We start from the raw sequence: 71,434 nt of genomic DNA, 5'->3' as shown, positions 1-71,434 counted from the left end.
ATAATTTAGAAGTAAATTGTAACTAAGTTTTTGCTTGTTCATTTGTTTTAATTTCTTAAAATAACAGAATATTTCTCTTGTTCAATTTCAGGGCAAGTTCAGGTTAGATATAAGGAAGAAGTTCTTTACTGTGAGGGTGGTGAGGCACTGGAACAGGTTGCCCAAAAAAGAAGTGGGTAAATGCTCCGTCCCTGGCAGTGTTCAACGCCAGGTTGGACAGAGCCTTGGGCAACATGGTCTAGAGGGGTTGCCCATGGCAGAGGGGTTGGAACTGGATGATCTTAAGGTCGTTTCCGACCCTCACTTTACTATGATTCCATGGTGTCTAAAGCGTGTTCAGAACAGTTGAATCTTTCTTCCAGTATACATCACCTAACTTAAGAGAAAAAGAATTGCTGAAATAAAACGAGACACACACAGATTTTCAACCTGCATTAGCTTGCATGAGAATCTGATACTAGGATCTACAAGGCTAATTTTTCCAAATCTGGATGCAAGTTCAACTCAGAGGAAAAGTGAAAGCAGTGTATGTCTACTCGCCAGATCTCACAGACTGCTACAGACAACGACCAACATAGAAAGATCCCCTCTCTACTCCTAATTACCTTATAGTACTATGAGAGGTAATAGCTCTACACTGATTTTCTGTGTGGTTTTCAGCAGCAGTTCTCTCTCACTCCCCTTCTCCCTTTCCCATATAGTTGCCTTGCAACTTTAGCAGTGTTTCGCACGACCACATGATCGTACTCTTGGAACTGGAACAGTGACTTCAGAGCAACCAAGGATTATTTGGTACTTAATTTCCAACAAGTTTCCTCAAAGCACAAGCCTAATCTGTCTAACCTCATGTGAAAGTTCCAGAGGCACCCCTCCATTTCTAGGCTACGCGGAAGCACTTCTAAGACCACACAGTTCCTGCCCAGACCCCTTTTTCAGCTGTTTTCTCATCCTGGCTGGTGAGTCCCAGCCTCCTTGCTTTCATTGCTTTCCCATTCCCAGGTTTGTACCCTTACAAAATTCATATCCTGTTCCTACACAGGAAGTAAGAGCAGGTGTTTCATTTTGTGGCAGAAGAAAGGTTAGGGATACGACTCTTCCTTTTTGAGTACTCCCCAAGCATCACCAGACTTCTGACAGAACAATCTCTTCGTAGTAGCCACCTCCATGATGCCAGCAAGGTTACGTAGTACCAGGAGAATCACCTACATCCTACTGTTCTACTTACATTTTTGTAATTCCCATTAACTCTCCCACTGCATCTTCACTGTGTTAAACACCTAGCCAGCACAGCCTCGCATTCTGCTATTGATATAGTGCCTTATTTCAACTGCTGAGTAAGCTTGTAACTGCATAGGAGCATGTTCTTCGACTTAGGAAGTGAGTGCAGTGAGAGCAGAGATTATTCTGCAGTTTCAGAATGCAAAATGTATTAAAGTTCTGAGGCTTTTATACAGCAAATTTTAAAAGCAAGCTTGCAGGTTGGCAAAATACTACATTATGATTCTGTTATTTTAGATTAGAAGTAAACAAACCTTGTAACTGTGCAAGCTCCTCTCAGCAATATTACCCTTAAAAGATTCTTCTGGATAAACAAGAATAAAACACATGGAGAGAGCAGAAAATCCTTCATCACTACACTTACTCACATCAGCTCCACTATCAAGAAGAAGATTGACAAGAGCATTACGGGAATGCACCTGTAGAGGGGAAGCATCCATATTTGCATATATAAGTACACACTTCTTGCCTGGGACATGGAAAGAACTGACAACACAATTTTGAGGTAATGATGCTCTACACTGTTTATCTAATTCACATTGATATTTTCCTCAAAACAGAAGCTCAATGTCTTACAGGGTTCAGAACATAACTTTTTTGGTTAATTTTCAACTAATGGATTTTGCAGGAATTCATCGAGGTTTCATGCACAGAGAGACTAGAAATGACTGAGACGGCTATAGGAGAAATACAGTGTTCTAAATTATCTAGCTTCTGCTTGGCATTTACAGTGAATGCTGAGTATTGAGGCAGCTGACAGAAAAACAAAGAAAAAGGCAGGGGGCGAGATTGCATCCCCCTCCTACAGAAACTGGAGTTGTACATGCGTAGTTTCAGCCACAACTGCTTTTCAGCAAAAACAAAACAACTCTGTGTGCATCTGATTGCAAATAGGATCAAAAATAATACGGGCACAATCACATCCAAGAACATAGATCTAGCCCACTGCATAATCACAACCTGAAATCAAACCTGACATTTGAAATCACTGCTAATATTTACTGAAGGGCTTCTTTTAGGTTCTTTGTTTACCATGGGGGTTGGCATGATACCAGTCATTACAGACACTACTCATGCCACACCACTTTTCTGGGTTTCCTGCTTGTTGAACATTCCTTCATACTATGTAATGAAACAAGAGAAAAAAATTAATCCAGCCTACTACGCCAGGAATTTTCTCATCATGTGGTAAAGAGTCATGCTTAGAATCTTACAGCCGCAGCAGCAAGTGCTGTGTATCCATGTTTGTCAGCTATGTCTGGATGAGCAAGCCCGTTCCTCAGAATCGCAGAGACCCCATCATAGTCTCCTCTTGCTGCCTTCTTAATTAGCTGCTCCGAGGCAAGTTCTCTGGGGCCTGAAGGCCCATAAGCATTGCGGGCTCCACTGAGAATGAGGTTGACATCTGAATTGAACTCCACTTGACAGCGCCTAGAAAAGGAGAGAAAAGCACAGCACATTTAAGCAGCTAGGTACTCTTGGACCACTACTGCAGCAATGCAGCCTGATGAGCCCATCCATCAGGGCAGAGATGCAACATAGAGATGGACTCATGATCGAGGGGTGGACTTTGCAATGGGCCTCTCCTGCTCTGAAAGACTGTTACAACAGATGGAGCCCAACATCATGGACCGAATGGACTCAGCAGCTTTATAGGGATTGGTCTGTGCACTAAGATAACAGTGCACTGAGATGAGAGTGAGGGTATATTGAAAGTGTGGGATCTGAGCATGACGTGAATGGTATGGAACAAGGGGTGGATACTGTCCTGGTTTAGCAGTAGCAGTCATTTTTTCTACTGGTGCAGTGCTGTGTTTTGACTTTCGACCTGGGAATAATACTGATAAAGCCGATGTTTTCAGTTGTGGGTCAGAATGTTTACTCTGACCGAGGACTTTGTGAGTCTCATGCTCCGCCAGGGAGGAGGAGAAGCCAGGAGGAAGCAGGGACAGGACACCTGACCCAAACTAGCAAAAGAGGTATTCCATACCACAGCACGTCATGCCAAGGATGTAGAATGGAGAGTTCCCGGAAGGGCTGGATCATGGCGGGGTGGGGGTGAGGTACTGGTTGGTGAGCGGTTGTATTCTCTTGCTTGTTATTTCCTTTATCATTATTACTATTAGTGGTAGCAGTAGTGATTTGTGTTATACCTTAGTTATTAAACTGTTCTTATCTCAACCCGTGGGAGCTGCATTCTTTTGATTCTCCTCCCCGTCCCTCCAGAAGCAGAGGGAAGAAAGGTGGGGGGGGGGGGGGGGAAGTGGACTTCGTGGTTCTGATTTACGGCCTGGGCTTAAACCACGACAGTTCTTTTTGATGAAAATGCATCAAGAATAAAATATGCTGGTCCGCAAGATGGGAAAATAAGGCCAGCTATCATTTTAAGAGCTATTTTAGATAGTGTGAGCTTGCTTATATTAATGGGGTGCTGGCAGTAGCATATGGATTTTATCTAGACAAGTTAAAAGTATTTTAGTAGATGTTTGATGGACGGGTAAGAAAACAAAATCTAACTACCATGTGTTTTTATGACCCCATTTATCATGCACAGTCATGACATTTGTTTATGATCTAATTTTCATCACCTGCTTTAACTATGACTATAAAATATACGTAGGTAGCTTGTGTTCCTATCAGAAAAGCAAACAAGGAAATCCTCCGTGGGCTCAAAAAGCATCTGCACATACAAGTACCAAGCTACATAAAAACTGATGTGCAGTTGGCAGTTCTACTAGCTGTTGACTTTTTTGTTACAGCGTATTTTGAATAGCCTTGAAGAAGAACAAGAGTCAAGACAACCACAAAGAGTTATCAATAACCATATTTTCAGTACTTTTGAAAACCTGGCGCTATGCTTTCCCATATTTTTATTTCTATGCAAGACTACACTCTCAGGACAGCGAAGGTCTGAACAGGTCTCTACAGCCCTTGACTCCCAATTCTTTTCAAAACTGGACTTCCAGAAACCCTGACTTGTTAATGAGTAATGGGATTATTTTTCTAGGTGTGACCAGGATAAACCCAATGTTTAACTTAAAGGAATAAAATCTATAAATTGAGAGATGAATATGTTATTTGCTTCCTTTTTTTAAAAAAAACAACCCTTATTGGCAACTTGTAATCTCAAGGCCACAAAACCCAATCTCGAGTGCAGCTTTTATCCTGCAACGTAAATTTGAAAACAACAAACACCCATGGGTAGTAATTGTTAAAAATCCACACATAATAAACAAATCATCAGCAGTTACCTCTGCTTATGCACGTGCATCTACCTTCGAACCAGCAGGGAGGTTACATTTGCAACAGGCCAAGGGTCCTCCTCAGGCAGCTTCTTCTGAAAATACAGAGCATCACACTCTCCAGGAAGGAGTGAGTCAGAGTAAGACGATCCATGTTACGAGAATATGCAAAGACTCCTTCAGGTAAAATATCCTTATCATCAAAAGGGAGATGCTTATAGTTACGGAGAAATGGGTCTTCCTCAAGTGAAATATACCCCTTCTGAGATCTGTCATCAGTGTACCTGTAGTGCGCTGGATAATCCAAGACAGGAAAATAACCAGGTACTTCAGTACATAGCTTAATTAGATGATCTCTGAGCCACAAGCCAACATCCTGACAGCCATCTGGATAGCTCTCAACCCCTGGTCCAAATCGCTCATCAGATTTGTACAGCCCCTTAAGAAACAAGTAAACTCACGAGTATCAGTCAGAGAGCAAACAATTTGTACAGTTAAAGTCTGGATTGTATTTAAACCAATCTGGCTGCTTTTGGCCTTACTGGTCCACTTACTATTGACAGCGCAATAACTGCCAAAGCCAATCTGAACAGCAAAGCCTTCATGTTCACTTTGGTCTATTAACAGCAAACACAAATCTTCCAGCACACGAACAGTGGAAGGCCCTAAATTTAACTACAGTAGGATGTAATGTTTAGATTACAATTCCTGATGCTTTTAAGGCCTAGGCAAGATTTTATTTTAATTTTATTCTGTGATCAATTTTAGATTGCAGCCTTTTGGTCCAGGACAGGTTTTTGGTTAGATTTTACTACCTTCTCAAAACAAACATTTCTGAAACACATCTGGCGCAGACACAGATTCTGGAAATGGCACGTTTCTTTTCTTACAATGTAACTAAATTTAGGGTATCTATAGTCTTGCAAGCATGACACGACATGCCAACGGAAGAGTCTCAGCAGCAAATAGTGCACTACAGGACAGGAGTTGCAGTCTTCCTACAAAAGGTATCCTAGTTTGATAGGACACTGTGGTAGGTAAGGCATAAACATCATCAAATTCAAGCAGACTCATGCGTATCTGGACCACACAGATGGTTCAAGACAGGTTCACACTAAGCTATCACAACCTCAAAACAGCCATTTGGAGCAAAAATCAGCAACTTCACACTGAACTGTTTAGCTACACAGATAAATGAGTAGGACAAAAGCACTATCACTGGCAGAATATACTGGCAAGAATAAAATTCTGAGTATGGTTATGATCTCAAGTTTCTCTGTTTTTCCCCGAGCTTTAGATTTTACATCATATACTCAAACTAAAGCTCTCCTAAATCTGTAATTAACGCCACATTATCAACACTGAGCAAGAATGCTGTGTTCTTGTTGATGTCTCCTCAGTGTTGATTGGCCCTCTAAATGCAAACACTGTTATGTTGTTTCTCTCTATGTTTTAGATTATTTGAGGACTTGCAGAGATACCCAGGGATCAGCAGGAACAGGTGGGCACTGTTCCCCTACACTTGGGACTGGTCAGATATACCTTTTAGGAAAATAAAGAAGGACTGCAAGCTCTTAGAAAACAAGATTTCCAGCTTCTACTAGCAACATCAGGGCTGAAAATGATGCAAACCAGCCAACTAGCTACCTGGAAACTTCAGAGTGCTATCTTCACAGTTTCCTAAAATGCAGTGCTTTTCCAGTTTCTAATTCATCCTAATATGCCTTTTGAGAGTACTGTCTAACAAATAAGCTCTTCATCAACGAAGGAGAATAAACACCCAAATTACATACATCAGATACGTGAACAAGAAACTTTTCCAGGCAGCACTGGTGAGGCTGCACCTCAAATACTGTGTTCAGTTTCAGGCCTCTCACTACAAAAAAGGCATTGAAGTGCTGGAGCTGGTCCAGAGAATGGCAGTGGAGCTGGTGAAAGGCCTGGAGCACAAGAGTGATGAGGAACTGGGGGTGTTTAGCCTGGAGAAAAGGAGGCTCAGGGGAGACCTTACCACTCTCTACAACCACCTGAAAGAAGGCTGTAGTGAGGTGGGGGTTGGTGTCTTTTCCCAAGTAGAAAGAGAAAATGGCCTCAAGTTGCACCACAGGAGGTTTAGTCCGGATATTAGGAAACATTTCTTCCCTGAAAGGGCGGTCAGGTCTTGGAACAGGCTGCCCAGGGAAGTGGTGGAGTCACCATCCTGGAGGTATTTAAAAAGACATGTAGATGTGGCACTTACGGATATGGTTTAGTGGTGGACTTGGCAGTGCTGGGTTAATGGTTGGACTTGATGATCTTAAGGGTCTTTTCCAGCTCAAATGATTCTATTATCATCTCCTTCAATATTTCCCCATGGGAAAGTTGAGTACAGAAGCTAAACTGTTGAAATAGCATCCTAACTCATGGGAGATCAAAGCATGACAATTTTGCTCTAAAGAACTAAAATACTAAGGGAGCTACTCGGAAAAAGAAGAAAAACAACCAAAAAACACCAAACCAAACCACTTCTGACTTTGAAAGGCACAGGAATTGCAGTATTAGCACAGCAATTTCCCAGTTCCCTGAAATTTTCTGACATCCTTCCATTCCAGCATCCCATAGGCTTCTACACGGCCAAGATAAACAGCTCCTGTGAATTTGGAACCATCAGGCCTGTAGTTAACCCCATTTCTGTGGCGGTAGTCTATGTACAACTTTCCCACATATCTCTGTAATCCACAAAAGAGGACAAGACAAGAAGAATGATACAACTGATAGGACAAAAATAAGTGAAATTGCATTCTTACTGCAACAGAGCAGGACTAACAAGATGCAGGCAACTGACACATGAAGAGGATGAATCTGTTACACAGTTAAGACTGGGCACAGTCTCAATGTCACTTTAGTTGTGGGCTTCAAAGCCCAGCCAAGATTTTACCAATTTCTCTAGAAGCTCTTCCATCACATAGCAATCAGTAGTCCATACTACTTCAGTAGATGTATCTCAGTGCTCATATTCTCATTGCTAAACGACAGAGGAGAAACCAACATCTATTCAACCATTCAACAGCTGTCCTAAAGACCGGTATGCCAATATACCTTCAGCATTCTGCATTCAAAACAAAAGGTAAAAGTCTTCAACTGCCAGATGCATGTGAAGTGACTGGATTATTAAAACTTTACACACCACTTGCTTTAAAAGTGCTTCAAAACTGCCACTTTAACCCTTCCGGAGAACGCACTGATGAAATTTTGTACCATAGGCAAACAAAGTGCTGGGCTGTATGAAAGTGGCTGATGCGCAGTAAAAAAGTTGTCCATAACCCCCTCTCTTCTGTGCAGAAAACCTTAGCTACCAACCTGCTCATCTGACTGTACATGACTGAAATCTGATCGTCATTGATTTCAGCCACAAACACTTCAAGGTATTCACCACTTTGAAGCAAAACCAAGCATTTGGAAGATATTTTATATAAATCAATCAAAAATTGTTAATTAAAAGCAAAAACCACTTAAATAACAATCTCAATTCTTCACTTCTTCTGTTGCATTAAAAATAATCATAAAGTATGCAGCCCTGCCACAGTCTTGGCACTTTGTGGCATAAAAGGAGCGACTGCCCCTGGCTTAAAACAAAAGAACATTATGGTGATAATAACGGCCTCCAGACCGCCCCTCCCCTGCCCACGGACGGGCAGGGCTCCCAGCGAACACACGCTGGGGGACACGTGGCCACGGCGCATCACCGACAGCCGTCCGGGGCCCGCGGAACGCTCGTACCCGGGTGGCAGAGCGGGGGGCCTCCGGCGGTCTCTCCCCGCAGCCCAGCATCAGCACCCCGCACGTTGCCGGTCCCCGGCCCGCGGGGCAGGCCCTGCCTGGAGCTGTGGCCACAGCTAGCCGCCCTCGCCTCTTCCGTGCCCTTGGCCGCCAGCAGAGCGAAAACTCGCCCCACATCGACGGCCATGGCCGCGCCCCCGACAACACTGCCGACTCCGCCTGGTGGGGTGCGAGGCCCCAGATCACGGCCGGCGCCTTGCCGTGGACACCCCGGCGGCCTCGCCCGGCGCTGGGGCCTAGAGGGAGGCCCGCGTAGCCACCCTGCGCCGCCCCCCCGCGGCAGCACCGTATAGGACAGCAGGCCTGACCGTGAGCCCGGCCCTGCTCACTCCAGCCCTTTGGCCTGCTCTTTCTGCCAGCGCTCGTCGTCTCTTCTGCAGACTCTCGCAGCTCTCCTGGCCGCCTTGCTCAACCTTGCTGTGAAATACGAGCTCACTCCTCTAAACGAGATAACAGGGTTTTATTGAGGGACAGAGTCAGTAAAGCAAAAGCAACAGCGCTGGGTGCACGACCGTAGCCAGAGGCGCGCTGATGAGCATTTGTTACAGGTTTATATACTTTCACTATTGCATTACCCATATACATAGTCATAATTCCCGCGTATAGGCAGGGAATATTATATCTAGCTCCAGGACCTTATTATCATAAGTCTCCTCCTCTTGGCATCTGTGTGCTGCTCTGCGGTGATTGTGGGCAGGGGTCTTGAGGATGAAGTAAGCAGTCTTCCTCATGTGAGGAGGGGTCTTCAAAATGAAGTAAGCAGTCTTCATCATGCTGTACTCTTCACCTTTGGCACACTTGGATGCCCCAGTAATCACAGAACTAGCTGAACCCAGCCGTATCTGTAATTCTTCTGATAGCTGGCAAAGATTTAGAACAGCGTGACCTTCCTGCAACATTTATTGCAGGAGGGGCAGACAGGGAGTATCCCAAGCTAGCAGATGTTTGGGAGCTTCTGTCTCTAAACTAACTGATAAGTAGAAGGATGGTGTGAAATAACTCATTCAGGTTTAGTCAGGCCACTAAATTCCACAGACTTACAACACAAACATTGATCTTTCTCTTCGACCTAAGTTAGGCTAAAAGTACTTTAGCCCTATGTTTTCCAGGCACTAGCTTTCCTCATATCAAAACACACACCCCCCTTTTCTTTTACTTTTACAAATTTTTTTGTTGTTTGACTCCATTTTGCTCAAGAGTCCTGGCCATTTTCAACTTGTTGCCTAATCTTGTGTCTTCAGCGAGCTTTGTTTCTGTTACTGCGAACTCACACAGTTACATCCACGTAGTAACACCTATGATTTCCGAAAGCCAGTACATTTATGTGCTTATCACAAATGAATATGCATGTTTGTGTGTAATAAATATCTGCTTGCTTAACCCCTCGGTGTGCGAGTCAGGAGTGACCCCCCTTGCAGCCGGCGCCATGATAAACATACCTGCTTTATAACTCCCTTTGAGTTGTAGAGTCTCATTCCGTGCATCAGTTTCTTTTCTCAATAATCTTGTAAAAAGTATTAAAGTCTTGTTTTTGCAGTTAGCCGAAAGATGGCGGTTAAGGCGTGAAAACTTTGGCAGGAGCTGGGTTAGTGCTTACAGTGTAGGGAAGCCATCCCACACAAGCAGGTTGGCGAGGCGGGGCCGGGGGTGGGAGGGTAGTGAGCTCTCAAAGGAAGTAATGCACTCTGTACCCGGGGGTGGACTTGGTGTGGGTAACTTAGGCACTTCAGACAGGCTGTAAACCTTGGAGTACCTAGCCAATAGGGAAACAAGGGAGGGACTCTGCGGTTGGAGGTGGGCCATCAAAAGGTCATAAAAGCCTTGTGACCAGGGTGTGCCTCCTTACTACAAGGCCTGTTTTTGCAAAAACTTGAAATAAAGAGATGCTTCACTGTTGTGTCTAAGCTGAGCCTTTACAAGAAGCATTTTTAAGTTTCTAACAATCCTACGGCAAGCACAGGCCACTTTGTGAAAGCCAAGTCAAATGAAGCTATTTGCAAGTTGTTCCTAAGGAGCAGGCAACTTCCATGTTGCCCCACGGGAGCCCAGAGGGAGCCCTGCTCAGCCCCACTGTGACATCATAGAACTGGGCACCCATACAGCGTGGTGGGGCAGGGAGAGAGCCCACAGCTGCGCGTGACTGTTGCCCTGAGCAGGGACACTCCTGTGGACAGGCAGCGCGGAGCTGCTGCTGGAGCTGGTTTTGCCTGAGGAGCCCAGATTGCTGAGGCTTAGGAGGAAGAGCTGAGCAGGGAGGCTGCCTTTGCCCAGAGATGGAAAGGAGAAAGGCATCACGGAAAAGAGGCCAAGGGGCCTTAAATGTCTCCTTTGAGAGCGAGACTGACCAGCAGTCAGTAGGAGAGACTGCAGGGCAGAGCCACCGCCAGGCGACTAGGTACGAAGTTGGCCGCTCGTGCCTGGGGCATCAGGTTAGGACGGTAGCTGGGACATGGCCTAATACAGCCAGCAGGTCATGGATCAGCATGGGGAAGCTGACAGCCACTTCTGCACAAGAGCCCTGTGCATTGCCAAGCCCCCTTCTGGTGGGCCTTGGCTGAAAGCATGGCTTGCTCTCCCAGCCAAAAGGCAGTGTGCAGCAGGGGCTTCCTTATACTGTGAGGGTTGGGGCCCAGCTTTGCCCCGGGGAGGGGGGTCCCAGCCCCTGGCACCTCAGGTTGGTCTCCTGGGACCCGCCTGACTGACAGAGGGAGGCTGCATGGGGAGGAGAGCTCAGCCCCAGGAAAGAGGTGCGGGATAGTGGTTGGGGCAGCAGTCCGTGCCCCTTGTGTGAACAGCCACTGAGAGGAGCTGCTGAGAGGCATGTTGGGGCAGGGAACACGGAGGGAGGGGATGAGAATCAGGCTGTGCTGCGGCGTCACCGAAAGTCGGTAGAATAAGACTCCTTAACACCAGCCATAGAATCCTAGAACAGTTAGGGCTGGAAAGGACATTAAGATCATCTCGTTCCAACACCCCTGCCATGGGCAGGGACATCCTGCCCTAAATCACCCTTCAGATACTGGAAGGCTGCTCTGAGGTCTCCACGCAGCCTTCTCTTCTCCAGGCTGAACAGCCCCAGCTTTCTCAGCCTGTCTTCATACAGGAGGTGATTGAGCCCCCTGATCATCCTCGTGGCCCTCCTCTGGACTTGTTCCAACAGTTCCATGTCCTTTTCATGTTGAGGACACCAGAACTGCACACAATACTCCAAGGGAGGTCTCATGAGAGCAGAGGAGAGGGGCAGGATCACATCCTTCGACCTGCTGGTCGCTCTCCTCTTGATGCAGGCCAGGATACGGTTGGCTTTTTGGGCTGTGAGCGCGCACTGAAGCCGGCTCGTGCTCATTTTTCTCATCAAATGTAGCATTAAGAAGCAGGCATTATTTATTATGGCACCCGATGCATGGGGGAATTGCTCCACCAAACGTGCATGTCGATTCTTACAGATTTCTTGCTTATGAGAATTCATCTCATACATATACGTTATAATTCCCAGGGACCTTGTGCATAATTTCTTCCCAGAATTAACTGACGTAGGTTGCAACCTACTAGAGCATGCATGGTAGCTCGCTCTGGCGGTCGTAGGGGTCGTTACTTCTCTCTTGTCTTCCTCGGGTTATCCAAAGGTCACACGGAGGATGATGAAGATGTGATAGTTCATCTTTTTCTCGCTGTAGCAATCCTCCACACCGCAGTGTCAGATGTCCTTCTTGATTGCCTGCAAGAGCTGGTTCTCTGTGAAGCACATGTATATATTATAATGTGTTTCCATGGTATGAATGGGCTACTTTTAGCTGAGTTTGCAAGCCTCGAGTCACTTAAAACAATTGAGCATTGTAGGAGCGGTTTTAGATGTATTATCAGGGTGCGCTTCCAGTGGTGGAGACTGCTGCTGCTGCCACCAGCTTTTTCCTCTTCCTCCACTGCAGGCCTGTAAAGCAAAGGCTGGGGAAAGGAGAGAGGGGGCCCCTGGAAGCAGCCCAGCTGTGCTGTCCTCTCTTGCTGCAGCTGGAACATCTCTTGGGAGGCTTCCACAGGCTTAGATCTGGCAAGGGCCTTGGTCCTCACAGCGTGAGCGCTGCGAGCAATTGGCATCTTTTTCTCTTCCTCCCACAGGAGCCTTTTCACAGAGGTGGAGCTGACGAAACGCATTTCTCAGTCCAATCCCAGCTCATCCGCTCGAGGGCCACCAAAGTGTCATGACAAGGCCACAGCACTTGCAAGTAAGCTCAGCACTGGTTCTTGCTGCAGAGTCCTTGGGGGTGAGCTCCGAGAGCTGCACTGTGCCACAAGCCTGGCAAAATGTCACGAGTGGCTGGAGAAATGCAGGCTGCCCTGCTCTTCACCCCAGAGAGGTGGTGCCTAGGACTCGGTGCTTGCCTCCCTGCAGGGAGCCAAAACACTCTTGGCTGAGCATCCTGGAGAAGAGACCTCAAGAGAGAGGCCTAACTTTTCTCTGGTTTCTTTGCCCAGGGACGGTCTTCAGCCTTGTTTGCCGCCCAGCAAGTATCCTTGCATCCCCGTGGAGATACTTGCTGATCATGTGCATCTTCACTGTGTATGTACTACCTGTTTCTGCTGTTGGGCTTTTGGGGAGGCGGTAGCCTCATGCTGCAGGGGTCAGGGTGCAGGGAGGGAGGGGGTGAGAACTGGGCTGTGCTGCCGCCTGTGCTTCAAGCAGTGGGGACTGCTGCTGCCGCCGCCAACTTCTTGCTCTTCCTCCACTGCAGGCTGCATCTTTGCTGTAAAGCAAAGATGGGGAGAGGAATATGTATGTAACTACATGTTTCTGTGTTGGATACGGGGAGCAAGAAGACGTCTGAGGGCCGGTGCAAGCAAAGGGGAGAGCAAGGGGTGTTCCTCAGCCAGCTTCCCACTCTCACGAGCACTGCTCGTCTTGTGGCCATTCTCAGGGAGAGCCAAGAGTAAAGCCCCTGGGCGGTCTCACTGCCACACATTCGCCAGAGGCCCAGATTTTGGTCATGGTAGGACAAACTGCTGTGTAGCCAGATGCAGGGGTGCAGAGCCAACAGTCTTGATTTGCTCAACCTCTTTACTTTCTGGGAGTAGTGAGTCCTGGAAGTTCTTTTGGGGAAGAGCTGCTGGCAGTTTTGAAAGGTGTGGACAGAAAGTGTTCCTTCTGGGCGCTTCCCTGGCAGCTGTCTGTCAGCAGCAGGCTTCCAAAACAGTGGCTTTCCTGCCTGGAAGTGGTAATGCCGCTGCTTTGCTCAAAACCTGGCTCATTGACAGATATAGGACACCCTCCTTTTTCAGGCAAAAGATGGCCGTGCACAAGAAGAGGTGCTTGAAATTCATTATCTTCTTGCTTCCGATGGTTCTTGGTGAGTCTGCCTGAGCAAACATTTGAGAGTAACAGCCTGGTTGTGCTGGATGCCAGCTTTTCTTTTTGGCCCATACGTGTGGAAACTCGCAGGGTCCAAGTGTTTCTGGAGTGCGTCCTTGACAAGGACTTGCTTTTCAGCTACCAGTAAGACTGGTAGCCTCCCAGCCATGCTGCTGCACTGGCCACAGAACCAAAGGGTTTGCTTAGTCTGCAAGCCTGCGAGAGAAGGGAGTATGTATTTCCAAGCCTGAACGGGGGGATACCCAGAGGGGCTGTGCAGGGTGACTGATGCCCCTCCTAATACCTCTCCTGGCTGATGCAGCCTGGTCTTGGGGCTCACAGAAGCAGTAAGGGGAAATGGGGAATAGCTCTGGGTCACCGAGCACACCTGAAGATCGTGGCTACACAGTGCCCTGAAGCCTGTGGTGATGGCTTCCAGTCAGAGGCACGTCCTCTCTCTGCACCCCATGTTCCCCACCTCCTCGGCTTACCTGCTGCCCCAGCCACAAGGCAACCAGGAGGAGACCACGGTGCTGCAGGGATCACTAGCAACCCAGGCCAAGTAACTGTCTCTTGGTGATGTGTATTGCAGCTGGTGTTTACTGTAGGACCTCCCTGCCAGTGTGGACAATGCGGGCAGAGGCACAGAGAGAGGTTGGTGACCCTCTGGGACAGGCAGCTCCTGCAAGGGAGCAGTGCTGACAGTGGCTGGCTAAATCATGGGCTTTTCTGTGTGCACACAGAGTGACCCAAAGAAGCAGCAGCTTTTGCCGGGGCTTCCTAGGGAAGCCTCTCCTGGGAAGCCCCAGCAGCTCTGGGGGTGGATACTCTAACAGAGCGTTTTTCCCTTTCAGGATCTGACATGGGCATCTGCAGCAGAAACAAAGATGCTGAGGTAAGAGATGTTTCCTGGGCTGGAATTGATCTGTGCAGAAGCATCAGCCAACCTGTCACGGTTTAATCCCGGCCGGTAACTCAGCACCACGCAGCCTCTCGCTCACTCCCCCTCTTCTCTCTCCCCGTGCTCCCCGAGGGATGGGGAGGAGAATCGAAAGAATGTAGCTCCCATGGGCTGAGATAAGAACAGTCCAGTAACTAAGGTATAACACAAACCGTTGCTGCTACCACCAGTAACAATAATGATGAAGGGAATAACAAGGGAAGAGAATACAACCGCTCACCATCCGCGGACCGATACCCAGCCCGACCAGAGCAGTGATCGAGCCCTTCCGGGTAACTGCTCTGGGTTTCTATAGTGGGCATGAAGTGCTGTGGTATGGAATACCTCTTTGGCTAGTTTGGGTCAGGTGTCCTGTCTCTGCTTCTTCCCGGCTTCCCCTCCTCCCTGGCAAAGTGTGAGACTCACAAAGTCCTTGGTCAGAGTAAACATGACTGAGCACCAACTAAAAACATCGGTGTTATCAGCGCTGTTCCCAGGCTGAAAGTCAAAAGCACAGTGCTGCACCAGCTACTGAGAAGGAGAAAAATGACTGCTACAGCTGAACCCAGTACAGCCTCGTGCTACCTGCACCCATTTTTCTAACAGCCACGGTTCCCGTACTTCCCTCTGGCCATTGCCTTTCTTTCAGCCTGGGGAGGAAGGGAAGCATTCACAAAGCAGAAAGCCCCTGTGTCTCTGCTCCTTGCTGAGCTCAGACGCTCCCAAGGGAATGGGCTGCTCTCTGACAACGTCTGCTTTCCTGTTCCTGCAGGAATTTGCACACCTCTTTGACAGAGCAAACCCAAAAGTTGCAGCTTCTGCTGGAGGAGATGGCTCATCTGGAGGTGGAGATAAGCAGTTTGAAGAAGGTAACCCTGCATTTTGGAGAAGAAGGCTTGGCTGGGCAGAAGCCCTGAGGAAGCACTCCTTGGGATTAGTAGTGGGCTCAGCCTGCTGGCCGCAGCAAGCCAGCCTTTGCCAGGGGATTGCTGGGTGAGCTGTGGCACTGCCCAGGCCCTTCTCTGGGCCCAGGTTAACTGGTGCTTTAGGCAATGCGGGTCTTCCAACAGCCTTCCCTTGGCACGGGCACCTCCGGCTGCTGTGGCTGGGCCCTGAGCAGCAGTGAGACCCAGGCCCTCTCCCATGGCCAGCCATCGTGGGCATGGCCTGAGCAAGGAAGGTGGGACAAAGGGAGTGAGGACACCATGGTCGTGGCCGCAGATACTGTGCTCGTGACTCACGTCAGCTGCAGGCTCTGAGCTTACTGGACAAGGCGTGCCTTGTGTTTCTGACACTGACCCTTTGCCTTTCTGGGTGCTGGCAGCCATGCTGAACTGCCTGCTGATGTGCTCGTTTTCTGTGCTTGTTTGCGTCTTTCCCAGGAGAGTCAGGAGGTGAACCAGGCAGCGCTGGAGCTGGCTTCGGAAATCTACGTCGAAAGATCTGACTGGGCCCTGAAAAGTGCTGGTATGGACACAGCAGCCCATTCTCCTTGCCATGCACTTGTCTGTAGCACTCCCCAAAGGAGGATGTCCTGCAGGTGCTGCTCTCCAAAGCAGGGGAGCTGAAAGCAGGGGAGCTTCATGAGGTCCGAGAGCAAGTCTGTGGCAGTGGCTCTCTTGGATTCCCTCCTGGTCCCACCTCTGCGCAGGTGCCTCTGGCACTGCCCCACACACATTCCAGGGCTGATGGAGGGGCTCCTTTCCTCATCAATGCATTTGGAAAGGGAACGGATGGCTCATCCTTTATTGCCCACACAGCAAGCCCTCAGCTTTGGTCTGCTGTCATTCACCGGCACCCTCAGACCTTCTACTTGTGGTGCTGAGAGGAGCAGACACCAGGCATACGGGTGCTGCCGTCCTGCGCAGCTGGCACCCCTACCAGCATGGAGATGAGGAGAGGACTGACAGACACGGAGCTGTCCAGCAGCATCAGAAAGAGGGTCTGAGCACGGGGTCCTACTCTGTGGCCTCTTGCAGTCACCTGCTCTCCCTTCCTTACAGGTGCCATCATTGACATGCAGAGAACTTCAAAGACTTATGACTGCAAAGAGAATTGGGTCTGCAGGCTTTCACGGTTCTTCCACGCTCCCAACTCTCCTGATCTGATTTTGCAGGTATTGTAGCAGAAATCACCGGTGCATGTTTCCTTCCTGTGGAGCTGGGGACTGACCTTAGGGGTTGTCCTCTCAGTCCAGTGGTGATGCTCAAGCCCACAGTGCTGATCTGTTGCCTGAAACCAAAGCTTGAACTCAGGGCTGGGCTTGCTAGAAAGCAGTGGTTCCCCTCAGGAGGGGAACAGAGCTCAGCTGCTGCATCTTGCCCACAGTCCTCTGTCACGGCTGGGTGAACGACTTTCTCCCTGGTGACCTCATTTCCATACTCACCCCTAACAGTACCTTTTTGGGGTGGGAGGCAGGGGGTCCTCTGCAGAGCCACTGGGCACAGAGGTGTATCTGTAAGGCCCGGACTAGGTTGGCTTAGTAACAGGGATTCTCCTCTTTCCGTAATACCGAGAGGCTGCTGCGTTTGCCCATTTCCCCAGACGTGCCTCATTTTCAAGCTGGAATAGACCCCCCAGACACACCAGCACCTGTGCTTCAAGCTACATGAGCAGCTGTGTTGAACTGAACGTGGGCTCACCTTTCATTGCTCTCACATTCTGATTGCAGCCGGATATTTCGCCAGGAAAGTGCTGGCCTTTACAAGGGCACCAGGGCCAGGTGGTCATCAGGTTGCCAGCACGAGTTCATCTGACTGCTCTCAGCGTGCAGCACATCTACAAAGAGGTCTCTCCATCTGGGACCGTCCTCAGTGCCCCCCGAGACATCGCTGTCTTTGTAAGTCTCTGCTGGGTGCTGCTGGCTGGCATGTGGCCCTGGGGGAAAGCTGTGACTGGAACTTGCTTGCTTTGTGCATCCTTGGAGGTTCGTGTCCTGCTTTCTCCTAAGCCCTGCAGCGCACTTGCAGGATACTTCAGGGGGTCTAGAGGTTCCATCCCTCTCAGGACTCGTTCTGGTGAGAGCACCTTGAAGAAAACACAAGGTGGAGACAGTGCTTAACTGCTGCTAGAGCCCCAGGAGAGGCTGAGTAGATAACAGCCCACGCAGCATGTGCCGATCCAGCACACACAAACATCCTCTTTGTTGGAACAAGCCTGAGCTTCTCTCCTTCCTCCTTGTGCTTTTCCCTCGAGGGAGTGAATGTGGACAGAGAAGAGGAAACTCTCCTTGGGATGTTCGTGTACGACGTGGCAAAAGAGGCCATTCAAACCTTCCCTCTGAAGGTACGGTCCACGCAGGAGGGCAAGATGCCCAGGAGAAAACCAGGAGTGCCTGCAAGTCCGTGGCAGGAAGAGCGTGAATGCTCTCTCCCCTGGCACAGGGGCCCGGACCACTGCCGGGGAGGTGTGGTGGAGCTGGGAGGGCTGAGTAGCCTGCGGTGGTGGTAGCAGCAACAGCTTTGCAGGGGCAGGGTTGTTCCCGTGGGAGCTTCAGTCCTGAGAGAGCCCTGGCTGCAGCTGCTGCCTTCAGCGGAGCCAGCTGCACACAGGGCCTCTCCACCAAAGCAACATCTTCGTGCCAGGAGAAATAGAGATGCCTGGTGGGGAAAGCTGCCAGGCAGCATTGTCGCTCCACCCTGTGGCCTGCTGACAGGCTGGACAGTGTCCTTTGCTCCCAGCACAACACGTCCCTTTTCTCCTGGTGCCCTCACACCTGCCAGCAGGAAGGCAGGCAGAGAGGATAGCGGGAGCTTCATGGGGTTTCACACCACCTGTCTCACGCATAGGACCTCCCCAGCCTCTCTGTCAACACGGAGCAAGCTGCAGAGGGAAAGGGGCGAAGGGAAGGGAGCTGCAGTCCCCAGCAGGCCAGGCTGCAGAGGGTGCCTTCTCCCTTCCCATGCCTCCAGTCTCTGCAGGAGCCCCGCTGCCAGCAGGGAGCCTCGGGTGCCTACAGCCACTCCGACCCGCTTTTGGAAGCTTGTTCCTGAGCAGGAGCAGGGCTGGCAGGGGCAGAAACGTCAACGGCACCGTCACACTTAACGCCTCAGTTTCCTTGTCACTCTCTTCACAGAACACACAGAGAGCCTTTTCACACATCAAACTTACCGTGAAGAGCAACTGGGGAAACACAGCCTACACCTGCATTTATCGAGTGCAGGTTCATGGAAAGATGGCAAAACCAGAAAACCTCAACTGAAACCAGAGAAGGAAAAGAACACAAATAAAAAAGAGGGAGGAGGGATAAATGGTTTGTCAGATCAGAGTGGTGTAGAAGATCTGTCTCCAAAGTAGGGTGTGCAGGAAGGACCACTGGGGGATGGGTAGGAGCACCCGCTGACATGGCTACAGGGCAGCCTGCAGGCAGCGGATGTGGGTCACCAACAATCCTTGGGACAGCTCCTTGGGGCTGCCAGGGGCTTGTGAGCTCCCCCTTTTAATTTCCCAGTAGAGGGGCTGGAGAAGCACCGGGTTCCCCAGTGCACCATCAAAGGGGTGTGTGTGATGGCTGCCTTCTCCCGGGGATGGTTTCAGGGGTGTGCAGCCAGGGGTACCCAGGGTTGTCCTTCCAAGCAGGGTCCCTGCACCCCAGGGGCTGTGTGCTGGAGCAGTCTGGGGGAAGTCATCTTCCTGCTGAAAGACCCAGCACAGGACAGCTGAGACCAAAGCTGATGGACAGATGAGATCTTCTGAACAGCTCTTTGATATCTCGTCTGAATTTCATCTGACACAACACCCCCATAGGCGCTCCTTCCATGTTCCTATTTCCTTACTGCCGGAGGGCAGGACTGGCTCTGCCAGAGCCCCCAGCAGAGCCCCCTCCTTCCACTGACACCCTCAGCCTGCAGCAACCAGAGCTCATGGAAGGGACCTGCCAAAAGTCTTCCTGAAACCAGAGAAGAGGCAGTTTCAGGGTGTTCTGTGAGAAATGCATTAGGTTTCACTCAGAGAATTCTCCCCTAAATTGCCACTGTCTTTTCCCTTTTGGAAAGCCCCCATAACAAGAAGCAGCAAATGTCCAGTGGCAGCTCCGTCACCCGCTTCCTCCGCCTGCCATTTGCAGACACGTGGGAGCTGCAGCTCTTGCATGCCTGACTCTTCCTCGGCATCTACCTGGCTGTGCTCCTGGGCAACGAACTCATCCTCACCACCACAGCCTGCAACCAGTGTCTCCACACCCCCATGTACTTCTTCCTCCTCGACCTCCCCTGCTGGACCTGCGCCCCATGTCCACCACTGTCACTAAACCGATTGCCAGTTCCCTCTGGAACACCAGGGCCATCTTCTTCCTGGGATGTGCTGCCCAGGTCTTTTTCTTTCTCTCCTCAAGCACAGACGAGTTTTATCTTCTCACCATCATGCCCTACAACCACTTTGTGTCCATCTGCCAACCCCTGCATGACGGGACCCTCCTGGGCAGCACAGCTTGCGTCCCCAATGGCAGCAGCTGCCTGGGCCAGAGGGTTTCCCAGTTCTCGGCTGCACACTGTGGGACTTTGTCACTTCCCTCTGCTAAGGCAATGCCCAAAGGACCAAAGCTGGGGGAGCAGAGTGGGTTCCTGTCCCCTCTCTGCCTGTTCTGGGACAGTTCCGCCACTGTCCAGATGCTCTGGGAGAGCTTGGGAGCCCTTCCCTGAGGCCGTGTATGAGGAGATCGGTTACAGCTCAGCATGGAAGAAGCAGGCAAGGTTCGGTTGCCCATGTTCAGCGAGTCCCCTCCATGGGGCACATCTGCCAGGCTTTTCCCCCTTACTGCCCCACCCAGGGCTGACCCCTGCGCTGGGGTGTGTGGGGAGAGCAGCAAGGTCCTGGGCCCAAGAGAGGAGCTTCATCTCACCAGTTCTTCCTGTCCCCGCCAGGGACAGCCCCTCTCTGTGTGCTCCTGCGTGCTGCGTGACACCTGAGGGTTGAGGGAAGGTCCTGTCCCAGGGCAGCTCTGGGAGACCCTTTGAGACAGGGCTTGTCCCAGGGGAGCAGGGTGAGTCCTGAGCCCTCCTCCCACTCAGCCTTTTCTCCGTGGCTCCCCCCAGCAGTGAGCACAAGCTTGGCCACCAGAGCACATCCCATAACACCTCCAGGTTCCTATTCAAAGAGGTCCCTGACTTCTAAGATTCTGTGATTCTTTCAGAGCGTAATTCGTCATTCTCTCTCCTTAACTGTTGGTGTTTTGGGAGACTCCTCTGTGGTATTTACCCCATGGCAAAGGTCACGCAGAGCATCTGCCTTTCTGGCTACACCCTTCAGAGAAGCCACCTGTGTGCACTGCAAAGGGGAGTGCTGAGGTGGGCTGTGTCCTTGGGGAAAGCCCTGTTCCTGCGGGGGACACAGCCCTGGGAGAGAGCATGCAGGGAAGGGCTGTGCTGCATTCACAGGGCAGTGTTTAGCTCCAGTCAAGTGACATGATGCTGTCAGAGCTCTGTGCCTTGCTCACGCTGCTCCTCTCCCTTCGTCCTCACCTTGCAGGGTTTTGGCTGAGGCACAGACATGGAATGACGACAGCCAGTCATCCTCAGCCATGCACACCCTCGAGCCATGGCCTTCCCACCAAGGAGGGCAGTGCTGGGGGCACCAGGGAGGAGCAGACCTAGGGCACCCCGTACACTCACCCTCACTGGGGCTCCTCACTCCCCTGGGACAGGCTGGAGCCCAGAGGTGAGGGCAGTCCCAGGGGAGCAGCCTCATGGCCAGGGTGCCCCTCTCTTTCACTGCCCTCCTTGGTGGGCTCTGCCACTCTGGCTTAACCTCTCCAGGTTCCCCCTCAGCCCCCCATTATGCATTCTCATGAAGCGGCAACTTGCAGAACATGCTGGAAGCAACAACATGCTCTTGCTGACAGGTTCCTGTGCCACTGGCCCTGGGCAAATACAGCTTATCAGCCACACACACACAGAGGAGGGATGACAAGAACAAACATCTCTCCTGTTGCCATGAGAGCTCTCTTGTTCCTGCAATTAGCTCCAAGTGGCTGCCTGAGGACAAGCGCCTGCTTCTTGGTGTCCCTCTGGATGGCCACATCCTGCTCGGGGACAGAGCTGGCCTGGCCAAGGATGAGGGCATTGAAGGGACATGCCTTGGGGACAAGGGCCTTGGGTGACCAGTGTCTGAGTGCCACCCAGGGACGTGGCTGGAGCCAGAGCCTTGTTGGGGACAAAGTCATTGTGACCCCCCATCTGGAGGCAGCTCTGCAGAGTGGGACTCCAGTGATCGGGGTGGGTATGGTGGCCCCAGGCAGTGGCAGGCTGGTGGCCAGGGCAGGGGATATTCTGCTCTGTTCTCTGCACTGGGGAGGCTGTGGCTGGGGACCAGACCAGGCTGGGGCCTGCAGTGTGTGGGAAATGGGGTGGGCTGGAGCTGGGCATCGGGACCACCCCAGCACGCTTTCAAGCCGAACACTCATCTCCCAGTGCCCAGCACTCACCAGTGCTCCCCATTGCCTCCCGTGACTGAAGGTCGCAGTCACCCGGCAGTATCCCCACCTGCCAGTACACCGCAGCTGTCCTCCCACCTCCCAGTGTTCCCTAATGTTGGGATCCTTGATGCCCCAGGAAGAGGGGTCATTCCCAGCCCCCTGTTTACCCAAGGGATGGAGAGGGGGCAGGGACAGTTCTGCTTAGAGACCCCTGGTCTGAGGCTAGCATCATCCCTGGGGGAGTCCTGGGGGGAAGGACAGTCCTGGGAGGTAGGCGGTACTGGGAGATGGTAGTGCTGGGAGGTGAGGGGCACTGGGAGATAGGGGGATCCGGCTTTGGGGGGCTGTTGGAGGGTGCTTTTGTGTTGGAGCAGTGGGCAGACACTGTAGGATGTCTGGCTGTCAGGGGTCCTTTGTCTGTTCCCCTTCACCACCCCCAGATGCCTGGGCACTTGCATGTCCAGCTGCCTCGTGCAGGAAGCTGGACTGATGCCGGCAAAGGTGGCTGAAGCCATGCTGGAGGCAGGGGTGACTGCGCCTAGGCCGGGCTTGCTGCCAGGGCTGGTGTCTCTGCCAAGTCTGGCTTTGCCCTGGGGGCAAAGGAGGAGTCCTGGGAGGGATAAATCTGCCCCTCACCTTCTCCAGCCTCATCCAGGACTCACCACACCGCAGAGAAACATGAAGGTCGCAGTGCTCAGCATGGCCCTGCTCTTCACCATCCTGCTGTGCACCCCAGCAGATGCTCAGGTGAGTCCCCAGTGCCTCATGGAGGGGCTCAAGGCTGGGAACAGGTGTTGGCTGCAAGACATCAGCTCCCCTGCAGGATGAAATCACAGTGGTGAGCACGAAACCCCTTGAGTTGGCTTCTCCCTTTCCCAAGCAAGAGGAAAGGGAGAAGCCCCAGGCGATGCAGCTTTCTGCCTTCCACAGTTCTGTCTGTTCCCAAGCTTCCCAGCAGTATAGCTCCTGATACCCAGAGCCCAGCTTCTTCACTGCATGGTCGGATCTATCTCCTCGCTAAGAGGGCCCCAAACGGTTTCTTTTCTCGATGCCCCCACACCCCTCCCTTTTGGGCCCCTTCATCCTTTTGGTCCCCTCAGGCATCCCCTCCCTGGGATCTCCTCTGTGTCCTACCTAGGGTCCCCAGATGCCCTCCCTTTGATCGTTCCCAATGCCTTTGGGACGTCGCCCCCCTCAGTCCTTTACCTTTCATCCTGTCCACTGTGGTAATGTCCCCAAAGCCACTTCCTTGAACCCCAGCTCCCAAACACTCTCCCAGTCCCCTCACTTTGGTCCTCTGCAGTCGGCCTTCTGCCTCTACCAACCACCACACTTGAAGTCCCCCTATCCTCTGCACCTGAATTCCTATACCCCACATTAACATCCCACACGGTCCTGTCCCTTCAATGCTATCAGCCTGGCTAGTTCACGCCAGTGCCCTATCTTTGGGTCCCAGTCACCCCATCCCCTTTGGAGACCCCTAGTTCTCCAGGCTGTCCTTACCTCTGTCCCCACCCCTGGTCACTGCATGAACAGGTATCCCAGGTGAAACTTGGAGTAATGGGGTGGGGGGGAGCAGAAGGGATCTTCCTGCTCAGACCAGAGGGAAGCTGTGGGCCTGGGGAGGCTGGGGACACCTGTGCCCCACACAAAGCCCCACCGAGGTCCAATCCAGACAAGCTCTTTGCTCTCTTTCCCAGGCAGTCTTAGAAGAAAGTGGAGATTATGGCCTGAGTGTGAGTATTGGGGTGGACTTAGAGGGCAACCAATCTGGGGAACTAGATGGCAGTTTACGCCTCCCATCCCTTGCTGGTCCCTTGCTGGTACTGGGGACATACCAGTGACCAGTGAGGTTTTGTGGTCTCTCTACAGGGGGAACTCGAAATAGAGGAAGGGAAGAAGCCTGAGGTAGGTATCATGAGTTCTGCTGTCCCCAGATGCTCCCCCCTCACGGCCACAACACTCCAGTGTTTTTCCAGGGAGGCCCCCTTCCCCTGGGTCCCCTTTGCACTCCCATCCATCCCATTACAACCCAAAGCACCCCAGGATGCCCCAATACACGGCCATGCAGCCAGGTGACCCCTTCCCCAGGACCCCCATTGCTTTCTGTGTACCACCATGCAAATTCTTGTACCCCATTTCTCCCTGAAAGCACCTTCTCCAAGGACCCCATTGCTCATCGCTTTTCCCTGCCTGCCAGTACACCCCAGTGCACCCAAGCGTGTCCCTAACCCTCCCTTTCTCCCCAGGTTCCTCTGGTGCTTCTCCGCCAGAAACGCCTGGCTGTAGGTCTTCGTGTCTAGGTGAGCAGCATCAGGGCATTTCCAGCCCCACAAGGGATTCTGAGGCCCAGGAAATCCCTGAGCCCTCAGGGGTGGCCAGAGCTTGGGTATGGAAGAGGGAAACAGAGGGGACTGTCCATGATCCATGTGCCAGGGCAAGCTGGACAGAGCTGCCTTTCCTTGCACTCAGCGGGGCTCAGCAGACCCAGAGGATCACTGTGCAGGCCAGGCAAGGGCTCTGGTGCCATACAGACCCCCAGGATGACCGTGAGGGCTGGGCAGGGCTCTGGGAGGTTTCAAGGCTTCCTGTTGTAAGGGAGTCTGGGTGCCCTATGGATCTCACAGGAGCCAAGCCCTATCCCAGGCATATTGGGGTCTCCAATTCCCTTCTCCTTCCTCAGGTCTCTGCAGAGAGACACCGGGGACAAGGCCCCTCTCGTGTTCCAGCAGACACCGCGGGCGGGTGTTTCATTTAGGGATCTGTCTTTCAGGACCGAAGTGGTGGTGACCTCCTTATCGTGTCCCCCTCCAGCGCCATGAGGAGATGGTCATCCCTGGAGGACCCCACCTGATCCCCTGGGAGCCCTGGGCCGTTTCCCTCTCATGATCAATAAACCCGTTCAGCAAAGCTGCACTCTGTGTGTCTGTGTCTGTGTCCCCTCTCCTCTGCCAGCGGCCGCATGCCTGGATCCTCTCCGGCTGCATCACCACAGTGAGCAGAGTGGCTGAGGGAATGTGGGCTCCTGTGGTGTCTGTGTAAAGGAGATTCCCTTCCCGCACACCGTGTGCCCCAGGTAAGGGCAGATGAGGGCAAACTGGAGTGTCCCTCTGTCCTGGTTTAAACCCAGCTGGTAGCTCAGCACCAGGCAGCCGCTCGCCCACCCCCTGGGTGGGATGGGGAGGGGAATCGGAAGAATGTAAAACCTGCGGGTGGAGAAAAGAACAGTTTAATAATTGAAAGCAAGTAAAAGATAGTGATAATATAAACAACACCAACAATAACAGAAATTATAATAATACTAGGAAGCAACAGAAAAAGAGAAATGAAAATCCAGAAAACACAAGTGTTGCCCAATACAATTGCTCAGCACCCGCTGACCGATACCCAGCCTGATCCAGCATCAAACGGTCCTTTCCGTCCAACTCACCCAGTTTCTATACCGGTCATGACATGCTGTGGTCTGGAATACCTCTGTGGCTAGTTCAGGTCAGGTGTCCTGTCTCTGCTTCCTCCTGGCTTCTTGTGCTCCTCCTCACTGGCAGAGCATGAGAGACTGAAGAGTCCTTGATCAGGATAAGTGCTACTGAGCAACAACTAAATCACTGGTGTGTTACCAGCATTGCTCTCAGACTGAAGCCAAAACAGAGCACTGCACCAGCTACAGGGAAGAGAATTAACTCTGTCTCAGCCAAAACCAGGACTACTGCCTGGGAAAGGGAAAGCAGCCTGCCCGCCCCTCGTCCTCTGCTTTGCAACTACCAGCCCTTGAGTATCCCCACCTTCTGTTGGGGCTTCTGAGAACACACAACCACCTTAGCGGAGAGACCAGCCACAGGACAGCAGGCCTGCTCCCTGCCTTGGCCCAAAGCTGAGCAGAGGGAGGCCAAGGAACACATCTTTGCCTTTCACTAGCTCAGCTATTCAATGCTGATGCGCGCTCACACATCACGAGCTGTTCAGAAGGCATAAGCAGACCCTGGATCGGACCTTTCTCACACACTGGGGATCAGCTGGCAGAGCAGGGGCATCCAGCAATGTCTGGCTGGAGCTAGGAGGGAACTGGAGCTAGGACTTGGAACCAATTCCACTGCCAGCTCAGTTCCAGCCACGAGCTTGCCCTGCCACGTGGACAGGGCATGTCACTCCAGTTTGCATCAGAGACTAGATCTTTCCTTTGGGAGGCCTTCTAAAACCCCTTGAGGGATGTATTTTATCTGCCCCTTAGCTCTGTCTCTCTTGCCTTTATCTTCCTCACCAGAAAGGGGAGAAATGCCAGTCAGTAACAGCAGCAGACCATTAGCAATGTCCTGATAACACGGGAGTTTTCCATCAAGTTTTCTCCCCGCCACTGTGACAGGGGGACTTCAGCTAAAGGTGCCCAGGCATGCACACAGCAACACACAGCAACACACAGCAAAGGGCAAATGCACGTACAGCAACTCGTTATGCCAGACGCCTGCACTGCGGACAAGTCTTCTGGAGAACAAGGCGCTATGGGCACCTTCTTTTCCTCCCTTTTCCCCTTTCAGGTGATGCTGATCAAGCCACAGCCACCTGCTCTCTCTTTTGGGCTCAAGAGGCACTTTCCTCTTGTCCTGCTCCTTGTAAGTTTTGAAGAAGAGACTGACCCCCACCTCTCTCCATCCTCCTTTCATGTAGCTGTAGAGAGTGAGAAGGCCCCCCCTCAGCCTTCTCTTCTCCGGACTAAACACTCCTAGTTCCCTTAGCCATTCCTCACAGGACTTGCTCTCTGGACCCTTCACCTCCTCTGCTGTCCTTCTTTGGACATGCTCCAGCACTTCTCTGTGTGTCCTGTAGGGCACCTCCTGCATGTCTTTCAGGACTGCGAAGAACAGATCAACTTCCAAACTAACAGAAAGCTGCATCGGTTGTTAACACACCTGTGGAGAGAGAAGAGAGGGACAACTGGAATAAAAATAGCTTCAAATTCCTCCTGACCTTTGACAAAGAAGCAACCAAGTTTTCCATAGCAGTTGCACTGAGGTCTTGAACGGATTTTATCTGACCAGCCCCTTGACAGACATGATATTAATTTGCTGCTTTACTTGGATAATCTTGATTATTTCCACTTGGAATTGGGCAAAAGAGAGCAGCTAAATCATATGGTGCTCTCAAATCACAGGGGAAATCCATACGCCGGCCTCTTCATCATGTTACCACAAAATCTATTTCCTCTTTCATCGAGACAAATGTCAGTAATTCAGTTGGTGGGCTGGCACAGGACAGACGCTGTGGTGTAGGGATTGTTAATAGTAATTTCTGATTCATTGAGATTGTGCAAAAGCACCAAGAGTTGAAGACCAATTGACCCACGGTGGTCTGTCTCCAAAGGCTTACAAATTGGGGTTTGGGGCTTCTTTGTTTGTTTGGAGTTTTTAAATAGGATTTTTTAGATATTTTCTAAGTGGTCTTGCAAAAAAACAATCGCCACTGAGCTCTGAACAAAAGAAGCCACCTCATAACTTCTCTGGTGGTCCACCGAGTTTGTGGACTTTGATGTTCGCAAAGCCACCAACTCAAAAAGCCATTTCCTGGATGCAGCTGGTCTGTTACAGCCAGTCGTCCTGTGCAACAGGAGAGACAGAATTAGAGACATCAGCTTGTCTTGGAAAACTAAGTGGAGTTGAGCAGAGTAAATGCAGGAAGATCTCACAGCAGGAATCCAGTCCTGCAGGCATGATGCAAAAAAAGTGCACATCTCCCTTTTAGCGTCAGATGTGTTTTACTTGGCCATTCCTGTTGCTTTTATATAAAAGTCTGCCACACAACAGAATTACAGAATGGCGATGTTTAACTAACATATATTACAATAGTAAAAAGTGTGGGAAAAGACCCTAAGACCAGGCAGAGCCCTACTGTTTGCTTTAAAAACAAAACCCTACACAAACCCACAGAGCAGCGGAGCTGCTTTATGCAGCCTGCATGTGGCCTTCAGGACAATTCCACATTCAGCCTGTGCTTTGAGCCTCCCTATTCCTCTTACCCTCAGGCTCCTAGAGGGCAAGCCACAGACCAAATGGCAGAAACAGGTTAACCCTCATCATTCTTGTTGCTGGCAATCCCACATAGAGCTACCACTTGGGCCATGGAATGCACAGGCATTGAGAAATCCCTCTCTTTTCCCAGTGAAATAGCATTGGCTATGCTTCTGAAAACACATTTCAGGTGGTCACCAGGAACGTACAAATTCCAGGAAGCTGCAGGATCAACTGCAGCTGCTCATCACCTTCTGAGAAAAACACCCCCAAAAGAGCAACAAACCACAGAAAGGCAGCCAAAGGAGTTGCCCTTTAGGGTGTTGTAAGGGGCATATGAATAGGTACAACTCATCTAATTCTTCTCTGTCTGTCCGCCTTCACCACCCCCAGATGGCTGAGCCCTTCCATGTCCACCCTCCCCGTGCAGCGCTGGGGAAAATGAGGGGAATTAGAGACCAGAAGTAGAAGAACTGGTGCAGACTGGGTGAACGAGAGAGCAGACCTGGGAGCACAGGGGTAGGAGGAGAGAACAAAGAAGTGGCCCTGGAAAGGTGGGAGAGAAAGGAAGCAGAAGTGGGACCACTGGGGCAGACAAAGGGAACCAGGGAGTGGTGTGGGAGGGCACTGGGGCAGGTGGCTGGACTGAGGGAGTACTGGGAGCACTGGAGTTCAGGGGGTTGAGGTGATGCTGGGATCGCACTCAGGGTGTATGGGATGACACTGGGGGCAGCACTGTGGAAATAGGGGTTGCTGGCAGGGGTGGGGTGACTGAAACCCTGGGAACAGAGAACCTCTGTGCCCTGCTGGAAGTTGTCACCTCTCTATTGTTCTCTAGAGGCAGCTGAAAATCGGAAGTGACCACAAGTAACCACCAGCCAGGCCAGGAGCCCCACATCTCTCCCCCCTCCAAGTCATTTAGATACTATCTGGTGGCTTCCCACCTCTCTCTCTTCTCACATTCAGGACCATTATCCCCCAGATGGCTCTCACAGTCCCTAGAGGTGTTGATTGAGGTGGTAATCAGTATCCTCCAGCCCCCTAAATTACAGGTCCTTGCAGATGATGTTCCAGTTGGGCATGAAGCTGTAGAAGGAGGCAGATCAGCTCCTGCATAGTAGGCTTCACTTGTATGCTCTGATACTGCTGATACAGAAGGTCCAAGGTACAGAAAGTCTCGAGTCAATTTACTGACGATAAAATCATTGCTGGTCCATTTGTGCTGCTCCCAGTGATATTTGTGGATGTTGGTGAGTGAGTGACTCAGGAAGGGTGAAAAAGTAATGGATGGAGGGATGAAGGGATGGAGAGAGGGAAGAAATGAAGTGGGAAGGGATGGGGAAACCAACAGATGCTAGGTGAGTGAAGGGGGAATGGAGGGGATGGCGAGATAGAGGAAGAATTGAGCTCACTGCAAGGACGGAGCGAGTGGCTGGGTGGGCTGCACTGCCCACTGCACTTAACTACTTACATGCATGCAATGCCTTGAACAACGACTTCACAGCTGTGTCATAGCCCTCTGAAATGCTAATTATTCAGCACTCTGTGGCTTCAGCAGCTAATGCACAAGGCAGAACAATTTTCCAGTTGACTGCCTCTCCTTTAAACAATCTCCAAAGCAAATATTCAGAAGTGCTTGATATCTTCTCAGAACTGTCCAACAACAGTTCTCTTCTCTATACCAAGTCTTCTGTAAAGAACAAGCACTCATCATGTAATGGGTAATCTTCAGAAATGACCTTTAATGTTTCACTGGAGAGTCCCAGCTATTTTCAGCTCTCAGCCACACACAGTGCTTCTTTGTTCCTAGCTTTCCATCTGAATCGAACTAGGCAGGCTTTATTTGAAGCTACGACAGGAGTCTGTATCATAATGGAGACAAACCAGGTGACCTCTTGCTTCCCCTGAAATATCCCATGGGCTTCAAGATCCAAGTCAGGTTTTCCCCACCAGCCTTGTAGAATTATCCTCACAGTGGATTATTTTAGTTATTTTAGAGGAAGCAAGTGCTGAGGCTTCTGCTTGGTATGTGGAAAGACTGTGACACTTCAGGAGAGGATGAGTCTGAAGAATAGGACAACAACTTGGCATTCACAGCTCTGCTCTTCTGACACTGACCTCAGAGGGCCTCAGTATGGCCACTCAGTTCAGTGCTGCCGTTGCTCAGAGCGGTTGGTGGGTTTGCTGACAGTTGCACATGAGCACTTCTGATGTTCTGCTCCCTCGAGAGACTGGTAGACAGGCCACCCCAATAGGGATGGGGGATTGGAGTGGTTCTTTGGGAACAGCAGCCTTTGTCCCCATCCCTTGTGGGACACCTCAGCCAAGCTGTCTTGGGGAGGAGAGGTGAACGGGGCTGGAGAGAGAAACCTGACATGCTTCAATGGTTACCTTTCAGAAACAGGCAAGAGAAACAGATCTTTGTCCTGATGTGAAAATTGCCCGGGATTGGCCAGAACTATGAGAGTGCTCTCAGTGTTGTTCTCCTTTCCTTCTAGCAATGGCACGTGGACAGCATTTTGCTTGTCTCATGGAAAGAAGCCAGGCTGACAACCATGCTTTAAGGCTCTATTGCAACTGCAGTTGATTGTTGCGCACGATGAGGTTGCAGTGCTTGAAAACAGGCATGAACAGTTCCAGGCTTGGCAAGTTCCCAGGCTCTCATGGCTGCCCCTACCCCACACTGGTCAGAGGATGCTGCCCAGGATAGGCAGGGAAGGAAATCTCCCCAGTACCCAGGCATACCGGATGCTTCAACTGCCACAGCCCACCTGGGTCAGGCTCTTTCCAAGTTTCCTCGACAGGATCCTTGTCCTGTGGGCCCTGGACAAACAAAAAAACCCGCATCTTATCAGAGGTGCTGTGGGGACAGACATCCTTCCTACAGCCAGGGGAGCTCTGTTCCTGCAGTCAGCTCCAAGTGGCTGCTTGGGGACAAGCAGACAATTCATTGTGTCCACTCTGAATGGTCACATCTTGCTCGGTGACAGCGCTGACTTAGGCTGACAATGACGGTGGTGGTGTCGCAAAACTTCACACTGACTGAGGTAAGAGAGGTCAGGACACGAAGTACAGAATTACAAGAACAAATATTTATTCACGCACATAAGGTGTTTCAGCTAAATTGAGGCACCCAATTGTGGTTTTACACAGGGTGCATGGAACCTTCAAATGTTCAGGTAAGGCGTGAATCAAGTGATCACTAACATCTTTACAACCAATTAATAAACATAGTAAATCAAAGGAGGAAGATGAAGATCACAGTGCTCAACTTGGCCTTGCTCCTCAGCATCTGGTACACCAAATCAGATGCACAGGTGACCCCAAATTATTAAACCTCATTAATGAATAAGGCTGGAGGTTGGTCTAGGCTGCAGGAGATCCCAATGACTATGGATGTTCTTTGCCCTCATGGACATCTGGGTCCCAGCATAAGGTATGGATCCGCCTCTGGAGTCCTGGGTCCTTAACTCTCATCCCATTGCCCTCTTCTCTCTCTCCAGAGCTCAAATCATACCTCTTTGATTGTTGAACTTGGACCATGTGGTAAGTGCCCAGATGGCCCCTCAGGTGCCAGCCTGGGGTAATGGGATCCCAGGGAGCCTGGAAATGCCCCTCCAGAGACATCTAGGGAGCTCTGGGGAGACTGGGGTAGGATTTCTCAGCAAGCTCATATCATCAATCCTGCAGAAGAAAGCTGCAATGTTGGGGACCAAGCCTCTTCGGCTTTGCCTCTCCCTGACCAATCAAGGGGCTACCCAATCCCATCAGTCCCTCTCCTTCCTTCCATAAGTCTTTCTTTCCCCGGAGCCCAGGTTCACAGTGAATAGTCACATCTGTCCCATGCCTGTGAAGACACATCCCAAACTCATGGAGGGGCCTCCACCAAGTCTATGGTTATGTGTCCATAAAGAAATCCTCCTTGCTCTCTCTCCATGACCTTTCAGTTCTTCCTAGATCTATGCTTATTATTTTGTCTGGTCCATAGCCTAAATTCCCCTAACAGTGGTCCTCCCAGGCCCCTTAACTTGGATCTGTTTCAGTTCTTTTCCTTCGGTGCCTACCAATCACCTCAGCTGGACTTCCCAAAATCCCCTCCCTCGACACTCCTCCATCTCCTCTCCTTGGGTACCCAAATTCCCTGCAGTGTCCTATGTGTCCATCTCCACCCAGCTTGTCCTTGCACGGTTAGACATCCCAGACAAACCTGGAAAGCAATGAGGCTGGGGGTGCACGAGGAGGAAGCCTGGGGAGGGATGAGGGGAAACATCTCTGATCCTCCCCACCTCTCAGGTCTCATCACAACTGCTTTGTGGATCTCCTTCCCTAGGACGTGGCAGATTCTCATCTCCCAGCAAATGGAGATGTTCCTTTAACCACAAGTAGCTGAGAGAAATTGGACTTGGTGCCAGACACCATGGGAAATCTGTCCCCTCTGCTCCCTTATTGCCCTTGGGAACATCCCTGTGACCCTCAAGGTTTCTCATGGCAACCTTCCTGTTGCGGGCGGCTGACATTCAGGAGGAGGAATCTCTGGCCAGCACCATGAGTTCTGCAAGCTCCTTCCTCTCTTCCTTCTCTCTCTTCTTTTCCTCTTTCCCCAGACCCAAGGGAGTTGGGGAGAATCAAAATCATAGAATCATAGAATAGTCAGGGTTGGAAAGGACCTTAAGAGCATCCAGTTCCAACCCCCCTGCTATGGGCAGGGACTCCTTACCCTAGACCATGTTGCCCAAGGCGCTGTTCAACCTGGCCTTGAATGCGGCCAGGGATAGAGCATTTACCCACTTGTTTTTTTTGGGCAACCTGTTCCAGTGCCTCACCACCCCCACAGTAAAGAACTTCCTGCTTATATCTAACCTGAACTTCCTGTTTTAATTTGAACCCATCACCCCTTGTCCTGTCGCTACAGTCCCTGATGAAGAGCCCCTCTCCAGCATCTTTCTAGGTCCCCTTCAGATATTGGAAGGCTGCTATGAGATCACCACCCTGGGAGATAAAGGCAACAAGAACTGATGGATCAGGCACTATCAGGTGGAATATTTGTACCCAGTCATTGATGGCTTTTTGATCCTATACAAATTGGTAGGCAGGTTTTCCGTCCAGGCATAGTTTAGGTAGTTGTTAATGGGTTGTTAACTTTGCCTGCGGTTTGCTGTGTAAATGCGTCCCTAAGACGCTGGTTGGGCTGTTTTCAGATAGTACAAAAGAACGTGTAATTGATAGGTGGCCCACCTGGAAGGGTGTCTTTTCTGAAAAAGGGCACGTCTTGGGGACCTTTATTCAATTCCCATGCTGTATTGTAGTCCCACTGTGTCCATGTATTGTGGTCATTTGTTAGAATCGTAGAATAGTTAGGGTTGGAAAGGACCTGAAGATCATCCAGTTCCAACCCCCCTACCATGGGCAGGGACACCCCACACTAAACCATGCCACCCAAGGCCTCATCCAGCCTGACCTCGAACACCGCCAAGGATGGAGCATTGGCAACCTCCCTGGGCAACCCATTCCAGTGCCTCACCACCCTCACAGTAAAGAATTTCTTCCTTAGATCCAATCTAAACTTTCCCTGTTTAAGCTTTAACCCATTACCCCTTGTCCTGTCACTACAGTCCCTGATGAAGAGTCCCTCCCCAGCATCCTTGTAGGCCCCCTTCAGATACTGGAAGGCTGCTCTGAGGTTTCCACGCAGCCTTCTCTTCTCCAGGCTGAACAGCCCCAACTTTCTCAGCCTGTCTTCATACGGGAGTCCCTTGATCATCCTCGTGGCCCTCCTCTGAACTTGTTCCAACAGTTCCATGTCCTTTTTGTGTTGAGGACACCAGAACTGCACACAATGCTCCAAGTGAGGTCTCAGGAGAGCAGAGGAGACGGGCAGGATCACCTCCATCTACCTGCTGGTCGCGCTCCTCTTGATGCAGGCCAGGATACGGTTGCTTTCTGGGCTGTGAGCGCACACTGAAGCCAGCTCATGTTCATTTTCTCATCGACCAACACCCCCAAGTCCTTCTCCGCAGGGCTGCTCTGAATCTCTTCTCTGCCCAACCTGTAGCTGTTCAGAGATGAATGCATGGTGCCCATATCTATCGGGCACAGATAATTCCCCCCCTCCCCCTTCCTCCCCTGACGGGTGTGTGGGAACTCTTGACGTGGGTTTATGGTATTTAAAATCACGTGGGCTTTACTGAATGTTGCTGTATAACAGATTCCCAGTAATTGTGAATTTTGGGTGTATTTATTTTCCTGTGCAGGTGCAGGGGACTGGATTTGGAAGTCATGGTTAAACTTGGCATAGCTTGTGATGCCAGAGAAAAACACAGCTTAAAGGGGTAATCTTTTTTCCAGTGGCCTTATGATTCACAATATTTGCAGCAATTGGCTTGGGCAATTTCAGGGGAAAAAAGTCCTTGTGGTATACTGTATCCTTACCCTTGTCCCCTTCCTTTTGGGAAAAAGGGTCCTGGACCCCTAAGGGCTGTGGGAACTAGCAAGGGAACTTGCATTGTTCCTCAGTTTCTCCTTGTGATCCTTCCTCCCATTAAAGACAAAAGTTGCTACGCTACACAATTTCATCTCTTCCTTGCCCTTGCCGTGCTGGAGCATGTTTAGAAAAATCTTTTTGGATGTCAGGAGTGGGTTGGTTGACAAAAAGGGAAACAATTATTTCCAGGGTGGACCCTCCCATACATACTCCTTTGCTAAGCTCATCGAGCACAAACATCAGATGAGTGCTCTGTTGACCCTTACTGACTTTCCCTCACCTGACTGCAACTGGTTGTTTTTTATCCTGCTCAACTCCAGGGATTCTAAAAGTCCATCTCTACATTGTCTCAAGGTATCCCTATCTGCTTCTGTACCATGATCCCACCCTGGTTTGCCACCAGCTGCAGCCTTTTCCCAGAGGCTCCTGCAGCCCAGTGCTCCTGCACCCATGCCCGTCACTGTCTCCGTCCCCACACTCAGAGCCATACCCATCCAGCCTTCCCATCCCAGCGTCAATGCAGTCCCATCCCCATGCTCGCCCCTGGCTCCAGCTCCATGCTTGGCCTTCACCTCCAAGTTCTGTGTGAGCCCTGACCCTCAGCTTGGCCCTTTCCCCACATTTGGTGTGGTCCCCAGCCCCATGCTCAGCACTCATGTCCCACGCTGGCAGAGTTTAACCCTGTGTCCCGGGTTCAGCTGTAGCAGTCATTTTTCTCCTTCTCAGTAGCTGGTGCAGCGCTGTGCTTTTGACTTTCAGCCTGGGAACAGCGCTGATAACACCGATGTTTTTAGTTGGTGCTCAGTCATGTTTACTCTGACCAAGGACTTTGTGAGTCTCATGCTCTGCCAGGATGGAAGGGAAGCCGGGAGGAAGCAGAGACAGGACACCTGACCCAAACTAGCCAAAGAAGTATTCCATACCACAGCACTTCATGCCCACTATGGAAACTGGGGGCAGTTACCTGGAAGGGCTCGATCACTGCTCTGGTCGGGCTGGGTATCGGTGCGTGGATGGTGAGCGGTTGTATTCTCTCCCCTTGTTATTCCCTTCATCATTATTATTATTGTTGGCAGCAGCAATGGTTTGTGTTATACCTTAATTACTGGACTGTTCCTATTTCAACCCATGGGAGTTACATTCTTTTGATTCTCCTCCCCATCATGTCATGGGGTGCTTAAAGTCTTCCCTTAGGACTTGGGCCTATGAGCATGAGGTTTCTTCCAGCTGTTTGACGAAGACCTCATCTACTTCCTGATCAGGCAGTCCGTAACAGATACCTCAACTCACATCACCCATGTTAGTCTGCCGGCTAATCCTGAGCCATAACCTCTCAACCGGCTTTGTTCACCCCAAGGCAGAGCTCCATGGATTCCAGCCGCTGTCACAGTAAGGGCAACTCCCGCTCATCCCTTTCCCGGTCTGTCCCTTCTAAAGAACCTGTGTCCATCCGTTTCAGCACATCTGTCATGTGAGCTTTCCCACCACATCTCTGTGACTTCACTGAGACTGTAGCCCTCTAATGGCATGTAAACTTCTAATTTCTTCTGTTTGCTCCCCATACTGACTGCATTAGCGTACAGACACTCCTGAAAGATGAGGAACAACCCCCACACACCCCTTGCTAATGTCCCCTCAGCAATTCCTTATTTGTGAGTGTGCACCGTTCTTCCCTGTTCTGTAGATTTTGAAAACCGTCAACCACATCACTCTGCACCTTTGCTTGCCAAACCAATTCACCGCTTCCTCACTTGAAGTCATCATCTCCCTCCTATCTTATTCTAGTCTCCTCAGGTTTGCCAGTCTGTTAGCAAAGAGGGGTTTCTACCTTCTTTGTCGGGAAAGTTCTACTTGTCCCTACCAATCCTTGACCCCCAAAGGTGGTCCTGTGGTTTTAAAATCACACCGTTGTCATTGACACAGCTGCACAACAACGTGCTGAACCTCAAGATACATCCACTCCTCCTTAAGCCTTTCCAATTTGGCAATAGGATTAAAGAGAAAACCATCTGGACTCACGCTGACCTTAGCCCTCATCCCCCCAGCCATGTAGTCACTCTCGATATGCTCAGATACTCCCTCCCTACTGGAGTATTTGTGATGATGTTTAATAAGGGGCAATAGTGTGGTTTAAAATATATATACATATATATGTGGCATGAGACCATTAAAAGCAATCTGAAGTTCACTGTATTTCTAATTGCAAAAATTTATAGAAACACATAGCTTGCATATACATACACACACCGGTTTTCGATGGCATTATAATCCTTGAGCTCATATGCAGTATCTTAGAAAGACGGGTTTGGCTTTACTTTCTCAAACATGTCAAATTAGATCACTTTCAAGCTTAGCAGAAGCGCATCACAAGGCAGAAAGAACAGTGGAATTAAAACTTGTCCTAACAACAGCAGGAGTGACTTGAAACAAGTCAGTCATTCTTTGCGATGCTCTCTTCCACCAGTCCCAGTTTTACTCTTTCTTCCACCTCTCTCTTCATCTTTTCTTTCTCTTCCATTTTCCCCCTTTTTGCCAGTGACATTCTTTTGGCATCCTGCACTGCTTCCATCCGGAGCTGCTCGAGCTGTACTCTTCTCTGAAAAAAAAAACCAAAGCCGGCCACGTTTCTTTGTGTGACTTTTGTTTCTCTGAAACAATAAACTGGAAGCACGTACAAGATTCCTGGAAGTTCCTATTCTGGCATAGTTTATTAAATGTGATGCTAACAGACACAACTCTTGGGGTAGCTGCGGCTACCTACTCACCTATAAACTTCCTAGCAAACAATGACTACATATGCGAGTGTAAATGACACTTGCTTCTTCCAGTAAATGTATCTGCAGTTAATACTATTAGTTACTTCAAAACTCAGATAAACATTGAGAGTTTTGCTTATGAAGTACAAAATAAATGCTAATCACATCGTACTACAGTGAAAAGGAATCAGGAAAGGGGGCGAAGGGCATCAGAGCCTCTCAGAGCAACAGACTGAATTGCTAAAACTCATCTGAGGGAATTTCAGGTCATTTTAAATCAAGGACACAACGGGAGAGAAAATACTATAACAAAGGAACAAACAAAACCCTTTCCACCTCAAAATTAACTAGACAGGGAGACACTACTGAGGAAGCTTGTTTATTACTGAGAAAAATTCTGTCTACAGAAAGGCATTCACATTTGCTCTGAAGTCACTGAATCTGAAGTTAATGAAATTTTGCATTTGCCATACAGGAAAAAGCTTACCTCAAAGAACTTAAATAACGACCAGTTAACATCCTGATGTTTCACCCAGCTGTACCCATAATGCACTAAATTTTTAAACACAAGGTAGGAAAATTCTGTTTTCTAAATGAACGTCCTTTTTTTCATGTTTAAGTCCTTCAGTGTACAGCTGCCGTATACAGCTGCCAACTTTCAGTCTGATGTCTATTCTGTTCCGTTCTGTAATATTTTGATTCTCTAGAGCCCATACTGGTAAACATCTATGTTTGATATAACTTATCTCCAGTGGGACAGACCCCACTATTCCAAACACACAGGGTTTTATATGTATCCAAGATTTAAAAGTCCCATTCAAGGCAGACGCTAGAAGATACATCAATTGCAGAACTTCTGTGAATAAAGCAGTTCTGTATCCACCTCACACTTCATACGTCAGATTTCTCATTCAATCTATGTGAGCATCTGATATAATTCAAATAGTGTAATTTCTACCTTGCCAGTCTTCTACTGCTAGGTAGCATGGGGCTTCATTTTTATGAGCACAAGTGTGGTTTCCAATAAGCACAGTGGTGTGGTATTAACGACTCCATGCGTAAAAGTCAGAAATCTCATTGATTTCTCTTCTAAAATACAGGTACAGATGATTAATTGGTAGAATTTGTACCGAAAGCTCCACCCTGCCTAACTTGTTTGCTCTATGGTGGTCTTTCAGCCTGGAAAGTTGTCTATGGATGTTCACAGTAGCTAACCTTAGTCTCAGAGAGAGCATTTCCTTTGCTCTGCACTCACCTTAAAGATTCTTTTCTCCTCACGTTCCAAGTAATGACACAGTAGCAGCTCTCTTAAAGCTGGTGGGTTTACAAAGATCACAGCCACTAAAGTGAATGAACTGAACCTTCTTATTTAAATTCTTTTGTAAAACACATTTTACCGGTCCGTTACATGGAAGACATACCCCAGTCAGTATACAAGCACAAACCACTGTACTCAGATCGTAATGATGGGAAGACTTGCTCAGCAATCCCAAACACTCCTGCCTATGCCGCTCATTCCAGGATTTCTTTTTGCAAATATCACTGCAAGTGAAGACTTCATGACAATGCTGGCAAGGTGAGAGCTGAACACCAGCTGAACGTCCACACTGATAGCAGTATTTAAATAAAGGTAATCTAGAACAAAGACAGTTGTAAAATGAAAGCACACTGTTGTTTGGTTAATGCTTTCCTCAAGCTGACAGCATGTTTGCAGATCACAGTAAAACTGCATTAAAACGGCTACAATACAAAAATAATAATGTTCAACAATAATGCTCAGCAATAAAGAACAGGAGTCTCTGCAGCTTATCACAGGGGTTTGTGGGGAGCAGACTGCGTACCAGCTGCAAAGCCAGCCCCCAGAAAAGCCTAGTGAGAAAAATGACCAAGCTTTTACCAAACCAACATCCACATCCTGCCATACACTAGCACACTGCATGCTTTAGTGTACACTCGGCCTGGAGATGTCTCTTTTCAAACTGGCATGCAAACAGATCATATATGGCCAGAGATAACAAAGCCAAGCTGGCAAACTTAAAACACTCACAGAACACCCTGGAATACTGCAGAGACAAACAAGGGCTTTCATAGGCCTCTGCACCACAACAGTTATTCCAAAGTTGGAACATAAAACAGATTGCTTGGACTAAGGCTGTCAGTGGGACAGGGAAGCAGAATATTAGATATAAGTGCAAGCTGGACTACAGATTCATATCCTTTTAAAAGCATCTAAGGATCATTTCCAAATAGCAAGTTTCACTAAGGTTTCATTTGTTGCTGGAAGTCATCATTGAGATTTATTTGTAAAATCTTGGTGTACTAGTTTAACTTTCCAGGTTTTAGTTTGAGTTAGTTCATGTTCTTCTAGGTATTTCTGCATCTTATGCTACTATTGATCTATCTTGGTTCAGAAAAAAATGCTACCTCAAAATTTCTGTCTTCAAAAAGGCCCCAGCTCCTGACACCTATCTTACTTCCTCTTGATTCAAATACTGAGGCAAAGTTCAGAAGCCTGTGAATTCCGTACGGTATGAGAAACTGGTGACAGAATTCAATATCCTTGAGGCCAGTATTCCATTATTACTCAAACTTTTGTTAATACACAGTTCCAAGAATAACATTCAAACTGTACAACTTATTCCTGAAATTTCTGGAGAAATGTAAGCTACAAAATTTGTACGGGCCTAATTCTTAGTATTTGCATGCTCCTCTAATGTACTGATGTCATTAATTGGTTTAAAACACAAGGACACTCTGCTTCTCACAAGAAGACTGAATATTATAAACAGTAATAGCAAAGTCTGGAGCTGAAAAGGAGGGATGTGATCAGAGCCCAGAAAGAACCTAATGGCAGCTGGTAAGTCTGGATAGACTGGAGAGAAACATTAGAAAGGAGAAAAATGGCAGGGCGACAATAATTTTGGTGAGGAAGAAAAATCCCCAGGGCATAGGATTTTTGACTTGTAATAGTCAATCCTTGAGAGCAGTATCCTGTAGTACTGTCCTACCTCATTTCTTCCACATGCTGGCTCCCTCCTTTCTTCTTTGAAACACGTTTATGAATGGCTGAATCCGCTACACCAGCAAAAGAGAACAGGGGGGAAAACAAAAATTGGTATTCTGACATAAGAATTCAAATACTAGTCACAAGACCCACTGTCATTAAAAGTCTGCTTGGCTTTGTCTACTGTAGAAAAATTGAAGATACATAATAAAATGCATCTTCCATCCACAAGCTTCAGAAGCCAAGAAAATAGGAGCCAATTGCTGCCTGTCACAGCCAAGAGGAAGAAACCATACAGATAACTTATTCTTACAACCTGCTTGTGACAAGCCACAGAGTCACAGGTGATGCTGAACTGCAAAGGTAACAGCCTTACATTCTGAGTTCACTTCCCAAGTGTGCTACATCTTTTGTCCCAAAGACCTATCAGAGACCTAGGATCTAAGCCTCATTTCACCACGCATTTGACCAGTACTGAGGGTGTAACTCAGACCATCCAAATTAAGATTTATGTAACATATTAATATATTCATTGTTGCTACTTTAATAGCAGAAGAGCACTGACATAATGGGAGAGGACCTGATAGTCAGTTGCCATAAGGAATGAAGGTACACTAGATATCCGCAGTGACCACTGCATGTATCCTGATCCCTGCAGTAATGACAAGCAATTCCAAGGTTCTCCCATGAAAGAAGAGCCAACTCCTACAATCACTCCTTAACACATGGTAGTAGATCTTGTACAGGGATTTACCAGGAAGCAGCTGACAGGCACTAAACTCATATTCAGATTTCTTCACAAAGCCTGTTCATTCTCTTTAATATTTGTAGAATTGGGGAGGGACTCTTCATTAGGGACTGTAGTGAGAGGACAAGGGGTGGCAGGTTCAAACTTAAACAGGGGAAGTTTAGATTGGATACAAGGAAGAAGTTCTTTACTGTAAGGGTGGTGAGGCACTGGAATGGGTTGTCCAGGGAAGTTGTGAATGCTCCATCCCTGGCGGTGTTCAAGGCCAGGCTGGACAGAGCCTTGGGTGACGTGGTTTAGTGTGAGGTGTCCCATGGCAGGGGGGTTGGAACTAGATGATCTTCAGGTCCTTTCCAACCCTAACTATTCTAGGATTCCATAACCCCTACATCTCCTTACCAAACATGGATAAGCAGGTTTTATTAGGAGTTACCTTTTCAGACAATAATGAGAACTATAATAATCAATTCCCCTTCACACCAGGTGATGCTACCTTTAATCTTGAACTAATCTTAGACTTGAACTAACATTTCTTGGATCTTCTCAGCTCTTCCTCATCCCACTCTTTCTCTTTCAGGATGACACGCTCACGGAGCTTCACTCTAAAGTGTTCCAGCAGTGATCGGCGTGTTTGAAAAGCTTCCTGCTCAAATGCTGGCAGTATGTGGTATGGTGTGTGAGCAATTCTATCCTGCAACATAACATGAGATAATTCACTAACACCTGGGAACAGTAGCACACAAGTTAGTGTTTCAGAGTTAAAGCCAACCAATTCTAAAAGCACAGCATCGTCCCTGCTGGATCCTGGCTTGGATCTCAGTTCATGCTATGGAGCACAGAACATGTCCAGGTTAGATGTCCTAGTTGTTCCAGTTATCGGTTTGGTGAGTGCTCAAGAAATTAACTAAAACAATTTCCAGATGTTTCTTCAAGAGAAAATCATAGAATAATAGAATAGTTTGGGTTGGAACAGGCCTTTAAAGGTCATTTAGTCCAACCCCCTGCAATAAGCAGGAACATCTTCAACAAGATCAGGTTGCTCAGAGCACCACTAAGCCAGGGATGGTGTTTCCAGGGATGGGGCATCCCTTCCCACTGGAATAGGTTTCACAGAGATCTTTCACATCTTCTCTGTGAAACCTATTTCAGTGTTTCACCACTCACATTGTAAAAAATTTCTTCCTTACATCTAGTCAAATCTACTCTCTTTCAAGTTTAGAACTATTACTCCTTGTTCTATTGCAACCAGCCTGCTAAAAGGTTTGTCTCCATCTTATAAACTCTTTAAGTACTGAAAGGATGCAGTACGTTCTCCCCGGAGCCTTCTCTTCTCCAGGCTGAACCAGTCCAGCTCTCTCAGCCTGGCTCCAGAGCAGAGCTGCTCCAGCCCTCGCAGCATCTCCGTGGCCTCCTCCAGACTCGCTCCAACAGCTCCACGTCCCTCTTGTGCTGTTGCCCCAGAGCTGGATCAGGACTGCAGGGGGGGTCTCCCCAGAGAGCAGCAGAGGGGGAGAATCCCCTCCCTTGACTGGCTGCTCATGCTCTGGGGATGCAGCCCAACACAGGGTGAGGGGTTCTGGGCTCCAGTGCACACTGCTGGGCCACATCCAGCTTTTCAACCACCAGTACCCCCATGTCCTTCTCTTCAGGGTTGCTCTCAATCGCTGCTTCACCCCCAGCCTGCACTGATACCAGGGGTTGCATGGACCCATCTGCAGGACCTTGCACTTGGAAGCTGCCCTCATCTTGCAGAGCTCTTCTCCCAGCACGTCTGGAAGCACCACGAAGTTTCTTGAAAATTAAAAGACAGCTGGGGGGCACTGTTTGCCCACTACTACACTCCTCAATTTCCCGTGCTACTTCCCTGTAGCAAGTGCCAGGAAGGAGAGCATAGAAAAAACGTCCAGAGCAAGACAGTAAGATACATGGAGTACAGTGATCAAATTTGACCTGTGATTACAGCTATGAATTGCTTAATTTATTTTCCTGTTTGAGAATCAGCTATGATCACAAGGTAATGTCTACGTAGAACATTGGTGTGGGATGAAAAACCCTTAGTAGCTCTAAGCAGGCTGCTCTGTGAACAAGGTGACCATTACTACCGTTCTTTTCAGAACAACTGCTGTTTATGTTTCAGACATAAGCAATCTGCTCAACATGTAAGTTTTCTTGTTAATAAGAATGCTATAAAAAAAAAAAAAGAGGTTTAATTGAACTGTCACAGAATCCCAGGCCTTTTTAAAGTAGTTTTTTTAAACAAATATATACAGAAAAAACACATCAGCAGAAGTTTCTCATTATACTTCACAGTGAGATTCTTTTTATAAGGCATTACTAAATGATTAAAGATCCCTTTAGTAAATTCACTTAATAAATATATATTTAGTTATTTATCTATAACATATAATGCATAATACATATTTTAATGTATTTTTTATTTAAATATATGTATTTTAGTTAGGAAATCCATTATTTTTAAATTTGACCAATAATGTCCTCTCATGGCTTACAAGACATCAAAAATTAACATGATTTATAACCCATAATAACTTCCCCTGATTTGGTTGTAGCCTCACAGAAACACATACTATTTTTGGTTTTAATGCCCAAGTTTAAGACTACGAGTAACCCTGTTCAATCAGATTATGAATGGAATCTTACGATAAGATGGACAGCAAGGATTGTCTTCACAGGCAAAACTATCAGAGGGTATTGAAACTTAACTGATTAGTGTTTCATTTGGTGCTGAACTGAGTCTCACCAAAAAAAGAAGAGAAAATCAAATTTCCATAAAAGGTTTTGAAGGAGGCCCTGGTCAATTCATAAGGACATAACAGGCCATATATTTGAATGGATGCAAATGCACAGGACTTTCAGATATGGAAACTGAAGTTATACCTGGTAATACTCATAATAGGCGTAGTCAACAACTGTTCCCACAGCTTTTCTCTGTCCTTCCTGAAGAGTAACTGGTGCAAGGATATCTGCACCAGCTTCAAGCAGCTTATCAACCTGAAGACAGCAAATCATGACACATTCAAGCAAAAAGAAAACCTTCCCAGAAACTGCATTCATACCACAGCTACAGAGACAGTGCTGAGCATCAGAGCTTAACCTCTGTTTGTGAGACCATTTTGTGCACCAAACCATGCATTTCTTCTGCCCCTTTAGAGCTGATGATGAATTGTCAAATCTAAACATGTTCTGTAAGTAAAACCTTCTTGCAGGCAGTAGCTATTTGTTTCTGGATATCTCACGATATTCCAGCAACACATGAAGCGCAGACAACTAGTGAGGGAGGGTTCAGAACAGAACCCACCTGAGGAAATTCCCTCCTCTCCCAGACCCATCAGCTGCAGCCTTTCACCTCCACTCTGAATAAGATCAGCCCTGTGCTCCCTTGGATGAGGAGAAAAAACTCCAGTTTTCACAAGGCCAAATGCTGCCATTGACCTAATCATGAATGAGAAAGCTCACTCATCACCAGTGGTATTGAATATTTTGCATTAACAATCAAAGACAACGCAGCTCTCTTCATGTGGATGCTGGTTGGGTTCATAAACAAGGTTATAGTCAGATTTGATAGGACTGTGGGCACTACAACTACCCCATCTGACTTTAATGCAGTTTTTCCTTTTCTACACAAGGAAGTTATCATCCTCTTTACTTGAACATGAAAATGAATTTCCATACAAAACACCTGTTCCTCAGGACAGAAATAAACAGCATTAGGAACAGACACAGGAAGAGTGGGGAGAAATCAGATTACCCATTACAGAGAAAGGAGACTGAACCCTCTGGTTTTCTGAGGTTTGAAAAAAAACCCAATAAACACCCAGAAGTTATCTCACCAAGGCAATCCTCTGTGCTGCCGTCCTCTGCTGCTCATAAGCCGTACTGACAGCAGCACACAGGGCACTTCTTACTGCTCCAATCAATGGCAGATTTGGGTCAGCCCCATGTCTGAGGAGTTCAATCACTGCCTGCAAATGTGCACATGCAAATGTGACACGTTAGTGACTGGAGAAGCCTTTATTGACAGTTCTACAGCAGGAAACCCAGACCCTGGTCAGATCAGGCAAAGCCCTAAAGCTTTACAGTATTTACCACAGCACACTTGCAGTATCGGCCTGTATTTGTCATAGCTTCAGTAACACTCAAAAATTCAGTCACCAGACAGTAGTTTTTACTTCTTTTAGCATGAATCATAGCATCACCATCGAATCTGGAATATTGTGTCCAGTTCTGGGCCCCTCAGTTCAAGAAGGACAGGGACCTGCTGGAGAGAGTCCAGCGCAGGGCAGCTAAGATGATCAAGGGAGTGGAGCATCTCCCTTATGAGGAAAGGCTGAGGGAGCTGGGTCTCTATAGTTTGGAGAAGAGGAGACTGATGGGTGACCTTATTAGTGTATATAAATATATAAAGGGGGAGTGTCACGAGGATGGAGCCAGGCTCTTCTCAGTGGCAAACAATGATAGGACAAGGGGTAATGGGTACAAATGGGAACACAAGAGGTTTCACTTAAACTTGAGAAGAAACTTCTCAGTGAGGGTGACAGAACACTGGAACAGGCTGCCCAGGGGGGTTGTGGAGTCTCCTTCTCTGGAGACATTCAAAACCCGCCTGGACACATTCCTGTGTAACCTTACCTAGGTGTTCCTGCTCTGGCAGGGGGATTGCACTAGATGATCTTTTGAGGTCCCTTCCAATCTCTAGCATACTGTGATACTGTGATACTGTGAAAGGGTAGCTTTAAAAATCACCTGGTCTGAGTCATAACGTATTTGGAAAAAAAAAAAAACCAAAACCTTTACTACAAAGATAAGGATTAGACAGGTTGATCCCTTACAGCCTATTAGATCATTACTTTATCAGACATAAGGAACCAGTAGAAATTGTTGGATATGGGACTATTTCATTAAAAATCATGAAACCTAAATTTTTGTGTTGCAAGAAAACACTTTTGCCCAGAAGAATACCAAAATTGACTTTAAAATTATGAAGACAGCATATGGAAAAAGGTTGAGAAACAAAGACTTGATACAGAATCTATTTCATGTTGTATGCAGTTGTCAGCCCTTTCATAGCACACACTCTAGCTCCTCTAGCTGTATATATTGCATTCAGATTTATTTTTATAGATATTTGATACCCTTCCAGTGAACGGAATATAGTTAAAGAACAGCAACACACTACAAATATTTTCTTTGTTCTACTACTTATCCTATGTAAAGTATAAATTTTGTAGTGACAGAACAAAAGGTAGAATGTTGGTTTCATAAAAAATACTGAAAATGGTTTCCTCTAGATTTGCTCATGGCTGAGTTTCCAACAGAATGCCGCTCTGGATTATTGGTGTGCTTTTGTATTGGAGAAAGATAAACAGGGATGCAGAAACCACACTTCAATCCTGCCCCTTTCAGCTTTTCGGAACTGCTAGGCTTGCCTCCCTTTGGAGTGTTCTTACCATGGCTTGCTCAGCCCCACAAAAACAATAGCCACCCTTTTCCTACTTTCTTTACATTCATGTCTTGCTGGCTTTCGCACCACTCACTAGGAAGTTTAGTAAAACGACTGGAGAAGTCTGGGGATAGCAAATTTGAGAGATAGATGTTAATAACTTTCACTGGGCCAAATGACAGAGAGTTGGGCGTGAGAGGGAAGCAGCAAGCTTTCAGGCACAAAGGACCTGCCTTGAGTGGGGCTCATTCACATATTCATTTAAGCTCTATGAATAAAGGGTTACCAGATCAATATAAAAGTGATATTTGAAAAAGTAAATTTTGCCTAGACTGTGTCTGGGCATTCTGTAACTAAATACTGTTGATAAATAGGTATTAAGTTCTCCTGTTTACTAGTTAAGGACAAAGTACTAAAATACAACTCCATGGAGATGAAGCAAGCAAGTCCCATAACAGACATATATATCTTCAGACATTTGAGTATGGATCTCTGTCTGGGGACAGGTGATGAGTCAACAGAGAGCTTGTGAGTCACAGTCAAAGGAGATCTTGTACAAGCTGCTGATCAGGAGGACTCTCTGGATGAAGTGCTCTACAGACAGATAGGAGCAGCCTCGTGCTCATAGGCCCTTGTCCTCATGGGGGATATCTGCTGGAGGGACGGTACAGCCTGGCACAAGCAGTCCAGGAGGTTCCTCCATTGTGCGGAAGACAACTTCCTCTTGCAAGTAATAGAGGAACCAACAAGGAGAGGTGCCATGCTTTACCTCGTACTCACCAACAAGGAGGGGCTGGTTGGGAAAGTGATGCTCCAGGGCAGCCTTGGCTGTAGCAATCACGAGATGGTCGAGTTTGAGATCCTCAGGACAGTAAGAAGGGCACACAGCAAGCTCACTGCCCTGGACTGCAAGAAAACAGACTTTGGCCTCTTCTGGAACCTGCTTAGTAAGGTTCTGTGGGATAAAGCCCTGAAGGGCAGGAGGGCCAAGACTGCTGGTTGATATTCAGGGATCAACCAGGTTGAGGGAAGGGATGCTTATATCCTGACTTACAAGCTCAGGAGTGTTGTGTAACAACTAGAAGGAAATGTGGCAGGAAGGCCAGGAGACCTCCATGGATGGATAAGGAACTGCTGAGAAAACTTAGAGGGGAAAAAAGAGGCTTATAAAAGGTGGAAGCAAGGACAGGCAGCCTGTGCAGAATACAGGGACATTGCCCAGGAAGCTAGGGACCAGGTTAGGAAAGCTAAGGCCCAGTTAGAATTAAATCTGGCAAGGGAGGTGAGAGATAACAGGAAGGGCTTCTCTAGGTATGGAGCAAACAAAAGACAGACTAGGGATAATGTCGGCCCTCTCCAGAAGCTATCAGGAGAACTGGCTACCCTGGCTTTGGAGAAGGCTGTGGTTCGCAATGACTTCTTTGCCTCAGCCTTCATCAGCAAGTGCTCTGACCACGCTGCCCAAGTCTTGGAAGGCAGACACAGGGACTGTGAGAATGAAGACCTTGGGCCCACTGTAGGAGAGGATCAGGTTCAAGACCATCTTAAGAACCTGAACGTGCACATAGCCCATGGGACCTGATGAAATCCATCCGCGGGTCCTGAAGGAGCTGGCAAATGAAGTTGCTAAGCCACTGTCCATCATATTTGAAAAATCATGGCGGTCAGGTGAAGTTCCCGACAACTGGAAAAAGGGAAAAAAAACCCCTCATTTTTAAGAAGGGGAAAATGGATGACCCAGGGATCTACAGACCAGTCAGCCTCACCTCTGTGCCTGGCAAAATCTTGGAGCACATTCTCCTGGAAAGCATGCTAAGGCACATGAGAAATGGTTGGCGGTTGGTGACAGCCAGCATGGCTTCACTAAGGGCAAATCATGTCTGACCAATTTTGTGGCCTTCTATGATGGGGCTACAGAACTGATGGATGGGGCAAAGCAGCTGAAGTCATCTATCTGGACTTGTGCAAAGCGTTCAACACTGTCCCACATGACATCCTTGTCTCTAAATTGGAGAGACATCAATTTGATGGATGGACCACTCAGTGGATAAGGAACTGGCTGGGTGGCTGCACGCAAAGAGTTGTGATTGTCGGTACTGGGACCAATCCTGTTCAACATCTTTGTCGGTGACATGGACAATGGGATTGATGCACCCTCATCAAGTTTGCCAGCACCACTAAGTCGTGTAGTTCGGTTGATACGCTGGAGGGAAGGGATGCCATCCAGAGGGACCTCGACACGCCTGTGAGGTGGGCCAATGCCAACCTCATGAAGTCCAACCATGCCAAGTGCAAGGTCGTACACCTGGGGCGGGGCAATCCCAGGCACGGCTACAGGTTGGGCAGAGAAGAGATTCAGAGCAGCCCTGCGGAGAAGGACTTGGGGGTCTTGGTCGATGTGAACATGAGCCGGCTGCAGTGTGCACTCGCAGCCCAGAAAGCCAACCGTATCCTGGCCTGCATCAAAAGAAGTGTGACCAGCAGGTCGAAGGAGGTGATGTTGCCCCTCTGCTCTCGTGAGACCTCCCTTGGAGTATTGTGTGCAGCTCTGGTGTCCTCAACATAAAAAGGACATGGAGCTATTGGAGCAAGTCCAGAGACGGGCTACAAGGATGACGAGGGAACTCGATCACCTCCCATATGAAGATAGGCTGAAAAAGTTGGGGCTGTTCAGCCTGGAGAAGAGAAGGCTGCGTGGAGACTTCATAGCAGCCTTCCAGTATCTGAAGGAGGCCTACAGGGATGCTGGAGAGTTACTCTTCATTAGGGACTGTAGCAACAGGACAAGGGGGAATGGGTTTAAACTTAAATCGGGGAAGTTTAGGTTATATATAAGGAAGAAGTTCTTTACTGTGAGGTTGGTGAGGCACTGCAACAGGTTGCTCAAAGATGTTGTGAATGCTCCATCCCTGGCAGAGTTCAGGCCCAGGCTGGACAGAGCCTTGGGTGAGGTGTCCCTGCTCATGGCAGGGGGGTGGGAACTAGATGACCTTCAGGTCCTTTCCGTAACTATTCTATGATTCGATGATTTTATGATTTGTACTGGACTACACATAAGAAACTTCTAGACTCTGTCTTATGTAAGACATGACAGAGTGTTCTGGGGCACCGGAAGCATGTGTTTATTTACAACCTAATACAATACACCTCAAGTGACTCTAGTTTTTTGGGGGTTTGGTTTTCTTTCTTTTTTTAAGGCTCTTTCAGGGAAATGCAAAGCTTTCACTACAAAATCAGGCAGGCAGTAATCTCAACTCCCTGCTCAGGTCCTCTGCAATCTGAATTTCAATAGCTGAAAGATGAGCTCAAAAAGCAACATACCTTGTCTGGACCATATAGCTCATTTCCATCTTCTGCCCTTGCATTAAGATCTGGGGCAGAATGCAGGAGGTACTGAGTTATCTGGACCCCTTCCTCCCCAGGAATCGAGGCAGCTATGTGGAGGGGAGTTAACCCCCCTAACTGAAAACACAAATATAGCATTAAGACTCCTGTTTATCAGAAGCAGCACTTAAATAGTGATAAATATTATTTTAAGAATAATCCAAGCTCACTCTTCCCATATGCTGCGCCTCACAGACAGCCACCAGAAATCTAGAGCCCAGACTTATAAGAGTGTGGAATACTAAAGGCCCCAGACACTTGGCCTGTTAAATATCACAACAGCTATAACCAACGTCAGGAGCAGCTTCACAAATATTCCTCAACCACTCACAAGCTTGGCAATCAGAAAACATAGTAAGAAAGAGAAACTTGGAGAGTAAGGAGCTTTGAGTTCTTTCTACTAAAAAACAGAAAAATAAATCTTTGAACAGGATAATCGCTTTAAACAGCTTTCTGGCCATTCTAAAGCTGATTCTGACATGCAAGATATTTTACAGTAGGGCACTGAAGCTGCAGTACACACCTTGAATCCCATATTATGAAATATCATTCAGTAAAACCTTCGATGGAAGCCGCACATCAGACATGGCTCCCCTTTTTAAGTGGAGTTCCACTGCTTCTGCGTCTGCAGCTTTATCAGCAAAGAACAGAAGGTGTGGTGGGGCCCAGGATGCGTTGGGATCTGCACCTCGACGAAGCAGTAGCTGGATTGCTTCCCATCTCTTCTGTCGTCTAGAATTGACATAGAAAATACCAGAATAACATATTAGCACCTTCCAAGAAAAGCTAGTGGACTAAAATGGCTTGCAGGTAATAGACATTACAACTGTCACTTAGCAGAGGGAAGACATGGCAGTCTTTAGGGTCACATCACAACTGTCATACACCAGTCAGGCAACAACATTATGACCTGAAGAGGAGACAGTACAGTCAGTGTATCTCAGCCCTCTAAACTAAAGCAGTGGCATGCAAAGAGCAGTCTCTGCAGTCATGAAAAGCTGCAGCATAGGGACAGGTAAAAAGCTAGGCAAGGTTATCTGCGTCTTTACCAGTCTCACATGTGACTTGTAAAACATTTAGTCTTCATATTGTTTAATGAAAGAAACAGAGTCCTCCTTCCTGCCATCAAAGACTGCTTGGAAGTTTCTTTCCTCAAGTAAACTTCATTCACCCATCCATCCCAACAAAACAAAGGTCCAGTGTTTCTCTTAAACAAAAGCTGGAACCGGTGCTATGCTAGATTAGGACAGTATATTCCAGGTGCCATCTGCATCTCTATGGAGGCAAACTATCCACACACACAAAAGAATCTGACACCCCTACAAAATGAAGCAAACAGCACTTGGATACTTGGATATCACCCAGAAATTCCATCACAAAGTGTTCTCACGGTATACTCATCTTTGCAGGCATTGTAATAACTCAGCTTTACCCACAAGCCCTACATTCAGCAGATCTCGATATTCCAATGAACAATATGCAGTAGGCACAGTATTTCAGACAACAAGAATCATGGGAGGTGGGAGCATGTTTTACTTCTGTGCCACAAAAGTAAAATGTGGCACAAATAAGGGATGGAGGTCAGAAGGCCAACCACGAACTTTCAGTCTGAGGGGTCTGAGATGTCAAAACGACCTACACTGCCATAAAACCCACACAAAAATTTGGACATCTTTGGTGACTGCTCTGTAAGCAAAGCAAAAAGCAAAATGTGTCCCTTTCAAAGATCCACAAATGCAAAACAGTTGGACTATGTTTCAGCTGACACTGGTGAACAGACACTTGCAGAAAACAACAAGCAAGTTCCTATGTAGTCAAGACTTCAAGTAACAAATATATTCTCCTTCCTCAGGTCTGCACTACACTGCAACTCTCCTTGGCATATTTAGAAGCTTTTCACAATCTTCTAACAAGAAATCTTGTCTTGTTCAAGCATGATGTCCTTTGCTTGAACTGCACTTTTCAACTATAGTCTTTCTCAGTGCTGCCGTGAGCCACATTAGAGCGTATAAACAGTTAGTGGTTTCTACTCGTAAACAAGGTTTGCCCAGTTAAACAATCAAAAAATATCTTTCCTTGCAACGGATGCACATTTATGTGAAATATGTGAAATAATGTTACCTTCTTTTTGCAAAACCATTTATGAGAGTTGGTCTCCCATTTCTAGCGCATGAGACTTACTCTCACACTATGCCTTCAGCATCACTCACAGTTTCTGAGGATTCTGATTTTTCAGTCCACTTAAAGATTAAAAAAAAGAAAAAAGAAGTGTTACTAAAATGAAACAAATCTTCTTCCAGTGCATGACTCAGTATATTAACACGCCTGTTAATCACAGCTTTAACGCAATACAGCATATAATGATACTGGAATTTTGTTAACTGCTGTTAGGGATATAATTTAGAAGTAAATTGTAACTAAGTTTTTGCTTGTTCATTTGTTTTAATTTCTTAAAATAACAGAATATTTCTCTTGTTCAATTTCAGGGCAAGTTCAGGTTAGATATAAGGAAGAAGTTCTTTACTGTGAGGGTGGTGAGGCACTGGAACAGGTTGCCCAAAAAAGAAGTGGGTAAATGCTCCGTCCCTGGCAGTGTTCAACGCCAGGTTGGACAGAGCCTTGGGCAACATGGTCTAGAGGGGTTGCCCGTGGCAGGGGGGTTGGAACTGGATGATCTTAAGGTCGTTTCCGACCCTCACTTTACTATGATTCCATGGTGTCTAAAGCGTGTTCAGAACAGTTGAATCTTTCTTCCAGTATACATCACCTAACTTAAGAGAAAAAGAATTGCTGAAATAACACGAGACACACACAGATTTTCAACCTGCATTAGCTTGCATGAGAATCTGATACTAGGATCTACAAGGCTAATTTTTCCAAATCTGGATGCAAGTTCAACTCAGAGGAAAAGTGAAAGCAGTGTATGTCTACTCGCCAGATCTCACAGACTGCTACAGACAACGACCAACATAGAAAGATCCCCTCTCTACTCCTAATTACCTTATAGTACTATGAGAGGTAATAGCTCTACACTGATTTTCTGTGTGGTTTTCAGCAGCAGTTCTCTCTCACTCCCCTTCTCCCTTTCCCATATAGTTGCCTTGCAACTTTAGCAGTGTTTCGCACGACCACATGATCGTACTCTTGGAACTGGAACAGTGACTTCAGAGCAACCAAGGATTATTTGGTACTTAATTTCCAACAAGTTTCCTCAAAGCACAAGCCTAATCTGTCTAACCTCATGTGAAAGTTCCAGAGGCACCCCTCCATTTCTAGGCTACGCGGAAGCACTTCTAAGACCACACAGTTCCTGCCCAGACCCCTTTTTCAGCTGTTTTCTCATCCTGGCTGGTGAGTCCCAGCCTCCTTGCTTTCATTGCTTTCCCATTCCCAGGTTTGTACCCTTACAAAATTCATATCCTGTTCCTACACAGGAAGTAAGAGCAGGTGTTTCATTTTGTGGCAGAAGAAAGGTTAGGGATACGACTCTTCCTTTTTGAGTACTCCCCAAGCATCACCAGACTTCTGACAGAACAATCTCTTCGTAGTAGCCACCTCCATGATGCCAGCAAGGTTACGTAGTACCAGGAGAATCACCTACATCCTACTGTTCTACTTACATTTTTGTAATTCCCATTAACTCTCCCACTGCATCTTCACTGTGTTAAACACCTAGCCAGCACAGCCTCGCATTCTGCTATTGATATAGTGCCTTATTTCAACTGCTGAGTAAGCTTGTAACTGCATAGGAGCATGTTCTTCGACTTAGGAAGTGAGTGCAGTGAGAGCAGAGATTATTCTGCAGTTTCAGAATGCAAAATGTATTAAAGTTCTGAGGCTTTTATACAGCAAATTTTAAAAGCAAGCTTGCAGGTTGGCAAAATACTACATTATGATTCTGTTATTTTAGATTAGAAGTAAACAAACCTTGTAACTGTGCAAGCTCCTCTCAGCAATATTACCCTTAAAAGATTCTTCTGGATAAACAAGAATAAAACACATGGAGAGAGCAGATAATCCTTCATCACTACACTTACTCACATCAGCTCCACTATCAAGAAGAAGATTGACAAGAGCATTACGGGAAGGAACCTGTAGAGGGGAAGCATCCATATTTGCATATATAAGTACACACTTCTTGCCTGGGACATGGAAAGAACTGACAGCACAATTTTGAGGTAATGATGCTCTACACTGTTTATCTAATTCACATTGATATTTTCCTCAAAACAGAAGCTCAATGTCTTACAGGGTTCAGAACATAACTTTTTTGGTTAATTTCAACTAATGGATTTTGCAGGAATTCATCGAGGTTTCATGCACAGAGAGACTAGAAATGACTGAGACGGCTATAGGAGAAATACAGTGTTCTAAATTATCTAGCTTCTGCTTGGCATTTACAGTGAATGCTGAGTATTGAGGCAGCTGACAGAAAAACAAAGAAAAAGGCAGGGGGCGAGATTGCATCCCCCTCCTACAGAAACTGGAGTTGTACATGCGTAGTTTCAGCCACAACTGCTTTTCAGCAAAAACAAAACAACTCTGTGTGCATCTGATTGCAAATAGGATCAAAAATAATACGGGCACAATCACATCCAAGAACATAGATCTAGCCCACTGCATAATCACAACCTGAAATCAAACCTGACATTTGAAATCACTGCTAATATTTACTGAAGGGCTTCTTTTAGGTTCTTTGTTTACCATGGGGGTTGGCATGATACCAGTCATTACAGACACTACTCATGCCACACCGCTTTTCTGGGTTTTCTGCTTGTTGAACATTCCTTCATACTACGTAATGAAATGAGAAAAAATTAATCCAGCCTACTACGCCAGGAATTTTCTCATCATGTGGTAAAGAGTCATGCTTAGAATCTTACAGCCGCAGCAGCAAGTGCTGTGTATCCATGTTTGTCAGCTATGTCTGGATGAGCAAGCCCGTTCCTCAGAATCGCAGAGACCCCATCATAGTCTCCTCTTGCTGCCTTCTTAATTAGCTGCTCCGAGGCAAGTTCTCTGGGGCCTGAAGGCCCATAAGCATTGCGGGCTCCACTGAGAATGAGGTTGACATCTGAATTGAACTCCACTTGACAGCGCCTAGAAAAGGAGAGAAAAGCACAGCACATTTAAGCAGCTAGGTACTCTTGGACCACTACTGCAGCAATGCAGCCTGATGAGCCCATCCATCAGGGCAGAGATGCAACATAGAGATGGACTCATGATCGAGGGGTGGACTTTGCAATGGGCCTCTCCTGCTCTGAAAGACTGTTACAACAGATGGAGCCCAACATCATGGACCGAATGGACTCAGCAGCTTTATAGGGATTGGTCTGTGCACTAAGATAACAGTGCACTGAGATGAGAGTGAGGGTATATTGAAAGTGTGGGATCTGAGCATGACGTGAATGGTATGGAACAAGGGGTGGATACTGTCCTGGTTTAGCAGTAGCAGTCATTTTTTCTACTGGTGCAGTGCTGTGTTTTGACTTTCGACCTGGGAATAATACTGATAAAGCCGATGTTTTCAGTTGTGGGTCAGAATGTTTACTCTGACCGAGGACTTTGTGAGTCTCATGCTCCGCCAGGGAGGAGGAGAAGCCAGGAGGAAGCAGGGACAGGACACCTGACCCAAACTAGCAAAAGAGGTATTCCATACCACAGCACGTCATGCCAAGGATGTAGAATGGAGAGTTCCCGGAAGGGCTGGATCATGGCGGGGTGGGGGTGAGGTACTGGTTGGTGAGCGGTTGTATTCTCTTGCTTGTTATTTCCTTTATCATTATTACTATTAGTGGTAGCAGTAGTGATTTGTGTTATACCTTAGTTATTAAACTGTTCTTATCTCAACCCGTGGGAGCTGCATTCTTTTGATTCTCCTCCCCGTCCCTCCAGAAGCAGAGGGAAGAAAGGTGGGGGGGGGGGGGGGGAAGTGGACTTCGTGGTTCTGATTTACGGCCTGGGCTTAAACCACGACAGTTCTTTTTGATGAAAATGCATCAAGAATAAAATATGCTGGTCCGCAAGATGGGAAAATAAGGCCAGCTATCATTTTAAGAGCTATTTTAGATAGTGTGAGCTTGCTTATATTAATGGGGTGCTGGCAGTAGCATATGGATTTTATCTAGACAAGTTAAAAGTATTTTAGTAGATGTTTGATGGACGGGTAAGAAAACAAAATCTAACTACCATGTGTTTTTATGACCCCATTTATCATGCACAGTCATGACATTTGTTTATGATCTAATTTTCATCACCTGCTTTAACTATGACTATAAAATATACGTAGGTAGCTTGTGTTCCTATCAGAAAAGCAAACAAGGAAATCCTCCGTGGGCTCAAAAAGCATCTGCACATACAAGTACCAAGCTACATAAAAACTGATGTGCAGTTGGCAGTTCTACTAGCTGTTGACTTTTTTGTTACAGCGTATTTTGAATAGCCTTGAAGAAGAACAAGAGTCAAGACAACCACAAAGAGTTATCAATAACCATATTTTCAGTACTTTTGAAAACCTGGCGCTATGCTTTCCCATATTTTTATTTCTATGCAAGACTACACTCTCAGGACAGCGAAGGTCTGAACAGGTCTCTACAGCCCTTGACTCCCAATTCTTTTCAAAACTGGACTTCCAGAAACCCTGACTTGTTAATGAGTAATGGGATTATTTTTCTAGGTGTGACCAGGATAAACCCAATGTTTAACTTAAAGGAATAAAATCTATAAATTGAGAGATGAATATGTTATTTGCTTCCTTTTTTTAAAAAAAACAACCCTTATTGGCAACTTGTAATCTCAAGGCCACAAAACCCAATCTCGAGTGCAGCTTTTATCCTGCAACGTAAATTTGAAAACAACAAACACCCATGGGTAGTAATTGTTAAAAATCCACACATAATAAACAAATCATCAGCAGTTACCTCTGCTTATGCACGTGCATCTACCTTCGAACCAGCAGGGAGGTTACATTTGCAACAGGCCAAGGGTCCTCCTCAGGCAGCTTCTTCTGAAAATACAGAGCATCACACTCTCCAGGAAGGAGTGAGTCAGAGTAAGACGATCCATGTTACGAGAATATGCAAAGACTCCTTCAGGTAAAATATCCTTATCATCAAAAGGGAGATGCTTATAGTTACGGAGAAATGGGTCTTCCTCAAGTGAAATATACCCCTTCTGAGATCTGTCATCAGTGTACCTGTAGTGCGCTGGATAATCCAAGACAGGAAAATAACCAGGTACTTCAGTACATAGCTTAATTAGATGATCTCTGAGCCACAAGCCAACATCCTGACAGCCATCTGGATAGCTCTCAACCCCTGGTCCAAATCGCTCATCAGATTTGTACAGCCCCTTAAGAAACAAGTAAACTCATGAGTATCAGTCAGAGAGCAAACAATTTGTACAGTTAAAGTCTGGATTGTATTTAAACCAATCTGGCTGCTTTTGGCCTTACTGGTCCACTTACTATTGACAGCGCAATAACTGCCAAAGCCAATCTGAACAGCAAAGCCTTCATGTTCACTTTGGTCTATTAACAGCAAACACAAATCTTCCAGCACACGAACAGTGGAAGGCCCTAAATTTAACTACAGTAGGATGTAATGTTTAGATTACAATTCCTGATGCTTTTAAGGCCTAGGCAAGATTTTATTTTAATTTTATTCTGTGATCAATTTTAGATTGCAGCCTTTTGGTCCAGGACAGGTTTTTGGTTAGATTTTACTACCTTCTCAAAACAAACATTTCTGAAACACATCTGGCGCAGACACAGATTCTGGAAATGGCACGTTTCTTTTCTTACAATGTAACTAAATTTAGGGTATCTATAGTCTTGCAAGCATGACACGACATGCCAACGGAAGAGTCTCAGCAGCAAATAGTGCACTACAGGACAGGAGTTGCAGTCTTCCTACAAAAGGTATCCTAGTTTGATAGGACACTGTGGTAGGTAAGGCATAAACATCATCAAATTCAAGCAGACTCATGCGTATCTGGACCACACAGATGGTTCAAGACAGGTTCACACTAAGCTATCACAACCTCAAAACAGCCATTTGGAGCAAAAATCAGCAACTTCACACTGAACTGTTTAGCTACACAGATAAATGAGTAGGACAAAAGCACTATCACTGGCAGAATATACTGGCAAGAATAAAATTCTGAGTATGGTTATGATCTCAAGTTTCTCTGTTTTTCCCCGAGCTTTAGATTTTACATCATATACTCAAACTAAAGCTCTCCTAAATCTGTAATTAACGCCACATTATCAACACTGAGCAAGAATGCTGTGTTCTTGTTGATGTCTCCTCAGTGTTGATTGGCCCTCTAAATGCAAACACTGTTATGTTGTTTCTCTCTATGTTTTAGATTATTTGAGGACTTGCAGAGATACCCAGGGATCAGCAGGAACAGGTGGGCACTGTTCCCCTACACTTGGGACTGGTCAGATATACCTTTTAGGAAAATAAAGAAGGACTGCAAGCTCTTAGAAAACAAGATTTCCAGCTTCTACTAGCAACATCAGGGCTGAAAATGATGCAAACCAGCCAACTAGCTACCTGGAAACTTCAGAGTGCTATCTTCACAGTTTCCTAAAATGCAGTGCTTTTCCAGTTTCTAATTCATCCTAATATGCCTTTTGAGAGTACTGTCTAACAAATAAGCTCTTCATCAACGAAGGAGAATAAACACCCAAATTACATACATCAGATACGTGAACAAGAAACTTTTCCAGGCAGCACTGGTGAGGCTGCACCTCAAATACTGTGTTCAGTTTCAGGCCTCTCACTACAAAAAAGGCATTGAAGTGCTGGAGCTGGTCCAGAGAATGGCAGTGGAGCTGGTGAAAGGCCTGGAGCACAAGAGTGATGAGGAACTGGGGGTGTTTAGCCTGGAGAAAAGGAGGCTCAGGGGAGACCTTACCACTCTCTACAACCACCTGAAAGAAGGCTGTAGTGAGGTGGGGGTTGGTGTCTTTTCCCAAGTAGAAAGAGAAAATGGCCTCAAGTTGCACCACAGGAGGTTTAGTCCGGATATTAGGAAACATTTCTTCCCTGAAAGGGCGGTCAGGTCTTGGAACAGGCTGCCCAGGGAAGTGGTGGAGTCACCATCCTGGAGGTATTTAAAAAGACATGTAGATGTGGCACTTACGGATATGGTTTAGTGGTGGACTTGGCAGTGCTGGGTTAATGGTTGGACTTGATGATCTTAAGGGTCTTTTCCAGCTCAAATGATTCTATTATCATCTCCTTCAATATTTCCCCATGGGAAAGTTGAGTACAGAAGCTAAACTGTTGAAATAGCATCCTAACTCATGGGAGATCAAAGCATGACAATTTTGCTCTAAAGAACTAAAATACTAAGGGAGCTACTCGGAAAAAGAAGAAAAACAACCAAAAAACACCAAACCAAACCACTTCTGACTTTGAAAGGCACAGGAATTGCAGTATTAGCACAGCAATTTCCCAGTTCCCTGAAATTTTCTGACATCCTTCCATTCCAGCATCCCATAGGCTTCTACACGGCCAAGATAAACAGCTCCTGTGAATTTGGAACCATCAGGCCTGTAGTTAACCCCATTTCTGTGGCGGTAGTCTATGTACAACTTTCCCACATATCTCTGTAATCCACAAAAGAGGACAAGACAAGAAGAATGATACAACTGATAGGACAAAAATAAGTGAAATTGCATTCTTACTGCAACAGAGCAGGACTAACAAGATGCAGGCAACTGACACATGAAGAGGATGAATCTGTTACACAGTTAAGACTGGGCACAGTCTCAATGTCACTTTAGTTGTGGGCTTCAAAGCCCAGCCAAGATTTTACCAATTTCTCTAGAAGCTCTTCCATCACATAGCAATCAGTAGTCCATACTACTTCAGTAGATGTATCTCAGTGCTCATATTCTCATTGCTAAACGACAGAGGAGAAACCAACATCTATTCAACCATTCAACAGCTGTCCTAAAGACCGGTATGCCAATATACCTTCAGCATTCTGCATTCAAAACAAAAGGTAAAAGTCTTCAACTGCCAGATGCATGTGAAGTGACTGGATTATTAAAACTTTACACACCACTTGCTTTAAAAGTGCTCCAAAACTGCCACTTTAACCCTTCCGGAGAACGCACTGATGAAATTTTGTACCACAGGCAAACAAAGTGCTGGGCTGTATGAAAGTGGCTGATGCGCAGTAAAAAAGTTGTCCATAACCCCCTCTCTTCTGTGAAGAAAACCTTAGCTACCAACCTGCTCATCTGACTGTACATGACTGAAATCTGATCGTCATTGATTTCAGCCACAAACACTTCAAGGTATTCACCACTTTGAAGCAAAACCAAGCATTTGGAAGATATTTTATATAAATCAATCAAAAATTGTTAATTAAAAGCAAAAACCACTTAAATAACAATCTCAATTCTTCACTTCTTCTGTTGCATTAAAAATAATCATAAAGTATGCAGCCCTGCCACAGTCTTGGCACTTTGTGGCATAAAAGGAGCGACTGCCCCTGGCTTAAAACAAAAGAACATTATGGTGCTAATAACAGCACTCACAGCAACCATCTACCATCTTCTCTGGGACTGAGGACAGACTGAGTGGTCCGAGGGAGAGAACAGAGGGTGTTATGTGAAACCGTGGAGCTCAGTTTTTATTTTCACAGTGGACGTGTTACCAACCCAGACACGGACTGACAGGAACACCAAGAAGAGCAGTGAGGGCCGATTCCCCAGGTGAACGTGCTCTCAGACATCACACGGATGCTGTGAAAGCTCTTGCCTTACTCAGAATAAGCTCAAACTGAGTTTGGCACCAGTAGAGGGCGAGCAGGGAGAGAAAGCCCAGGGAAGGCGGCATCCGAGCCGCTCTTCTTCCAAGGAGGAAGCAGGGCCTCCAGACCGCCCCTCCCCTGCCCACGGACGGGCAGGGCTCCCAGCGAACACACGCTGGGGGACACGTGGCCACGGCGCATCACCGACAGCCGTCCGGGGCCCGCGGAACGCTCGTACCCGGGTGGCAGAGCGGGGGGCCTCCGGCGGTCTCTCCCCGCAGCGCAGCATCAGCACCCCGCTCATTGCCGGTCCCCGGCCCGCGGGGCAGGCCCTGCCTGGAGCTGTGGCCACAGCTAGCCGCCCTCGCCTCTTCCGTGCCCTTGGCCGCCAGCAGAGCGAAAACTCGCCCCACATCGACGGCCATGGCTGCGCCCCCGACAACACTGCCGACTCCGCCTGGTGGGGTGCGAGGCCCCAGATCACGGCCGGCGCCTTGCCGTGGACACCCCGGCGGCCTCGCCCGGCGCTGGGGCCTAGAGGGAGGCCCGCGTAGCCACCCTGCGCCGCCCCCCCGCGGCAGTACCGTATAGGACAGCAGGCCTGACCGTGAGCCCGGCCCTGCTCACTCCAGCCCTTTGGCCTGCTCTTTCTGCCAGCGCTCGTCGTCTCTTCTGCAGACTCTCGCAGCTCTCCTGGCCGCCTTGCTCAACCTTGCTGTGAAATACGAGCTCACTCCTCTAAACGAGATAACAGGGTTTTATTGAGGGACAGAGTCAGTAAAGCAAAAGCAACAGCGCTGGGTGCACGACCGTAGCCAGAGGCGCGCTGATGAGCATTTGTTACAGGTTTATATACTTTCACTATTGCATTACCCATATACATAGTCATAATTCCCGCGTATAGGCAGGGAATATTATATCTAGCTCCAGGACCTTATTATCATAAGTCTCCTCCTCTTGGCATCTGTGTGCTGCTCTGCGGTGATTGTGGGCAGGGGTCTTGAGGATGAAGTAAGCAGTCTTCCTCATGTGAGGAGGGGTCTTCAAGATGAAGTAAGCAGTCTTCATCATGCTGTACTCTTCACCTTTGGCACACTTGGATGCCCCAGTAATCACAGAACTAGCTGAACCCAGCCGTATCTGTAATTCTTCTGATAGCTGGCAAAGATTTAGAACAGCGTGACCTTCCTGCAACATTTATTGCAGGAGGGGCAGACAGGGAGTATCCCAAGCTAGCAGATGTTTGGGAGCTTCTGTCTCTAAACTAACTGATAAGTAGAAGGATGGTGTGAAATAACTCATTCAGGTTTAGTCAGGCCACTAAATTCCACAGACTTACAACACAAACATTGATCTTTCTCTTCGACCTAAGTTAGGCTAAAAGTACTTTAGCCCTATGTTTTCCAGGCACTAGCATTCCTCAAATCAAAACACACACAACCCTTTTCTTTTACTTTTACAAATTTTTTTGTTGTTTGACTCCATTTTGCTCAAGAGTCCTGGCCATTTTCAACTTGTTGCCTAATCTTGTGTCTTCAGCGAGCTTTGTTTCTGTTACTGCGAACTCACACAGTTACATCCATGTAGTAACACCTATGATTTGCGAAAGCCAGTACATTTATGTGCTCATCACAAATGAATATGCATGTTTGTGTGTAATAAATATCTGCTTGCTTAACCCCTCGGTGTGCAAGTCAGGAGGAGTGACCCCCCTTGCAGCCGGCGCCATGATAAACATACCTGCTTTATAACTCCCTTTGAGTTGTAGAGTCTCATTCCGTGCATCAGTTTCTTTTCTCAATAATCTTGTAAAAAGTATTAAAGTCTTGTTTTTGCAGTTAGCCGAAAGATGGCGGTTAAGGCGTGAAAACTTTGGCAGGAGCTGGGTTAGTGCTTACAGTGTAGGGAAGCCATCCCACACAAGCAGGTTGGCGAGGCGGGGTCGGGGGTGGGAGGGTAGTGAGCTCTCAAAGGAAGCAATGCACTCTGTACCCAGGGGTGGACTTGGTGTGGGTAACTTAGGCACTTCAGATAGGCTGTAAACCTTGGAGTACCTAGCCAATAGGGAAACAAGGGAGGGACTCTGCGGTTGGAGGTGGGCCATCAAAAGGTCATAAAAGCCTTGTGACCAGGGTGTGCCTCCTTACTACAAGGCCTGTTTTTGCAAAAACTTGAAATAAAGAGATGCTTCACTGTTGTGTCTAAGCTGAGCCTTTACAAGAAGCATTTTTAAGTTTCTAACAATCCTACGGCAAGCACAGGCCACTTTGTGAAAGCCAAGTCAAATGAAGCTATTTGAAAGTTGTTCCTAAGGAGCAGGCAACTTCCATGTTGCCCCACGGGAGCCCAGAGGGAGCCCTGCTCAGCCCCACTGTGACATCATAGAACTGGGCACCCATACAGCGTGGTGGGGCAGGGAGAGAGCCCACAGCTGCGCGTGACTGTTGCCCTGAGCAGGGACACTCCTGTGGACGGGCAGCGCGGAGCTGCTGCTGGAGCTGGTTTTGCCTGAGGAGCCCAGATTGCTGAGGCTTAGGAGGAAGAGCTGAGCAGGGAGGCTGCCTTTGCCCAGAGATGGAAAGGAGAAAGGCATCACGGAAAAGAGGCCAAGGGGCCTTAAACATCTCCTTTGAGAGCGAGACTGACCAGCAGTCAGTAGGAGAGACTGCAGGGCAGAGCCACCGCCAGGCGACTAGGTACGAAGTTGGCCGCTCGTGCCTGGGGCATCAGGTTAGGACGGTAGCTGGGACATGGCCTAATACAGCCAGCAGGTCATGGATCAGCATGGGGAAGCTGACAGCCACTTCTGCACAAGAGCCCTGTGCATTGCCAAGCCCCCTTCTGGTGGGCCTTGGCTGAAAGCATGGCTTGCTCTCCCAGCCAAAAGGCAGTGTGCAGCAGGGGCTTCCTTATACTGTGAGGGTTGGGGCCCAGCTTTGCCCCGGGGAGGGGGGTCCCAGCCCCTGGCACCTCAGGTTGGTCTCCTGGGACCCGCCTGACTGACAGAGGGAGGCTGCATGGGGAGGAGAGCTCAGCCCCAGGAAAGAGGTGCGGGATAGTGGTTGGGGCAGCAGTCCGTGCCCCCTGTGTGAACAGCCACTGAGAGGAGCTGCTGAGAGGCATGTTGGGGCAGGGAACACGGAGGGAGGGGATGAGAATCAGGCTGTGCTGCGGCGTCACCGAAAGTCGGTAGAATAAGACTCCTTAACACCAGCCATAGAATCCTAGAACAGTTAGGGCTGGAAAGGACCTTAAGATCATCTCATTCCAACACCCCTGCTATGGGCAGGGACATCCTGCCCTAAATCACATCACCCAACACTCCATTCAGCCTGGCCTTGGACATTGCCGGGGATGGAGCCTTCACAACTTCCTTGGGCAACCCATTCCAGTGCCTCACCACTCTCACAGTAAAGCACTTTCTACTTACATATAACCTAAGCTTCCCCTATTTAAGTTTGAACCTGTTACCCCTTGTCCCCTCACTACAGTCCCTGATGAAGAGTCCCTCCCCAGCATCCTTGTGTCTCCAGTGGTGGAGACTGCTGCTGCTGCCACCAGCTTTTTCCTCTTCCTCCACTGCAGGCCTGTAAAGCAAAGGCTGGGGAAAGGAGAGAGGGGGCCCCTGGAAGCAGCCCAGCTGTGCTGTCCTCTCTTGCTGCAGCTGGAACATCTCTTGGGAGGCTTCCACAGGCTTAGATCTGGCAAGGGCCTTGGTCCTCACAGCGTGAGCGCTGCGAGCAATTGGCATCTTTTTCTCTTCCTCCCACAGGAGCCTTTTCACAGAGGTGGAGCTGACGAAACGCATTTCTCAGTCCAATCCCAGCTCATCCGCTCGAGGGCCACCAAAGTGTCATGACAAGGCCACAGCACTTGCAAGTAAGCTCAGCACTGGTTCTTGCTGCAGAGTCCTTGGGGGTGAGCTCCGAGAGCTGCACTGTGCCACAAGCCTGGCAAAATGTCACGAGTGGCTGGAGAAATGCAGGCTGCCCTGCTCTTCACCCCAGAGAGGTGGTGCCTAGGACTCGGTGCTTGCCTCCCTGCAGGGAGCCAAAACACTCTTGGCTGAGCATCCTGGAGAAGAGACCTCAAGAGAGAGGCCTAACTTTTCTCTGGTTTCTTTGCCCAGGGACGGTCTTCAGCCTTGTTTGCCGCCCAGCAAGTATCCTTGCATCCCCGTGGAGATACTTGCTGATCATGTGCATCTTCACTGTGTATGTACTACCTGTTTCTGCTGTTGGGCTTTTGGGGAGGCGGTAGCCTCATGCTGCAGGGGTCAGGGTGCAGGGAGGGAGGGGGTGAGAACTGGGCTGTGCTGCCGCCTGTGCTTCAAGCAGTGGGGACTGCTGCCGCCGCCGCCAACTTCTTGCTCTTCCTCCACTGCAGGCTGCATCTTTGCTGTAAAGCAAAGATGGGGAGAGGAATATGTATGTAACTACATGTTTCTGTGTTGGATACGGGGAGCAAGAAGACGTCTGAGGGCCGGTGCAAGCAAAGGGGAGAGCAAGGGGTGTTCCTCAGCCAGCTTCCCACTCTCACGAGCACTGCTCGTCTTGTGGCCATTCTCAGGGAGAGCCAAGAGTAAAGCCCCTGGGCGGTCTCACTGCCACACATTCGCCAGAGGCCCAGATTTTGGTCATGGTAGGACAAACTGCTGTGTAGCCAGATGCAGGGGTGCAGAGCCAACAGTCTTGATTTGCTCAACCTCTTTACTTTCTGGGAGTAGTGAGTCCTGGAGTTCTTTTGGGGAAGAGCTGCTGGCAGTTTTGAAAGGTGTGGACAGAAAGTGTTCCTTCTGGGCGCTTCCCTGGCAGCTGTCTGTCAGCAGCAGGCTTCCAAAACAGTGGCTTTCCTGCCTGGAAGTGGTAATGCCGCTGCTTTGCTCAAAACCTGGCTCATTGACAGACATAGGACACCCTCCTTTTTCAGGCAAAAGATGGCCGTGCACAAGAAGAGGTGCTTGAAATTCATTATCTTCTTGCTTCCGATGGTTCTTGGTGAGTCTGCCTGAGCACACATTTGAGAGTAACAGCCTGGTTGTGCTGGATGCCAGCTTTTCTTTTTGGCCCATACGTGTGGAAACTCGCAGGGTCCAAGTGCTTCTGGAGTGCGTCCTTGACAAGGACTTGCTTTTCAGCTACCAGTAAGACTGGTAGCCTCCCAGCCATGCTGGTGCACTGGCCACAGAACCAAAGGGTTTGCTTAGTCTGCAAGCCTGCGAGAGAAGGGAGTATGTATTTCCAAGCCTGAACGGGGGGATACCCAGAGGGGCTGTGCAGGGTGACTGATGCCCCTCCTGATACCTCTCCTGGCTGATGCAGCCTGGTCTCGGGGCTCACAGAAGCAGTAAGGGGAAATGGGGAATAGCTCTGGGTCACCGAGCACACCTGAAGATCGTGGCTACACAGTGCCCTGAAGCCTGTGGTGATGGCTTCCTGTCAGAGGCACGTCCTCTCTCTGCACCTCATGTTCCCCACCACCTCGGCTTACCTGCTGCCCCAGCCACAAGGCAACCAGGAGGAGACCACGGTGCTGCAGGGATCACTAGCAACCCAGGTCAAGTAACTGTCTCTTGGTGATGTGTATTGCAGCTGGTGTTTACTGTGGGACCTCCCTGCCAGTGTGGACAATGCGGGCAGAGGCACAGAGAGAGGTTGGTGACCCTTTGGGACAGGCAGCTCCTGCAAGGGAGCAGTGCTGACAGTGGCTGGCTAAATCATGGGCTTCTCTGTGTGCACACAGAGTGACCCAAAGAAGCAGCAGCTTTTGCTGGGGCTTCCTAGGGAAGCCTCTCCTGGGAAGCCCCAGCAGCTCTGGGGGTGGATACTCTAACAGAGCGTTTTTCCCTTTCAGGATCTGACATGGGCATCTGCAGCAGAAACAAAGATGCTGAGGTAAGAGATGTTTCCTGGGCTGGAATTGATCTGTACAGAAGCATCAGCCAACCTGTCACGGTTTAATCCCGGCCGGTAACTCAGCACCACGCAGCCTCTCGCTCACTCCCCCTCTTCTCTCTCCCCGTGCTCCCCGAGGGATGGGGAGGAGAATCGAAAGAATGTAGCTCCCATGGGCTGAGATAAGAACAGTCCAGTAACTAAGGTATAACACAAACCGTTGCTGCTACCACCAGTAACAATAATGATGAAGGGAATAACAAGGGAAGAGAATACAACCGCTCACCATCCGCGGACCGATACCCAGCCCGACCAGAGCAGTGATCGAGCCCTTCCGGGTAACTGCTCCGGGCTTCTATAGTGGGCATGAAGTGCTGTGGTATGGAATACCTCTTTGGCTAGTTTGGGTCAGGTGTCCTGTCTCTGCTTCTTCCCGGCTTCCCCTCCTCCCTGGCAAAGTGTGAGACTCACAAAGTCCTTGGTCAGAGTAAACATGACTGAGCACCAACTAAAAACATCGGTGTTATCAGCGCTGTTCCCAGGCTGAAAGTCAAAAGCACAGCGCTGCACCAGCTACTGAGAAGGAGAAAAATGACTGCTACAGCTGAACCCAGTACAGCCTCGTGCTACCTGCACCCATTTTTCTAACAGCCACGGTTCCCGTACTTCCCTCTGGCCATTGCCTTTCTTTCAGCCTGGGGAGGAAGGGAAGCATTCACAAAGCAGAAAGCCCCTGTGTCTCTGCTCCTTGCTGAGCTCAGACGCTCCCAAGGGAATGAGCTGCTCTCTGACAACATCTGCTTTCCTGTTCCTGCAGGAATTTGCACACCTCTTTGACAGAGCAAACCCAAAAGTTGCAGCTTCTGCTGGAGGAGATGGCTCATCTGGAGGTGGAGATAAGCAGTTTGAAGAAGGTAACCCTGCATTTTGGAGAAGAAGGCTTGGCTGGGCAGAAGCCCTGAGGAAGCACTCCTTGGGATTAGTAGTGGGCTCAGCCTGCTGGCCGCAGCAAGCCAGCCTTTGCCAGGGGATTGCTGGGTGAGCTGTGGCACTGCCCAGGCCCTTCTCTGGGCCCAGGTTAACTGGTGCTTTAGGCAATGCGGGTCTTCCAACAGCCTTCCCTTGGCACGGGCACCTCCGGCTGCTGTGGCTGGGCCCTGAGCAGCAGTGAGACTCAGGCCCTCTCCCATGGCCAGCCATCGTGGGCATGGCCTGAGCAAGGAAGGTGGGACAAAGGGAGTGAGGACACCATGGTCGTGGCCGCAGATACTGTGCTCGTGACTCACGTCAGCTGCAGGCTCTGAGCTTACTGGACGAGGCGTGCCTTGTGTTTCTGACACTGACCCTTTGCCTTTCTGGGTGCTGGCAGCCATGCTGAACTGCCTGCTGATGTGCTCGTTTTCTGTGCTTGTTTGCGTCTTTCCCAGGAGAGTCAGGAGGTGAACCAGGCAGCGCTGGAGCTGGCTTCGGAAATCTACGTCGAAAGATCTGACTGGGCCCTGAAGAGTGCTGGTATGGACACAGCAGCCCATTCTCCTTGCCATGCACTTGTCTGTAGCACTCCCCAAAGGAGGATGTCCTGCAGGTGCTGCTCTCCAAAGCAGGGGAGCTGAAAGCAGGGGAGCTTCATGAGATCCGAGAGCAAGTCTGTGGCAGTGGCTCTCTTGGATTCCCTCCTGGTGCCACCTCTGCGCAGGTGCCTCTGGCACTGCCCCACACACATTCCAGGGCTGATGGAGGGGCTCCTTTCCTCATCAATGCATTTGGAAAGGGAACGGATGGCTCATCCTTTATTGCCCACACAGCAAGCCCTCAGCTTTGGTCTGCTGTCATTCACCGGCACCCTCAGACCTTCTACTTGTGGTGCTGAGAGGAGCAGACACCAGGCGTACGGGTGCTGCCGTCCTGCGCAGCTGGCACCCCTACCAGCATGGAGATGAGGAGAGGACTGACAGACACGGAGCTGTCCAGCAGCATCAGAAAGAGGGTCTGAGCACGGGGTCCTACTCTGTGGCCTCTTGCAGTCACCTGCTCTCCCTTCCTTACAGGTGCCATCATTGACATGCAGAGAACTTCAAAGACTTATGACTGCAAAGAGAATTGGGTCTGCAGGCTTTCACGGTTCTTCCACGCTCCCAACTCTCCTGATCTGATTTTGCAGGTATTGTAGCAGAAATCACCGGTGCATGTTTCCTTCCTGTGGAGCTGGGGACTGACCTTAGGGGTTGTCCTCTCAGTCCAGTGGTGATGCTCAAGCCCACAGTGCTGATCTGTTGCCTGAAACCAAAGCTTGAACTCAGGGCTGGGCTTGCTAGAAAGCAGTGGTTCCCCTCAGGAGGGGAACAGAGCTCAGCTGCTGCATCTTGCCCACAGTCCTCTGTCACGGCTGGGTGAACAACTTTCTCCCTGGTGACCTCATTTCCATACTCACCCCTAACAGTACCTTTTTGGGGTGGGAGGCAGGGGGTCCTCTGCAGAGCCACTGGGCACAGAGGTGTATCTGTAAGGCCCGGACTAGGCTGGCTTAGTAACAGGGATTCTCCTCTTTCCGTAATACCGAGAGGCTGCTGCGTTTGCCCATTTCCCCAGACGTGCCTCATTTTCAAGCTGGAATAGACCCCCCAGACACACCAGCACCTGTGCTTCAAGCTACATGAGCAGCTGTGTTGAACTGAACGTGGGCTCACCTTTCATTGCTCTCACATTCTGATTGCAGCCGGATATTTCGCCAGGAAAGTGCTGGCCTTTACAAGGGCACCAGGGCCAGGTGGTCATCAGGTTGCCAGCACGAGTTCATCTGACTGCTCTCGGCGTGCAGCACATCTACAAAGAGGTCTCTCCATCTGGGACCGTCCTCAGTGCCCCCCGAGACATCGCTGTCTTTGTAAGTCTCTGCTGGGTGCTGCTGGCTGGCATGTGGCCCTGGGGGAAAGCTGTGACTGGAACTTGCTTGCTTTGTGCATCCTTGGAGGTTCGTGTCCTGCTTTCTCCTAAGCCCTGCAGCACACTTGCAGGATACTTCAGGGGGTCTAGAGGTTCCATCCCTCTCAGGACTCGTTCTGGTGAGAGCACCTTGAATAAAACACAAGGTGGAGACAGTGCTTAACTGCTGCTAGAGCCCCAGGAGAGGCTGAGTAGATAACAGCCCACGCAGCATGTGCCGATCCAGCACACACAAACATCCTCTTTGTTGGAACAAGCCTGAGCTTCTCTCCTTCCTCCTTGTGCTTTTTCCTCGAGGGAGTGAATGTGGACAGAGAAGAGGAAACTCTCCTTGGGATGTTCGTGTACGACGTGGCAAAAGAGGCCATTCAAACCTTCCCTCTGAAGGTACGGTCCACGCAGGAGGGCAAGATGCCCAGGAGAAAACCAGGAGTGCCTGCAAGTCCGTGGCAGGAAGAGCGTGAATGCTCTCTCCCCTGGCACAGGGGCCCGGACCACTGCCGGGGAGGTGTGGTGGAGCTGGGAGGGCTGAGTAGCCTGCGGTGGTGGTAGCAGCAACAGCTTTGCAGGGGCAGGGTTGTTCCTGTGGGAGCTTCAGTCCTGAGAGAGCCCTGGCTGCAGCTGCTGCCTTCAGCGGAGCCAGCTGCACACAGGGCCTCTCCACCAAAGCAACATCTTCGTGCCAGGAGAAATAGAGATGCCTGGTGGGGAAAGCTGCCAGGCAGCATTGTCGCTCCACCCTGTGGCCTGCTGACAGGCTGGACAGTGTCCTTTGCTCCCAGCACAACACGTCCCTTTTCTCCTGGTGCCCTCACACCTGCCAGCAGGAAGGCAGGCAGAGAGGATAGCGGGAGCTTCATGGGGTTTCACACCACCTGTCTCACGCATAGGAGGACCTCCCCAGCCTCTCTGTCAGCACGGAGCAAGCTGCAGAGGGAAAGGGGCGAAGGGAAGGGAGGTGCAGTCCCCAGCAGGCCAGGTTGCAGAGGGTGCCTTCTCCCTTCCCATGCCTCCAGTCTCTGCAGGAGCCCCGCTGCCAGCAGGGAGCCTCGGGTGCCTACAGCCACTCCAACCCGCTTTTGGAAGCTTGTTCCTGAGCAGGAGCAGGGCTGGCAGGGGCAGAAACATCAACGGCACCGTCACACTTAACGCCTCAGTTTCCTTGTCACTCTCTTCACAGAACACACAGAGAGCCTTTTCACACATAAAACTTACCGTGAAGAGCAACTGGGGAAACACAGCCTACACCTGCATTTATCGAGTGCAGGTTCATGGAAAGATGGCAAAACCAGAAAACCTCAACTGAAACCAGAGAAGGAAAAGAACACAAATAAAAAAGAGGGAGGAGGGATAAATGGTTTGTCAGATCAGAGTGGTGTAGAAGATCTGTCTCCAAAGTAGGGTGTGCAGGAAGGACCACTGGGGGATGGGTAGGAGCACCCGCTGACATGGCTACAGGGCAGCCTGCAGGCAGCGGATGTGGGTCACCAACAATCCTTGGGACAGCTCCTTGGGGCTGCCAGGGGCTTGTGAGCTCCCCCTTTTAATTTCCCAGTAGAGGGGCTGGAGAAGCACCGGGTTCCCCAGTGCACCATCAAAGGGGTGTGTGTGATGGCTGCCTTCTCCCGGGGATGGTTTCAGGGGTGTGCAGCCAGGGGTACCCAGGGTTGTCCTTCCAAGCAGGGTCCCTGCACCCCAGGGGCTGTGTGCTGGAGCAGTCTGGGGGAAGTCATCTTCCTGCTGAAAGACCCAGCACAGGACAGCTGAGACCAAAGCTGATGGACAGATGAGATCTTCTGAACAGCTCTTTGATATCTCGTCTGAATTTCATCTGACACAACACCCCCATAGGCGCTCCCGCCATGTTCCTATTTCCTTACTGCCGGAGGGCAGGACTGGCTCTGCCAGAGCCCCCAGCAGAGCCCCCTCCTTCCACTGACACCCTCAGCCTGCAGCA

At 48.7% G+C, this 71,434-nt stretch overlaps 2 pseudogenes across 2 annotated transcripts in view; both read right to left on the bottom strand.

The window, feature by feature from the left end:
• Nucleotides 1-8,466, bottom strand: part of LOC308228370 (ankyrin repeat and MYND domain-containing protein 1-like) — a 19,182-nt pseudogene extending 10,716 nt beyond the window's left edge. The window contains exons 1-6 of the transcript in view: nt 8,246-8,466; nt 7,599-7,608; nt 7,082-7,228; nt 4,530-4,959; nt 2,493-2,709; nt 1,533-1,697 (exon numbers count right to left, since the gene is read on the bottom strand). The product of the transcript in view is annotated as an ankyrin repeat and MYND domain-containing protein 1-like (transcript). The remainder of the gene's footprint in view (nt 1-1,532; nt 1,698-2,492; nt 2,710-4,529; nt 4,960-7,081; nt 7,229-7,598; nt 7,609-8,245) is intronic.
• A 19,141-nt stretch (nt 8,467-27,607) lies between these two features.
• On the bottom strand, nt 27,608-61,065 carry LOC308228369 (ankyrin repeat and MYND domain-containing protein 1-like; annotated as a pseudogene). The gene is made up of 15 exons: nt 60,845-61,065; nt 59,857-59,866; nt 59,340-59,486; nt 56,788-57,217; nt 54,751-54,967; nt 53,795-53,959; nt 52,055-52,107; nt 50,428-50,599; nt 49,805-49,945; nt 44,874-45,005; nt 43,921-44,034; nt 41,551-41,713; nt 40,279-40,345; nt 28,042-28,051; nt 27,608-27,622 (listed from the first exon to the last, which is right to left on the bottom strand). The product of its transcript is annotated as an ankyrin repeat and MYND domain-containing protein 1-like (transcript).
• Between the last annotated feature and the right edge of the window lie 10,369 nt (nt 61,066-71,434).

Source organism: Psittacula echo, assembly GCF_963264785.1.
Source record: "Psittacula echo genome assembly, chromosome: 18".
NCBI classification, from domain to species: Eukaryota; Metazoa; Chordata; class Aves; order Psittaciformes; family Psittacidae; genus Psittacula; species Psittacula echo.
Note: the sequence above shows the minus strand (reverse complement) of the source record. Positions and strands in the feature narration are given on the sequence as shown.